This window comes from Pagrus major, chromosome 19, assembly GCF_040436345.1.
Source record: "Pagrus major chromosome 19, Pma_NU_1.0".
In the NCBI taxonomy this organism is placed as follows: domain Eukaryota; kingdom Metazoa; phylum Chordata; class Actinopteri; order Spariformes; family Sparidae; genus Pagrus; species Pagrus major.
The window spans coordinates 29108343-29170948 of NC_133233.1; the positions used below are offsets into that span (position 1 = coordinate 29108343).

The 62606-nt window shown below is 41.9% G+C and overlaps 1 protein-coding gene across 1 annotated transcript; it reads right to left on the minus strand.

The window, feature by feature from the left end:
• Positions 1-16146: 16146 nt before the first annotated feature.
• Positions 16147-52774, minus strand: dipk1c (divergent protein kinase domain 1C). Its single transcript, XM_073487852.1, has 8 exons — positions 52481-52774; positions 27502-27705; positions 27364-27417; positions 27023-27204; positions 23628-23913; positions 21450-21614; positions 17234-17308; positions 16147-16386 (listed from the first exon to the last, which is right to left on the minus strand). The coding sequence occupies exons 1-8, from the start codon at positions 52700-52702 to the stop codon at positions 16147-16149; spliced, it is 1428 nt and encodes a 475-aa protein (XP_073343953.1). The 5' UTR covers positions 52703-52774.
• Between the last annotated feature and the right edge of the window lie 9832 nt (positions 52775-62606).

Below are 62606 nucleotides of genomic sequence, written 5' to 3' on the forward strand. Positions count from 1 at the left end.
AAACAACAGAAGCAAAGCATACATTTATAAGCCAGATTTTCTCCAGCTCCTCTTATTAAAGCAGGTTGAATTTAAAGTCACTCAGTGACTTTTATGAAGTCACTAAAACAGATTTCAGATTTTATAACCAAACATCAAAGCTTCTCTCTGGGCCTCAGACTGTTTGAAGTTTCATTATATCAAAGAGATTCTCTGTTGGTTTCTAAGAGTTTTACTGGAGAAGGAACCTCAAAGATTTCACTGCTGTCAGATCGTTATTTTCCGTCACTTGCTCTTCATCCGTCTGTATTTTTTACTCTGTCCTCCATATTCTGCTGCTTCTCAAACAGATTTAAGTGACGACGTTACTTTGACGGATTAGTTAATTAATTAGATTTTGAAACGGTCAACATGCCAGATGGCACAAATAGGACTCAAGTTTATTTTAAATCTGATTCCAGTTCTGAATCAAACCTTTGTAGCTTTTGGTGTGAAATGATGACATCTTAATTAAATAGTATGTAAGATTTATTTCACTCAGCATGAAGCCACAGAGAGTCTACTGTGCTTTCATCACATTTATCTACAGCTCTTTGATTTAACCATCCCCGTCCTGACTCGTTTTTTTCTCCTGCTGCGTTTGTTCTACACTCAGCGGGGCCGAGCTACAACTGCACAAGTTTAAACATCACATTGGAAATAAAATGTATTCCACTTTATCATTTAGACAATATAAAACAAATAAATCTGTGATTTTTCTGCAAAGAGTAGTTCAAGTGACCACAGCAGAAAGAGATGTTTGTGTTGTGGTCTGAGATGATATGATTGATATGTACAGACTCTGTGACTGTGTTTAACTGTGTGGCAGAAATAGTTTTAATGCCTCCTGTGGCTCTCTTCCTTCCTCCTCTGATCTGCTGTTTAATCTCCTCTCAGCCTCCTCGTCTGATCTTCTGATTTTTAAGATGTTTCTTCTCATCACACTTCTTTATCTCGCGCCCTCAGAAAACAGCCTGCACCGGAGGAGTCCTGATTAGTCCTCCTCTAACTTCTGCATTCTTTCTGCAGCAGATAAAGCTTCATCAGAGCTGTCTGAGTATAAAAACACTCATACTCTACACACCCAAAACAAAAAGTTTAGATTTGTAAAGTGAAAATTGTTTTTTGGAGTAAAGCAGCCGTACTGCTGAGTAATCCTGAGCTCCATCAGAGCTGTCTAAAATGATTTATTTCAGAGGCTGAAAGTTTCATTCTGTTTCCTTTGGCGAGTTTCCTCTGTCCTGTCACGTTTATATCTACAACTTTTAGCTTTGCTGCTTAAATATGCCAGGATATTTGCTACAACGACATTACTGCACACATGGAAACGTTAAACATGACTGAAAGAGGCCTCTTTAATTATTAAAGTAAATCATGACTCACACTCAAAAAACGTCACACGAACCATTCAGATTTATACAGTACAATAGTTTGGAGTAAAGCAGCTGTCCTCCTGATAAATCCTGAGCTCCATCAGAAATGTCTAAAAATAGTATTACAATGGATTTAAGTTATGTTTTATTGTAAGAAAAATAAGATAATATTAAAGTCCCTGTCTGCATTTTTCGCTGAAGCCTCTCGGGGGTTCAGTGAGCGCCCTGAGCGAATGAGGAAGATGGCTGCAAAGTGCTTTAAGGCAAGTCTTGCCACTCTGCAACCATCAGGGCAACATCACAAATATCCACTAAATCGACTGACACTGTTGTCAATCTCAACTGTGTACTCGTGTTAGTGCAACAACATTGGCTGATATGTTTGACAGTCCGGCTGTGAAGCAGATGATTGGCTCTTTGGGGGAAGGGTGGGGTATTTGTCATCCATCTGCCATCTCTGTCGATGCAGACTTTTCTTTTCAAATAGCTTTAAATGTTTTGTCCGTACAGGTCTTTGTTTTTGGAGCTTGACTCACACCAGAGACTAATATTCAAGATGTCTCTGCTGCTTTGGTTTTGTTTAAGTCCGTTTGTGACACTTGGAACATGCTAGAAGTGAAGACTAAATCATCTCTCCGTCACATCTTGTCATCAGACGAGCGTTTTAAAAAAGAGGAATTGTCAGAACAAACGAAGGACTCAGACAGCAGCCTCATTCTCTGCCTCGCTCACAGAGAAGACATTTTATCTGCTCGCTGATTAATTTGCCCCAACATAATAATCCATCATGTCTGGGTGCAAAAATAATTGGAATATTTCCCATGAACTCTTTCAGCCTGCCTCACAGCCGAAGCATTCACCGTTTATCATCATTTATCAGCAGACGAGGCTTCGAGCAAAAACAATCCATTTCATTCTTAGTGTTAAGTGATGAAATAATAGCTGCACTTCTCTGCAGTCTGCGGCTGATTTTCTTTAAACAAAAAGACGACAGGAGGAGAAAAATCTGGATGTTACAGGTTCAGAGTCCGCTGATGAAACCAGATTCACTCCATCAAATGTTTTCTCCTCTCTTCACGCTCTGTGTCTGCTTCATATTAAACGAGCTGATTTCAGGAGGTTTATGTGCTGAGGAGAGCTAATGATCAGGACCGTGTAAGGTCAGTGGAAACACAGAAATTTCACGCCCGTGTGAAGCTTTCCAAAAGATTTTATCTGTAACTGCAGAGTGAGTTCTTCAGTTCAGTTCAGTTCAGACTTCAGTTCTGATATCGACACGGACACAACAACACATGTTGAAACACATGTTGTTACTAAGAAGAGTCAGTCAGAGCCAGTATTTATGTAGCATTCAATAAAAGTCATCCTCTTTGAAAGTCTTTATATTTCTTTGTGTCTTCAAAGCTAAAGTTCGACCTTTTGGGGGACACAGTCATTCGCTTTCTGACCAAGAGTTAGATGAAAAGATTGATCCCACTGTCATTACTGTTCATTGAGTCCGACTGAGCCTGACTTTATATCATCAGGAGGAGATGATGGCTGAGCCTGACTTTATATCATCAGGAGGAGATGATGGCTGAGCCTGACTTTATATCATCAGGAGGAGATGATGGCTGAGCCTGACTTTATATCATCAGGAGGAGATGATGGCTGAGCCTGACTTTATATCATCAGGAGGAGATGATGACTGAGCCTGACTTTATATCATCAGGAGGAGATGATGGCTGAGCCTGACTTTATATCATCAGGAGGAGATGATGACTGAGCCTGACTTTATATCATCAGGAGGAGATGATGACTGAGCCTGACTTTATATCATCAGGAGGAGATGATGACTGAGCCTGACTTTATATCATCAGGAGGAGATGATGGCTGAGTTTACAGTTTTGGGGTGAACTGTTCCTTTAACAGACAGACATGAGTGTGCGATCAACCGAAACATTTAATCCTCCTGTTTCCTCACATGTGGAAGTTTTCCTGCAGTCTTTCCAAAAACAGCCTCCTGAAGCAGAAATGTTTCCAGGAATGTGACTTCCTGCCTGTTTTGAATTTAACGACTGAAACGTAAACAGGGAGGTTCTGCTTTCTTTAATTCTTTATGTTTATCGAAGGTTTTCCAGATAAAACAACACTTTGTGAGCCGGTCCGGTGTCAGTGGACTAAAGGTCGTAAGACACATGAAGCACATCAGGATATCGGTCGGTCCAGTCTGAGCGCGTGCAGCGAGCGTTGTGTGTCTGCAGGTGGTTTTATCTGATGGGCGACGTCACTCCACTTCCTGCCTCCATCAGTCAGGAATGTGAAGACGGCTGCCGGCCAATAAGAGCACCAGATACGGCAGCATGCAGATCACACACACACACACACACACACATGAACACACACACACACACACAGAGTCTGTGTCTGCATATTTCAGCTCAACTTTTTCTGTTTGGGGGATTTTCTTTGTTGTTGTTTTTCAACCCAAACCCGACTGACCGACCCGTCTTTTATTACACAGAACTCTGTTGACGTTCAGGTCAACTCATGCTGAGCAGAAACAAATGAAAAACTAATTTTCTGTCCATTCTGGGAATCCAACAAGCGAAAGCACAGATCACGAGATAAGAAGGACAACCTTTCACCTGTGAAAATGTAAATTTAAAATATGGAAGTTTTCACTCGTGACAGTGTACGTACAGAAAACGCTGAAGGGGACGTCTCGTTTCTAACTTATAAATGGAGATAATTAACGTAAAAAATCTGCAGGCTGTCTCAGGTTCTGCTGGGTGACAAATGTCCTCCACGTTTCTCATCTGTCAGGTGGATGTAATGAATGTTTCCTAGCGAAGGTGATTAATTAAAAAGCCTGGAGGAAGCTGAACTCTGCTGCTGGAAGTGTGATTAATTAAGAAGAGCAGCAGATGAAAGTCGCAGCCGGAGGCTTCTGATAAAACTCACTGTGGATCACAGAATGCTGCTCTCAGTTTAACCCTTCAGACCAAACAGGAAACACTGTTTACTGCCACGTTCAGCAGGAAACTTCTTCAAATATCCAACTTTAGGTTAACCTCAGTTTGCAGATGCTGGATGTTGCAACTTTACGTTTGTTTAGGTTGAATTTTCTATTTCTCTCTCGTCACAACGCCGTGTTTAGGCTCTGATTAGGTTTAGGCACAAAAACCAGTTGGTTAGTGTCAGAAAAAAACATTATGGTTTGACTTAAATTACCTGTTTTGGTCACCAGGATGGTCGACTCCTGTGAAAAATAACCAGTTTTGGTCTCCACTTGAAATTGTCGTCAGGTCTCCTTAAAAAACATCCAGTTTTGACGACACAGAAACAGCTGGAAACAACTGCAGTTCAGAACAGCTGAGGCTGATTGGAGTTTGATTTCCTGACTGGAACAAATAAAGCAGCCGTTGAGTCACTCAGGATGTGGCCTCAAATGAGTCACAAAGACTTGAGAAGTTTGTACATTTTTTAGACCTGCAGATTTCAGATTTCCTGTTAAATGTTGAGGTGCATTTAAATCACATTGTCTCTTATAAATAAAACTCTCACCGCTGAGGTCAGGGAGTGTTTCCATCTTCTGCCAAAGCATCAATCGATCTGTGACTATGAAACACTTTCTGTAGGCCAGAGGATTGAGGAGAAAGAGTTTAACTTTGGTTTAGTTTCAGTTTGTTTTCAGAAAGATGTGTCAAAGAAAACCAACATGAACTCATTTAAAAGTTTGGAAAAAAACACTGATCCAGAAAAAAAAATTAAATCCACTTCAGATCATATAAATTCAAGAAAAACTGATTTTTAAGTCATAATGAAGAGCTCCTGTTCGCCAGCGTTGTGAAATCTGACTCTGTCAGGTGCATCGAGGCCTCAGCGCGTGTCACAGAGGTAACGTGGCGCCCGAGGCGACTGTAATGTTACACCAACAGTTAGTCCGGCCTCTGACCTGCAGGTCAGGACTGCTGCGGTAATCGTCTCACTACACTCCTCTGCAGGACGGTGGGAACTTTAAAGAGGCAGCAGGCTGTTGTGAGATGATTGTCAGTAATTAATGTAAAGAGCTCGTAATATAAAACCTATAATAAAAACTGAAACGAGGTGCTGCCGATGTAAACGTCTTCACAACTGCAAACATGTGTAACAGCGTCACAAACCATCAGCTGAGGACTGAGTTGATTCAGTAGGAAGTCTTTATTAGCATCATGTGACGTCTGTTAATCATCCAGTCCAGAGGTTCAGCAGAGCAGAAACATCTGGAGACATCATGGACGAGCAGAGACGAAGAGACAGTCAGACAGCTGATTAGTGTTTACATCCATGTTTAGAGACTTAAATGTGTATGAACAGACATCTGACTTCAGTCCCGAGTCATTTCTTTCTTGGGCGAGTCGAGATAGTTAAGTCAGTTTTGTCCCGAACAAGTCAGTGAAGTCTTACCTGCAGTATCTGGTGTTGATAAAGAGAAAAGACGAGATATTTCCAAATTTTCTTTCATGCAGCAAAAACTACAGAGAGGATTCAGACCTGAACGAGACGTGCTCTTTACCAGGAGAGCTACTTACCAGCTTCATTAATCCAACCTGGGAACATCAGTCTACCTGATGAAGGTTGGATGACGAAAACATGTCGTGTTATAAAGCTGAGTAATAGCTCACTGACTGAACGTTCATTCTGTCTCTCCACTGGACGTCTGTTCAATGTCGGCGAGGACGTTGAACAGACGTCTTTTGGAGACGTGTTTGCTCAGTATTCTGGCGACTGGATTGAGATTTTTGCGTCATTATTTAGGCGACATCCTTCAGAGAGGATTAGGGCCACATGTAAAAAGAATGTAATTTATTTTCCTCTGGGAATAAAGTCTGATTAGTTAATTTGAGATTAACTCAGAGCTCACATACATTTTTCACATGTGGTCCTAATCTTCTGCAACCTGCATCAGCTCTGAACGTTGTCATGTGAGAATGTAAATCTTTCATAACAGAAACCGTCGTATTGTCCTGGAAACACTCCTCTCACTTGACCTGATTGGTTCTCTTGTATGTGAAGTCTGGTCTCTTGGCTTCATGCTAACAGCTGTCAGAACTGCACAGTGTTGCTTAAAGGCACTTTGGCAGCACGGCTGTTTTTAAACATCAGAATGGGATTCTGAGGTCACCGCACCTCAACCAGAAACTAAAACCTGATTTTATTCATTACCGCCCAAAAAACAAACATAAAACGTAGTTTTGTGGTGAATCAGTTCAGGTCTGAACATGTGAAACTGTTTACTGACATCACACACACACACACACACGCACACACACATCGGTGCAGGGGCCTCTGGGTCGTGTCGAGGGCCCGATAATAACTCCAGGTTACATCAAACCACACACACACTTTCTCTTTCTCCTCTGTGATGACTTCCAGAAAGCAAAACCAGCAGCAGGACGACAGAAACCACAAGGTTCAGAGCAGATGTTGTGGTTCTGACGATTCTGACGACGGTTGTAGTTTTTACATGTTTGTCTGAGGCAGTCAGTCAACTCTACACGGGGTTTTGTTTGTATAATATGTAGATAGGAGCTCTTATAATGCATTTATGATTACTGGGGCTGCAGAGCACACATCCAGAAACATGTTTTGGATGATGATAACATTGTTTGTTTGCTTTTTGTTTTTTTTATTGTCGTGTCAATATAAACAAAAAACTGCAGAGGGGTCCCAGCCCCCGATTAGAGGCGTCCCAGCACTTGATTTTAAGGGTCCTAGCCGCCCACTGGAAGGATCTAAGCCCCCCATTCGAATGGTCCTAGCCCCTTATCCCTAGTCCTCCATTAGACGGGTCTGAGCTATTAAACAAACATTCATAGACAGCCAGTCATACTGTTACACAGTGACGTCATTAACATTTACACTATAATTAAGATTGTTTTATTTTTAAAAGTGCATTTACAATATATCAGCTAAATAGTCAAAGTACGTCCACTGTGTATTTTTGGTGCATCTGTAGAATATAGTTACAGTTTATGTTTGAAAGTATTTAGTCTAATTATCGTATATTTACTAAAGTATTTATTTGTATAGTACTATTGTGATGTCTTTACAGTGTATCTGTGGTGTATACTGGCACTGTAATTACTACGTATTCATATAATATTTACAGTCTATTTTTAGCTCTTTTATAGACGCGCATTTTTACAAAATATTTAGTGTAACTGTGGAAAATGTTTAAATTTGTTTACAGTGTATGTTTATATGATTTATTAGCAACACATTCACCGTCCTGTATGTTTAAAGATTATCCTGCCTGCTAACACACAGATGTATTTTGTTCGTATATACAGTGTGTGTACATTTACTTCTGCAGAAGCCATTTGTAAATTCTTGTCTGCGCACGCACACGTACACACACACACACACACACATCTCTGAAGTCGGCACTCTGTGATCAGAGAGGCAGCAACAACTGCAGCCAGATGGCAGGAAGCTGATCGTATGTTAGTGTGTGTGTCTGTGTGTGTGTGGTTTTGTGTTTCAGTGGACTATTCTAAGACGAAGATGTCGACCTGGTCAGATTGTTGCTGTGTAGCAGCGACCATCAAAGTGTTTTAACCTGTAAAATGATCCAAACGTTTCTCACAGTCGAGCTCAAAGTCAATTCAAAGCTCTTGTTGAACCGTTTGCAGTACAGACATGGTTTTGAGCTGTTTTGATTTTTTTTTTTTTTTTTAGTAACAATCTCAGTGAAAATGACACTTAGCACATGTTTTCATGAGGAAATATTCAGGCGCCTGGTAAAAGTCTGTCCTGTCCTGAGCTCAGAGTGGCCTGCCTGAGAGTAACAGCAGCATTAAACTCATTATAGCTCTTTATTTCCTTATTCACACTCACTTTGTGCAGATAAAAGAGTCAGAAACAAGAGCTGAGCTGGAAAACAGACTATTCAAAGAGCACAACACAGAAAACTACATCAAGTTTAGGGCTTTACAAACTGATATAAACTATATATTACTGGATCTGAACTCTCATTGGCTACATGATGCATCAATCATCTGGAGGCTGGCGTGTGATTGGCTCAGGAGAGAGGAGGAAGAAGAGAGAGTGGCTCACTGGTCTACACCATCACTCATTGGCTGTTGTGGGCTCGAGGGCGGGCACAGGAGCTCCTGTCTGCTAAAATGAGCTGTCAATCAAACGGCGGCCATCTCAGGATCTCGGGGGTAGTCCAGTTTTTGTCCATTTTGTCTCCATTTAATGATGAATTCTGAGTTCTGGACTGAATGTGTGACTGAATGGATCCAGAGGACATTTGGGAATCAGAGACAGTTTTTGTTGGAGTTTGATGCTCGACTGAAACACTCAGACACTTTACTGGTGAGTTGGTAAAACTTTGTACATGCTAGTTTGTTAGCCTGATTGTAGCTTGCTGCTGCTCACATTGAATGCACACGTTGGTGCTCAGGCTCTTCTAACCAGGTGGATTTGTGGACAGGACTTTTGGTGTCCGTCAAATGGTGGTTGAGACTTGGTGCCACAACTGAAACAGTTCAAAATGCTCCCACATATGAAAAACCTTTCAATTCTTCGCTCAGGATGATCATATCTTTATATTTTTTACTCTTTCTCCGACTTCTTTTCCTGTTAAAGAAAACGACTGAGTGAACACGGAGGAGAACTTGTGACAAACAACTCAAATCTGCAGAAAACGTCCTCTTGATGGTTTGAGATGGAGTGTGGACGGAGTTATAACCTCGCTGACTTTAATGTGTCTCCGCTCCGTCTCTCCCTCTCCTCTTCATCACAGCTCGCAGAGTTTATTGCTCCCAGTTCAGACTTAACACAGTGTGAAATTAGTTTCTAAAGAACAGAACCAACGTGCCGTTTTATTACCTTTTATCTCATGTTCTTTAATTGAACTGGAGCAGAGCAGCGGGGCTCAAACTGTGAGCGAACTGGACTCTGTGATCAATTTACTCAGACTTTCATACTGCAGATAAGTCAGAGCTCAGTGAACACCTTATGCTGAGACTGTCACTGGAACCAACATCTGCCAAAGACAAACAGAAGCACACAGATAGTCAGGACACCGTGTCTGCTGAATTATTTAGAAGTCCTTTTTTAATGCTGTGAAAGACAAACGAGATTATGCTCACCTGGAGGCAGAAATCCAGAGACGTCTTCCACCATCCAGTCATCATCTCCTCCCTCCATGCTGGTGAAAGTCAGTCAGAAGAAGAAGGAAAATAATCATCTTATAACGTTTCAAAAGAGCCCATATCCAGGTCTGTACTCCACATGCTTCAACAACTGCCTTGAATTTACTTTGATCCAGACTGGGAATAGAGGTTACCACGTAAGTATTTTGAAAAAAAAAAAAGACTCACCTTTACAACATAGGTTGCTTTTTTGATACAAAATGTTGTGACCGAGGACGTCTGAGTCACAACTCAATTAAAACTAAATTGCTACTAAGCTGACTTGTACTGGCCTCATACATCGGTCAGCCTCGACTGTCTGCTGGGTATTATGTTTAATTTACTGGTATTTTACTTTTTCAGCTCTGAGCTGTAGTAAATAAACAGTTTTCAGTGTTAAATAGGACACAGGGCTTTTTACAGATTTGGGTCACTTAACCCAAAAGATGAAACCTCCCGTGGTTTCTGTCCACGCAGTAAGTTTTGGTTTGAGACCATAATATTCAGCATGTTTCTCTCTGCTGCTGCAGCGTTTCGTCCTCTGCTGTCAGAGTCTAAACTGAAGTGATTTAATGTTTATTTCAGAGAGGTGTGGCTCGACTTCTCCTCCCAGAGTTAATAAAGATCAGCTTTTCTCAGCTCCAGGAAAACTTCCCGTTTTGTTTCAGATCTGAAATATTTTCTCCACTGCACTTGTCTGACAGCTTTGGTTACTTTTCAGACTACAGTTTTTTCTCCCTTTCCTGTCCAGTTAAAAATTTCTCCTCCCTCTTCAGCTAAATAAAATAAAATTCTGTTCGTATCTACTCTCCCCCATGCCAATAAAGTCTGGACTGGTCCTAAGGTGTTAACAGAAACAACAAACAAAAGAACATAAAATGGCTCCGAACATCTCGTCTGGTGTAAGAGGTTATTTACACCCTTTGAAAAAGCAGCTTCTATGCCCGGCCCAGAGCCTACAACAGCCACTGAGTGATTGTTTTAAAATGTGAAAAACAACCCAAAAAGACCTTATTTACAATTATTTTTAAGCCGACACCCTCACTGAAGCTAAGCTAAAAGCATTAGCGCACAACCCGTCTGAAGTAGGTGCTTTTCAAATCAATTTAAGATCTCAGGGCTTCTGGAGAGTTTGATTACAACGGACGAGCTTCAGTCGTTTATGTTTGCCCTGGTTGATTTTTACGTTTTAAAACAATTACTCATTGGCTCTTGCAGGCTCTAGGGCGGGCACAGACGCTCCTATCTGAAAGGGCGTAAATAACCTCGTACAGCAGATGAGCTGTACGGAGACATCTGATGTTTTAAATCAAGTCTCCAGCTGCTTCAGTTGTTTAGCAGAATGCTGCAACTGTGTTTTACTGTGAAGCAGTTTTTCCCCGACACCACACTGTGACATCAGGATTTACTGCAGAATGACTTTGAGCAGGAAAGTTGTCTGTGGCCAGTTTAAATAAGTGAAGGATGTGAAAACTTCCTCCACCACAGGCAGTTACAGGATTTGAACTGAGAGAACAAGATTCGACACAGAAATAAAAACATAAAAAATAAAAGAGCAAAAACACATTTTGTGTGTTGTCGTTGGTTTGAAGCGTGACTGCAGACAAACACACAGGGAGTGAATAAAAAGCCTGAGGGTTCAAATTAAAATGGCAGGCTGAATAAATCCATCAGTCACCAACACAGCTGCACATTTCATCCCCACTTATCTCAACACATCTTTGATGAATCCAATTTTCTAGCTGAAAGAAAACCTGATTATCAAACATCAAACGAGCATCATAAATCCTGATTGATCTGATCCTGAGGACGAACGAGTTAACTTGTTATCTAATGACCTCCTTTTGGCAAACATGAAGGATTCCAGCAGCAGCAACCGAACTTGTCTCCTCCTGCATGACGGCCTACGAGTTCAGACTGGAAAGAAACCTCGCAGCCCGACACAGTAAACGTTCGAGGTTTACATGCTGCTCATTTTGTCACATAGTGTTGAGAACAAACTCGAACACAAACGGCAGAAAACTCCTCGATTGGTGACGTGACAGCTGATATTAAATGTGAGTCGTTTGGATTCTGCCACGATGCTGAGTGACACTTTAACTACGTCTGTGTTTGTATCCGGGGATCAGAGTTTCAAACAGCTGATGATCTGTGACGCCACTTTCACAGCTCATAAAGGTGCTCTGAGCTGTTTGCACTGTAGGAAACGTCCAACCTGAAGTCTTTCTTTAGTCCTCTGCTCACTGAATTCTGACTGGTTCTGGTTCTCTGTCTCCTCTCTGTAACGTTACCTTCATGAAGTAAAGTCCATTTCCCCTCCAGCTCCAGTCAGCAGTCAACATTACAGAACAGAACCACCCGACAATGGAGGTCACCTCCGGATCACTGCTGCAGTCAGGCTGATAAACAGGAGTGAAGATAAATCCACTTTTTAATCCCACAAGTTCAAAAGTAACTCTGAGCTCTCCTCCCGTCGGTGAACGGCTCCGGATCAGAGCAGAACCTGATGAGACTCCAGGTGTTTAGTCCTCCAGCAGATCTGGATCTGCACCGACTCTCCTCCAGAGCTGGAGGCTCTGAGCAGCAGACGAGCTGTATGGATCCATCTGATGTTTAAATCATCTCCAGCTGCTTCAGTTGTTCAGCAGAACGCTGCAACTCTGTTTTACTGTGAAGCTCCAGAAATGTTCTGTGGATTCTGGACTAATGACTGAATTTCATGACATTTTGGCTGAACTGTTCCTTTAAGGCTGTCCAGCATCGACACGCAGCTGACAACAGATAGATGAGCTTCATCATCCTTGATTGGTTGAATTCAAACAGCTGTGCAGCGTTTTAGTGTCTGATGAGACAACAAACCTCGGAGTGAAGCTCCTCTGCACGTCGGCAGCAGCACGAGGTCACGCTGAGCTGTTGAACTCAGATACACAGAGCGTTGATCTAAAGGCTCATGATCACCGTCCTGGAAGGTCTGCGGTGTTTTATATCACAGGAAAGTGGAGACACCTGATGTTAGTTACTGTAAGAAACACAAGTCTCTGTTTGAAGCAGCCGTAAAGCTTCTTTCTGTTTTCAATCTGAATCTGAGATCTTTTTCTTGCAGTGTGCGTCGTTATGGAAATAAAACAGTGGAAAGATGCCAGTCTGGGTTCGACACAGCGCCAACAGAGCTGTGGATGTTTTCCACATAAATCACTTCTGTAACAGTGAAGAAAGTGACAGCAGCTGACGGTTGTTTTGTCTCAGTTTCTTTCTTTAACGTCCAGGAAACCGTCTGGAGTTACTGCACATCAGGACCTCATTTCTGCTCCGGTAATATAAAACCTCAACAGCCTCAGTTACACAAATTTACACATTTGCATTCTTTTGTTATGATGAATTCTGCTTTCTACTCGGTTTGTTCAGCTCCTCAGCTGGACATTAAACATCATGAGTGGATTTTGTTACCGCTGGCATTGGTATTTACTCAAGAACTGATCTTATCACAGCCAGTAACTGTGTCAGTGTACATATGGGCACGTCGAGGTGTAAGTAACGTCTCTTCAGATCAGGTTGTGGTCTCTTCTCTCCTGCAGACTGTGATCACAGCAGACCAGCTGTATGGAGACATCTGATGTTTTAAATCAAGATGATGATGAAGAAGAAGAAGATGATGACTGATGATTTTTGGATGAACTCATCCTTTAAATAGAGGAAGTTTACAGTCTCCTCTTTGCTCGACACACATCTGATGGTCTGAAGTCACGTGTTTCATCTTTTATTTACTACATCACAACATTTTAGTGACATTTAACCTGTTTTTAGGTTGTTTTTAAAGGTAAAAACACTTCTGCTTCCTCCTGCGCTGCAGCTCTGTTATCACTGATTACTTCAAAAATACTAAAGTCTGTTAGAAAATTTGAAAGCCTCCTTTAATAATAGATTATTGGTACATTTTTAACACGAACATCAGACGAGGCTCTGTGTTTGTTGTGAGGCCCTCCGCCTCATGTCATTGAACTTCAGCCTCACATGTTTAAATCTGTGATCCACGTGTCAGTATTTTGTAAATAAGAGTTTCAGTGTATGTTGTGACGCCTCGGTCCAGATGGACGGAGGTTGTGTCTGACTTGTTGTGTCTACCTCCACCCTCCTGCTGCTTCTTCTTCCTCTCTGCTCGCTGCTTCCTCTCAGGTTTCTGCAGAACGCTGAAACTTGATCTGCCCAGAGGCCGGCGGAGGAAGAAAACCACAGAGCTGAGGTTTGGGGATTTTTTTATAAATGTACGTCTTTTCCTTCTTCCTGACTCGATAATGTAGTAAAATAGTTTATTACACCTCCGCCCAGCTGTGAGCAGACAGATGAGGGGCGTTAGATTTATCTAAACTCAGTAATGATGTGTTTGGTTGGAGGCTGCTCAGTCACTAGCAGGAACTACCAGCTGCTGAGTTTAGAGAAGCAGCTGGAGGAGATTTGAAACTTTATCCTGCAGTGTTTATATGTGAGGAATTTTATTATACGTGTAAATCAAACCAACGATCACATACTGTAAATTTCTCACAGAATAACTGGACTGTGGATGGCTGCAGTCCAAACTCGCCTCTCGTATGGATCCGCAAAACAGAAACAAGGAACAGAAATCATCATTAAAGCTGAAATTAATATCTTTTTGTGCACTGTCGCCCCCTGTGGTGCCGGGTCGTAACTGCAGTGATGTTTTGTGGGTATGATATTTGAAGTTGAGTTGTGTATGCATGACAAACACACAGCAGGACGTCATTACACATTTATTTATTCAACTGAACTTCGTCGTTACACATCTACTGTACATTACAATGAAGCTGACTCAGCGATGTCACAGCAGCTTTGATTAAAAGTTCATCTGTTTCATCCATTAACCTGTTGACTGATATCATTAGTGATGAAACTACATTACAACATCTGGTCTGCAGCTTCTGTAGCTTTAATTTTTTCAACAAATCTCACTGAGACTAAGTGGATAAAAGCAGAACGGATCCACGTGCACTGGATCTATAATGAACTCCTCTGATGAGGAGACGGTTAAGGCATCGCTGAGCTCGCTCGCTCAGCTCTCCGGTCCTGATCCGGATGTTTCCAGATTCATTGTAATGACATTTTCAGAATGTAGATCCAGAAAAAAATCTGGAAACACGTTGACAAGAAATCTGGAAACACCCCAGATGACAAACAGCGGGAATTGTGGGAAAAAAGTCCAAGTCTGCAGTCCAGTTCTTCCGCAACAAACTGTTTCTGTAAAGAGCTGCTCTGTGCACATTGAGACAAACTGTTGACACAAAGCTGAAACAACACTGTTGTCTAAAATGTCTTTGTTTGCTGCAGCATTAAGATTTCCCTTCATGTGGAACAAATAGTCTGTTTACACCTGGGATTAACACAAGTACACAGCTCCAACACAAAACGCATTGTGATCCCATCACTCAAACTACTCGTCCAGGCGGTCTGGGACACATGTGACCGCATGGAGTTTGTAGATTAAACATTATTGTGTCCCAGACAAAGATGTAATCAAGTCAGAGAGTGATGGTTGTTGTAGTGACAGGACACCAACAAAGAAGAAGAAGCAACAACAACAGGTAGAATGGATTACATTGATCCATTGAACTAGTAACCACCACATCACCAGACTCCCTTAACAAATGTGGTGGTTTTAAGAGTTGTTGAGTTGAAACAAACTTTATAACGTAGTGAAACTCTGTCTCTGACAGACTCTGAATCATTGTCTCCTTCTTGTAAATTCAGCATTAAATGAAAACAGTAAGTTGTGTGTTTCCTTGTAAAAAGTGTCAGTTTGTGGCAGCATGGCTGCACCAGCCTGTCTGCTTCTGTGTCTAAAGTGCTAAAGTCTGACCTGCCAACATTTAGCAGCTGTTTGAACACACTGTTTACACTGATTTCACCATTTACACTCAATTTATGAAAGAAGAAACATTTTATTGATCTAAACATGTCACATTTTACAGATACACTAAACAGTAACCAGTATAGGCGACTTCTTTGTCCCCAGACTCCCTTAACAAATGTGTCAGTTTAGTGAGTTGTTGAGTTGGAGACACTTTATAAACTGTGTGAAACTCTGTCTCTGACTGATTCTGACTTATTTGTTCCTTCTTGTAAATTCAGCAAATGTTCTACATGAACTTCTTTCTGTCTTTGTGTAGAAACATGGAGTCTGTTTGTCTCAGTGATGTTTTCTTTACATATAGAGCAGGAAGGGAGAGTCGCTTGTAATACCAGGTGTGAACAGCCGCTAAGAGGCCAAACGAGGAGAAACAGACCAACAGTACACATAGAGAGGTATGTAGTATATATTTATAGTTCATGTTTGACCAGATATACGTCTCAGAAGTGGTACATATTCGTGAGGAGTCTCAATCCTGCCATATCTGGTTTTCATCCTGGTGGCTCAAACTGCAGCGACTAATTCTTTCACATCAGCTAACATGTAAACAAAAGTCTGAATTCTCCATGAGGGTCCTTGAATTCCAGGATTTCATCAGAGGTCACCTTTCCCAAGAAGAATCTTTAGATGTATAAAAGTTTCAAATGTCCTGAAGTCTCTGATCGTCTCCTCAGAAGTTCAGAGCAGTGTGGACGTGGCCTTTCCCCTCCCAGGCCCTGCCCCCTTCCCCTGAAGCCCCTCCCTCCTGGATTAGGCGGGTCAGGATGTTGAGGAGACGCTGATGGACGCCCCCGCCCTGCGCCCTCTCTCCTCCTCCTCCTCCTCCTCCTCCTCCACCTTCATCCTCCTCTCTCTCCTCCACACCTCCGTCTGTCTCTGAGCACTCCTGCACCGCTCGCTGCAGCTCCACCTGTTCAACAAACGACAGCTTCTTTAACTCCCAGGATGTCATTTCTGCCAGTGGAGGTCTCTCAATCAAAACAATAACAAAAGACGTTTGATGACGTCGTGAACAAGCGTGGGATCGTGAGAGTCCACCACCATCTGGATCAGAGCAGAATCTGATGTGACTCCAGGTGTTTGTTCTGGTCTGGATCTCCAGGCCTCCCCACAACAATCAAACCCTCTTTTTGTTTGTTTTCATTGAGAGCAGCAGAAATTACATAATGTGTGTTTAAAGTGAGATTTGACAAAGAAGCCTGATGAAATAACAGAATGAAAAAATTAGCTGCTCATTTGTTTTGTAGAAAGCGTTTAAATAAATATAGAGAAGTTTTAAGTTTGTGACGCATTTTCTAAATTTCTTTTTCTTGTGAAATATAAATCACGTCAGATGATGACGCAGACCAGGGGTGCTCACACACTTTTTCACTTTACTAAAACTTAGCAGTGGACCACAGACCAAAAGCAAACTCCTATAATTATTGTGTTGTTATTAAGATGCAAAATCGTACTGGGATCCTAAGTAGGGGATCAGATAATGAAAAGTAGTAAATAATTAGATATGATTATTAATAATTCAAGAGCAGTTTACCTCACAAAAACAACAAACAGCATGAACATTATTCTATTTTTTTCCACTAGAAACATCTTATGTGGCAAATTTGAACCTTGGCCAACCCTGATTTAGACAATTAAAACTAAAGTATTCTAATAAATAATAAAACATAAGAGATTTAGATAAATTAATAAAGATAAAACTGAAGATTAATTTAAATGAAATACATTAAATAAAAGTATAATAAAAACAATCGTACCTGCAGCGGGAGTCCTGCTTTGGCCCCGAGCAGCGTGGGAGAAAACCACGGCCTGAAGATCTTCTCACAAATCACCTGAAGAGAAGACAGAGACAAAAAGAAGAGGAAGAGAAGAAGCAGAGAGGAGGGAAGAGGACAGAAGAAGAAGAAGATGAAGATGGATTATGGGATGAAATAAAAAGAAGGGGAAAAAGATGAAAGATGAGAGTAAACAAAATGAAAGAAGATAGAGGTTGAAAGAGGATATCAAAAGACGGGAAAAAGAAAAGGGATGAAAGGAAAGGGGATGAGAAAACTTCAGAAAGAGGAGAGGAGATGTGTGAAGAGAAAAGAAAAGACGAGAGAAGAGAAGTGGACAAGAGGTGAGAAGAGAAGAGGAGAGATGAAAAGACTTGAAGGACAGAAAACAAGAAAATAAAAGAACGTGAAAAGAAAGGGAGAAAGGAAAATGATGGAAGTGAAAGGAAAAGGTGAGGACGGAGAAGGAGGGCGGACGAGTGGGAATAAGAGGTGAAAGGGAACATGAAGAGAGAGGGCAGGAAAGGAGAGAAGAAGAAAAAGGAGAAGACAAAAGATGAGCGAGGCTGAACAGGATTCTTTTTTTTCTCCGTCACTATGCAGACGACGCCTCACTTTCATTATCAAACACATCAGTCAGTACACAGACACACACACAGACACAATGCCTCCTTTCTCCGAGGACATGATGGACAGGTGGAGGGTCATCAGAGGTCAGAGCCTCTGGTGGACCAATAGGACGGCAGCGTGTCATCGACGTGTCATCAGCACCTTGTATCCTTCACTCATCTTTTCTTCTTCTCTTCCTCTTTGTTCTTCTCCTCCCTTTGTTCATAATTCAACCCTTTATCGTCTCTTCTTTCATTTTCTCCGTTCCTCATCAACTATACATTTTATAATCTTTGTTTTTTTCTGTTTCTTCTTGTCTTCTCTCCTCTTCATCTGTATTTATTCTCTTGACTAACTTGATGTATTTCTTTTTCCATGTTTTGCTTCATTTTTTTCACTTTGTCTTTCTTCTCCTTTCCCCTTATTTTCCCCTTTTCCTTTTTCTTTTCAACTAATCCCTTTCTGCGTTTTACTCTTCATCTGTATTTTTTCTGTCATTATTGTGATTATTTCTTTTTAATGAGTTTAACTTCATTTTTTTTTTATCTCTGTTTTATCTTTCCTGGTAAATTCTTCTCTCCTCTATTCTCTTTTCAAGTTTTGTCTGTTAATTTAATTTAATATTTTCATATTTTCACCTTTTCAGTTTTCTTTTTCTTTTAACTTACCTCTCGAGTTTGCTCATCTTTTCCTCATTTCATCTGCATATTATCTGTTTTCCATTTTCGTCAGTTTCATTTTTTACCTCCTCATCCTCATCAATTCTATATTTTCTTCTGTCATTAGTTTTCTGTCCATTTTTCAACCCCCTTATTCCCCTATTATCCCCTGTTCTCCTATTTTTATTTCATCCTCCGACAATTTATAACCCAATCACCTCCTGTTACAGACCCATTTTTTTTCTTTAACGTCTTTCGTGTTTGTGCGTCACGTCACGTCGTCACCTGCACAAAAACATCTTCCCTCCGTCTCATATTCATCCTCCTCTCATGAATGCAGGTATCTCGTATCATATGACATGTGATACGGGAGCCGGCAGGGTGTTTAGAGTCTGTCCGGCCGTTGTCATGGGGATGACCGCGGTGACGGTGATGTACCGGACGTTTCCTCCGAGTCTGATGGGACGACGCTTCAAAATGTCCTCAAGTTACTGATGATGATCCACTCAGAGTCTCATCGAAGGAGGCCAAATGTAGGCTGCTATTATCATTATTATTATTATTATTATTATTATTATTATTATTATTATTATTATTATCATTATCTAAATTCTTATATGTTGGTAAATTAGTAATTCCCTTATTAAGTAGCATGAAAAGCATTTTGAGTGATTATTTAAAATTATTTTTATGACTATTTTATTATTTTTTATTATTATTTTCATTTCATCTTTCTCATTAATTTGAAGTCACAATAATGTCTGTGATCATTTTTAAAATAATTTCACAATCTGATGATGGGGCACGTTTTTATCAGGATTGCACTGATTAAAATATAGTCAATTATCAAAAAATACAATATAGTTAGCAATATAATTAATATAAATAATATCTCTTCTACTAATGGTGATATGTAATCTGCTCAAAGAAAGAAATTATCATTATTAAAAATATTTTTATCCTGTAAAGTATACATTTTATAACTAAATGTATAAAATGTGATGTTACAGCAATAATAATGAAAATAATAATAATAATATACTAGTGAATGCTAGAATTGAACTTGTGCTTTAAAGTAAATCAAATTCAATGTTATTAAATGCTAAATGTTTCTATATCATTTGTAACTTTATTGACACAGCTCATGTTAACAGTTTCAGACTGATTCACAAAACAGAAAACCCAAATTGCAAATTAATTATTGTGATAATGAGACTAAAAGATGAAGAATAATCAGAACAGCTTATAGAAAACGTTCTAAAATATATTTAATTTAAACATGTTTCTCTTGGTAATTAAACATTTTGATAAATGACAAACATTAATTCCAAATCAAGATGATAAAATTAATGCTTCTTTTAATTTTAATATTAGACTCATCGGATTAACATTCATACAGTGTAATTTGTTGTTTTTTTTAAACAAATTATAGATTTGTGAAATAATTGAAATAAGTATTTTCTGAAGTGGCAAAATATAAAGTTAAATATATGAACAGAGAAATGTGACACAAACGTAGATTTAAGACAGAATCATGTTCATGCTTTTAGAGTTCAGATCTAAAGTGACGAAAATGCAAACGACAAATAAAAAGTTAAATTCCTTCCTGACTCGACGAAGGTCGGAGCCGACAGTGTGTGAAAATGACTTTTTCTTTTTTATTTAAAGAATTAAAATGACTTTCAGTACAGAAAGCTTCCAGTTAATTCAATTAAACTAGTTAATGAGTGAAAGGAGCATCTGAATGAATTAATTCACATAAAGTACATTAAATCTGAACTAATGATGATTATTTATTTTATACAATATGTTTTCATAATTTACTGTTAATGATTATCTCCACAGTGTTTTATAGAAATGTTCTGAGAACTTTGAAACTTATTATTATTTTTATAACTTTCTTCTAAAATATACTGAATATATTGTAGCAATAAAATAATTTCTCCAGAAAAAAACAAAAACAAAACAGATAAGCTCTGATTTGTCTTTCCTCTGGACGTCAAGCCTCGAGATAAACACATGTTGAAATAAGAAAATGAAACTTTTCAAGTCCCTGAGAAACTAAATGAAGACGCGTTCATCCACATTTCTCCTCGTTGGATTTAAACCCTCCACACGTCGGCAGCTTCAGGCCTCCTGTCCTCAGATCAGTAATTATCATTCCACACACGTCGTTACTGCACGCGTGTAATTAAATGTTGTGAAAGATGAATTCTTCAGGAGCAGACTCTGTAATTATCAACCAGCTCGTTAAGGAGCGAGGTGGGCGGCAGCGGCGCAGGTTCGCATTTTCTACCTGAGCAACAGTAACTGCTTCACAGGTGAGCGACGACAGAAAGAGTTCACAGACGGCCGAGGAAACGCCGAGAAATGTTTTGACATAAAAGTGAAGCACAGGAGAATAAATGAATATGAAGAACACTAAAATTATTACATTTAAATCTGAAGCCTGCAGCTTTTTGTTCTTCTTCCATCTCACACTTTGTTTCTTTAGAAAAGGTGGATTAATGTTCTTTAATCGTTTTACATTCGGATAAAATATCATTTGAACAACAAATGATTTATTGAAACAGATCAGTTAAAAGGTTAAAGTTCACTTTCTGAGTTGAAGATCATTTTTCCTCTTTTATAAAAACATCAACTGAATTTGCGACACTTAAAATAATCCTCCGATCCTGAAACCAAAGTGTCAGAGTGACTTTGTTTCAGAGGAACGTGAACAACGATCACAGCTCGGCTTCAACCAGAGGAAGAAACTTGATGAGTCAATGCTGCAGAATGTGACGATGTAATAAGGTTCACTACGGAGGCCCTGAAAGCCCAAACAAGACGTGTGTGATGCCACTGAACACCAGAGAAACTCACTCTACATGAGGTTTTAAACATCGCAGCAGTCAGACTCTCGGAGCTGATTCTGCTGTCGGGCTCACCTGCAGGTTGCTGTTGCGGCGGCGGGGGCTGCACCTGCGTTTGTTCAGGTTGCACCTGGACGAGCAGTCGAAGAAGTTACAGTCGTCGTCGCTGCTGCAGTTCTGGTCCAGGATGTCCCTCATCTTTGGCTCGAAGAACGCCATGTCCACGTCGATCGCCACCACCTGAGAGACGCCGAAGAGACGGAAACCTCAGCTGAGTTCATCACGATCCATTTAATGTGAGTCTGTCTGTCAGTCTGAGATTACAGTTATACCTTTTATTTTTATTTATTTATGAATATTTATCACATTAGAAACATTATAGACTTATATACAATTATTATTAATGTTTTGGATGATTTTTACTTTAACAGCATGTGTTTTGGAGAAGCAGAAGCAGTGGTGAACACTACAGCTTGTTTTACAGTGTTGGCATTATAAAGTGGCTGTTACATCTGTTTCTCACTCTTTTACAGGAGAAACCGTAATCCTGCTAATACCATGAGAACAGTAACGAGCCTCTGTTTAACTTGACATTTGTTGGGTTTAGTGTTTTTTCTCTTTAACGGCTCATTTTCCAGTCATCACGAAGCTGCCGTGTGAGAGATCAGTGAACAGTTTAGATTGAGTTGTGATCGTTGGCCGGAGCCCAGCGCAGACCTGACACGGTGCTGGATTAATCACTGTCTGGCTCAGTCGGCTGCACAAACCGTAAAACCATCTGATAACGCTGAGAAAACAACTGCAGACATTTGTTTGTCTCTGTCCAAACACTCGTGATGAATTTAAAGTCTGTTGATTTGTGACTGAAGGGAAACGCAGACGTCCAGTTCTCCGCCTCAGACTGCTCTGCTTTATTTTTACAGCTAAAAGAAGCTTCAGCTTTTCAATTTAATATTCCAGATGAGTATAAAAGGATGAGTGTATCAGTTTGAGCAGTTTGATTACACAGTGAGTAATCGTGACTTTGAGACGATGATGTTCGGCTGCTCCTCAAAGGAAACTTGATTTTTTTCAGATGAGACCGAACAGGAAGCGTCCGTTTGTTAAAAAGTTCTCTGAAGTTTTCTTTAGTTGAGGAATTTTTGACTAAAAAGCTGAACAATAAGAAAATATCAAATCATCAACAGCTCATAAAACTGTCCAGCTGCTAAAAACCAGATGAGAGAAATAATGATCCACTCATCTGAGTCACCGTCAGTTATAACCACAGAGAGTCACTTATATAATCCGCTCAAGTTACGCAGAGTTTTACTCAGAACACATTCAGAGGAGGTCTGGACCACATTGAAGGACCGCCTACTCAACTGACATCCTCTGTGAAACAAGAAGAAGAAGAAGAAGAAGAAGAAGAAGAAGAAGCCACAACAGCAGACCAGCCTGTCTGCCAACATTTAGCAGCTGTTTGAACACACTGTTTACACTGATTTCACCTTTTACACTCAATTTATGAAAGAAGAAACATTTTATTGATCTAAACATGTCACATTTTACAGATACACTAAACAGTAACCAGTATAGGCGACTTCTTTGTCCCCAGACTCCCTTAACAAATGTGTCAGTTTAGTGAGTTGTTGAGTTGGAGACACTTTATAAACTGTGTGAAACTCTGTCTCTGACTGATTCTGACTTATTTGTTCCTTCTTGTAAATTCAGCAAATGTTCTACATGAACTTCTTTCTGTCTTTGAGTAGAAAATCATCCAGTGTATAAATTATCAGGCCTCTATCAGGGAGTTGGGTTAGTGCATCAACAATGAAGAGATTTATGAGCTTTTCTAACTCAACAGTACCTCAATTATTTCAAAAGATGTGTGTGTGTGTGTGTGTGTGTGTGTGTGTGTGTGTGTGTGTGTGTGTGTGTGTGTGTGTGTGTGTGTGTGTGTGTGTGTGTGAATGACCTTCTGTTTCTCAGCTGCAGGGTCACATCTTCTGCTTCAGGCATCTTTTCAACAAAAACCTCACGTAATCCACCATCCACTCTCTGATTTCCATCTCTGCTGTCTCTAATAGCTTTTTTATAAACCCTACTTTTATCTCTTTTCCCTCAGCTGCCTGCTTCACGTTCTTCCTGTTTATGTTCATTACATTCAGGAAACATTAAGGCCACTCAGACTCGCCTGATGCTTTTCACTGTTCTGGCGGAGAAGGTCACCAAACTGCCTTCGGATTAATCTAAAGATCGATAAAAACTCACCGTCAGGTCCGTCCTGATGGCGAAGTTCTCTGGTTTGATGTCACACAGGTGCAGTTTGTGGGTGAAGTCGTTGTCAAAGTGCCACACCATGTCCAGAAAACTCAGCGCGATGCGGTGCACCATCTCCCTGGTGGTCCACCGCCCTCGTGCCCCAGAACCAGCCACCTCCTCCAGGGAGAAGATGTTCTGGTCCCAGGCGTGTCCGGCGGACAGGTACTCCACGGCGTAGAAGTGACCACATGAGCCCAACACCTTCGCTACGTGTGTGCTGAGGTCCTGCAGGACTCTGGAGAGCAGAGGAGGACACAGGTCTTTACAGTCCTGAGCATTTCTTCACTTCAGCTGGACGTCAGACTGAAACTTCAGATTCTGTTGCTGAGTTGCTAATTTTTATGAGCTCATCATGTCAGAACAAAAAACCTACGTCTTTTAGGTTGAAGGTGGAATTTGTAAGAAACGGCCTGAATTCAAAGGTATCTCTAAAAACGATGGGTCTCTGAGCTCCTCCCGTCAGGAAACAGCTCCGGGTCAGCGCAGAATTACACAAGAACCTGCAAACACCTTTTATTTTATTTGAAATTCCATAACGGCGTTAAGAAGAGTTAAGAACAGCTGCTTAGTTTCTTCGTTTTGTTGGAAAGTAAAATGTACCTTCACTGTCTGCAAAGCTAACTGACACCTCACTGCTTTGTTCTGCTCAGTGATGGTGAACGGCCATTTCAGAAAGATGTATGAGCGTATGTCACGGGTCGGACCGATCCACAACAGCTTGTTATTCCCCGCTTCTCTGTTGTTTTTGTTTCTATATCCATCCAACAGCAAGTACCATACACACACACACACACACACACACACACACACACACACACACACACACACACACACACACACACACACACACACTCTCCATTTGTCTCTGCAGCTCTGTCTGCAGGCCTCCAGATAAGCAGCAGCACAGGTCACTTCGCCTCGCCGGTTTTATTTTTGGACTCGGTGGAGTTTTGGCTTCCAGCCTGTTGGGTCGTCTGAGCATCTGAAAACAGGCTGGTGCCTTTTCTGTTTTCGTCCTCCAACTCTGCCCACAATAATTCTCACATTCTCAAGACTGAGATGAACTCGTTTGGGAACCAAATACTACATCACCTTATAACTACACACTTCACTTTATTATTTATTGGAAAAAGGTGGCAGAAACATGGTTATCTGGATTTTGGTGTATGGTGAAAACTGAGTCATTGAAACAAGGAATTGTAAAAACTCATGTTTGTCAGGCAACAATTTGACCTGTTTGTCTTTGTTGTGGAGAAATCTGTATTTAATAAACTTTATGTGCATGAGATGTCCGGGAAGTTTAAAGAAATGGAATATAAGTGGAGGCTGATTCAGTATGAAGTGGAATAAAGCAGGTCCTCGTAGTCCAACAAAACACAATACAGTGTGACACTGTGTGTATATTGTGACACTGTTATTATTATTATTATAATTATTTAGTACTGTTGCACTGTCGGTATATACCCGAATTTCCCCACTGGGGATCAATAGAGGTGCATCTTATCATGTAATGGTCTTTAATTATCTGTCCTTGAGTTTATCTGTATCCTCACTGCTATAAAATATAGAAAGCAGACTCGTTGCCAACTTGTTTTTATTTTTAATATTTCTCAGTGATGGGTTCTTACTTACAGGTGCAGTATCTTAAATTATGAATGAGCTGTTACACTACTTAAAATTAGTTTGGGATATTTTAGTGTTTCACTTGATTTTTATTTTGTATTTAGCAAATAATCCTGGTCCCCAAAAACACACATTTAATTAGACTTGTATTGCAACTAGTTTTGAGTAGTGTGTGACCTGAAGCACACGAAAGCTTAAATGATCTAATGTAAAATAATTATATAGTTAATTAATAATTAGGGACCATCCAGATTCAAGGTGACTGGAGGGAAAACGTCCTGAACTCCACGTAGCTTCATTATAAACCTTGAATATAAAAACGACTCACTGACATCAGTTGATAAATGTGATGTTACAGTGCTTTTTATCCAGAACAACCAGCTGCCCATCTGTCTGTTTACAGGCCAGTCCTGCCCGGACCAACATGGCGGCCACGTTGACGTACGGCCCAGCAGGCAATGAGGCGTTTACGTGGATAAATCTACGGCAAGCAGCAGCTGCCAGTCACACAGGTGGACGGAGGGAGGAGCAGCAGCAGGTCGGGACAGTCAGCGCTCATTATAATCGTCTTAACCTGTGTGAAACCTGTTAATGAGTTGTTGTTGTTAGCATCATGCTACAATGATTAGCACACTGCAGCTAGAGGCGTTTTCTGTTCTGTAGTTTGAACTCTTCTGGTTGTTTGTTGAGTTATTATTATTTTTGATGAATGTAATTTAAGAATCTGATATTGAAGCTTGTGTTGGTGAACCAGAGTCGACTTAATCCACCAAACAGACTTCATAAATCATGTAGATCAACAAGTAAGGCCAACAAAAATACAAACCAAGTACTTCTAACTACTCGTCAGTGTTTATGTTACATATTTTTATGGCCATATTGAATTTGGGCTTATTTTTATTTTCTTTCTAAATACATGGTCTCATTTTCAGCTACATTTAGTGTCAGTTGTCATCAGTTACTCCTCCTATCGGCTCACATGTCTCCTGATTAGCCCAGATGTTAGCGGTCAGCACCAGCTGCTGCTATGAACAGGTAATGATATGCTACAAGTACAGTAGTGCTCCGTTCTTATTATTTCTGGATTTTCTGATTATTTTCAAACATTTACAGCTTAAATTTAGGCTATTATGAATATTTATTATGTAACTCTACTCTTTAAACACTTGCTCGTGCTTTCTCGATGCCACTGTCAGCATGTGGTTGTTATACATTCTGTCCACTAGAGGGCACTCACACATTACCAATAAACTTTAAAGTGGTAGCTTTCTTTCTAAGCAGTATTTAAGCTTGCAGAGCGATAAGCTCCGGGCTGAGGAGGAGGGAGGCATCTCTTCTACAGGCTAACGTTAGCACACTGAGCGCGAGGTTGTGAGTTAGAAAACTTTAGAAACATCAGAACAGAGACAGGACAGTCTGTTTGTGAGTGTTACTGATGAGTGTTGTGTTTTTATCGTCCTACACATTGTCAGCTTCTTGTTGGCTGCTAAGGCAACGCTCTGTTAGCGTAGCATAAAGCTAGCTCCCGAGCTAGTGTCAGTCAAAAACTACGTTCACCGTTTGTTTGTCGCACTCTGCCGGCACTTTTCTGTCACAATAAAATGTTATGGAAATGAGACGAAGGCAGAGTGAGATTCAGTCACGATGGATGGGTGTTGAAAACCAGAGTAAATCCAGTCAGGATGTCTGATTGGTGGATCTATTCCCTGCGGGACTCTCACCTGAGAAAGGTGTACTCCTCCTGCTGCAGCAGAGACCAGAGTGAGGCCAGCTCTGCTCTGGAGTAACTCTTGTCTCTGTTTTTTAGCTTCTTCCCCCAAAGTCTGGCCAGAGAGCTGTTACTTCCTCCTCCTCCTCCGTCTTCATCCTCGTCCTCCTCAGCCAGCCCCAGAGAGTTCCTCACCTGAGACCAGACATTGTGATTTAGTTGTGAATACTAAGTTAGGATGTTATAGACCCTGTCTTTCTGATGCTAGCCTGTTGGAGAAGCTAACACTAATGTAAGACAGCGTTAATGGATGGATTCATTATATAGTTAGCTGTATAGGAACATATGACTTACTTCCAGAGTGGCGTAGAAAACCACATCAAGAGGCGAGAGCTCCTCTGCTGTGTCCTGTCAGAGAGATTAAGTAAGGTGAGCTTCACTGGATCATTCATGTAACTTTAAATACAGGAAACGAAGCTCATAATAAATCACCTGGTAGTCCAGTATTCCCAGTGGTTCGTAGGAGGAGAAATTCTCCAGTTTGGACTTGAGGATGACGGGGTTTCCTCTCCAGCGCGCCTCGATCACCTTCTTCCCGTTCTCGTAGTAGAGGCAGCGCTTGTACTCGACCAGGCCGAGCACACACAGATCCTCACACATGTCCCCCGTCACCGAGCCCTCGCCGAACTCCAGACACTGTACGGCAGAGCAGGAGGGACACACAGAGCCGAGGTGTCAGGTCACTAGAAGGCCGACACTTTAAATCTTAATGAGACCACAAATCGTTATCCTTCATTTTGCAGGTATTTAGTCATTAAACAAAGGATCGTCAGAGTTATGAATGTCTGAACAGCATTTCATGGTAATCCATCCAATAACGAGAAACGTCAGAGGGCAACTGATGTTAGCCTGTTGGAGAAGCTAACACTGATGTTGGCCTGTTGGAGAAGCTAACACTGATGTTGGCCTGTTGGAGAAGCTAACACTGTAGGAGCTAACACCGATTCTCAGATAATCACCAAAGTCAGTAGGATTTAACCTCTGGGAAGAGAATTTTGTGACAATCTATCAAAAACTTGATGAACTAGTCACTTTTGTTTTCTTTCAGTACATGGATCAGTTTTGACTCTGAAACTTTCAGAACTTAGTATCTCAAGTTTGTAACTGCTTAAACTGCTGTCTTCCTCGACACGTCTGTGTTTCACTCTCTGTGAAACCTGAAGGAGGACAGAACGAACCTGAGAAACACACTGAAATGTGCTGCGCAGCGTCTGAATAGCTCCGTGTCCAGAGGTGTGAGGGATGAGGTTGAGGATTAGCGGTTGTTCTGGTCAGGGATTACTCGGCTAATCCTCGCTCTGCCCACATTCCAACACAAACATCAGTCAGTAAGAAGCTCAGAGAACAAACTCAGACATGAGACACCTCCAGCTTCACAAACACCTGCTGGACCATCACCGTGGGTTTATATAATCCATCTTTTATCTCTTTAGCTGCTCTAAATCAAACCACAAGGCCTGAGGACCAAGAAGGTCCATCGCATTGGATAAATTAGGGAAACACCAGGATTTCAAATCATCAATCTCCACTGTTATTTTCCAGGTCAGTGGACGAGGTAATATGAGTCCTGGTCAAAGAGGCAGGAAGTGTGACAGACAGGAAGACAGGCGAGCGAACGCTGAGAAAGAAAAGACGAAGACGAGCAGACAGATAAGAGAGGCGGTTAGATAGCCCGAGAAAGAGAGACTCTGTTATTAACTTGAGATAAAACCTGACGACAGCAGACTGGTGACGGACGATCCTCCATCTTTTCAACATCAGACAGTTAACATGTCGAAGAGGAGAGTTTAGATAATGTGGACATTTATCCCTTCATCTGTCTCCTGACTCGTAAACATCTGCAGACGCACTATTAATCTGGATGTTAATAATTCAAAGTGCTGCATATCTCAGAGTGACACAGCTGGATCGTCTCTGTTCACACGAGGATCAGCTGCTTCACATGAACTGTGGGAAACAAACAGCAGCTGCGCTCCAGACGCCATTTTATACATCAGACATCTGTCCTGCGACACGTCAGTCGTTCTGCTTTTCAACGAGTCACGAAACAAACACTTTATTGATTATGATGGTGGAGACGAGCTTTCTGAGGCACTGCAGCTGGAGTCTGATTCAATAACCCCCTGCATACCTGCTCACCTGTCCTCCTGCTCACCTGTCCTCCTGCTCACCTGTCCTCCCTCTCACCTGTCCTCCTGCTCTACCTGTCCTCCTTCTCACCTGTCCTCCTGCTCACCTGTCCTCCTGCTCACCTGTCCTCCCTCTCACCTGTCCTCCTGCTCTACCTGTCCTCCTGCTCACCTGTCCTCCTGCTCTACCTGTCCTCCTGCTCACCTGTCCTCCCTCTGCTCTCTCTGCCTGGTTTCTAGTCTCTCGTTAGATCGTTTTTCCTCCCCTTAGATAAAAACTGGAAGTGTTTTTCCTTATCTTGTGTGTGTGTGTGTGTGTGTGCACGTGTGTGTGTGCACGTGTGTGTGTGTGTGTGTGTGTGTGTGTGTGTGTGTGTGTGCACGCGTGTGTGTGTGTGTGTTGATGGACTCAACAGGAGTGGGAGGAGAAGTGTTGAGAGTCAAAGGAGACGCTGCAATTATCCTCCCCCCTCCTCCCATTTGAGTTCCTAATAGTTCCTGCTGTCTCTCATCACAGTGTGTGTGTGTGTGTGTGTGTGTGTGTGTGTGTGTGTGTGTGTGTGTGTGTTAGATGCTTTAACAGAATTGAGACTGTTTCTAATTTTCATGTTTTTTTAATCAACACAAACGTAAATCTTTGGTATAATCCAGCTTTTAGCTTTTAGCTCGTCGTATGTTGATGTAGATTATGTTTGTGTTGCTGTATGTGATACGTGTGTGGATGCAGAGCGGTATGTTGGTTGTGGTTTGTGTATTTAATTGTATTTCCATATCTATTGTGTATGGTGGTTTTATGATACTGACCATTGAAAGCTGTATATTTTTAATAATGTAAAAGCCCAACTAGAGACAAGAGTTGAAAAGTAGCGATAGCCAGGGGCGCAACTACACAGTTTTTTGGGTGTATGCAACATCAATTTTGGCGCCCCCCCCCCCCCCAACAACAAGGCGCTTATCTACTACTTTAGCTCCACCAAAAAGCTTGCAAGCAAAGCAGTAGACTTTGTTTGTACTTTTAGAGTACAATAACCAATCCCTACATACCTTTTCACCATTGGACAAAACACGAGAGAAATAAGCTTTAGAAAAGCACCTTTTGCTTTTCTCTGCCCTAGGGTATGGCCCATCAGGACATTTCGGTGGGCCATCCTCTACCATTAGCTGTCTTAGAGTGTCCCCTATCTCGTGTGGTGCAGGCCACTCAGATGGGTCTTGTGGCAAAGTTCTGTCCCTAGTAGCTCCTCTTTGTTCCACCTCCACTTCTTCCTCTGCCTCCCCATCACTCTCTGATCTAGCATTTTCCAAAAGGACACAGTAAAAACACCTGTAAATAACTCTCAACCACCCTGCATTAGGTTTGATTTTGTGTAATTAACACTAAAATGATCCCTACCTGATGTCATCATGGGCCTCCTCCTGCTCTCCGCCTGTTCCTCTCTCCTCCTCCTGCTCTCCGCCTGTTCCTGTCTCCTCCACCTGCTCTCCGCCTGTTGCTGTCTCCTCCACCTCCTCTCCGCCTGTTGCTGTCTCCTCCACCTCCTCTCCGCCTGTTGCTGTCTCCTCCACCTCCTCTCCGCCTGTTGCTGTCTCCTCCACCTCCTCTCCACCTGTTGCTGTCTCCTCCACCTGCTCTCCGCCTGTTGCTGTCTCCTCGTCCTCCTCTCTGCCTGCTGGTGTCTCCTCTTTCTCATTTCTCTCCTCTCTCTCCCTCATGTCTTGTCCACTAGCCCATTAAACAATCAGCTTAATGACTTTGCAGACTTTCAGCACATATTACACATCTATCTGATTCAGTCTTACCAGTAGGCCTTATCATTCATAATAAAACAGTTAATTAAATTCAGAACATATAAGTGACTGCCCTACACTTCCACCTCGTATTAGACCTACCTGCTACTTCCCCTTTCATTTCCTGCTCCATCTCCATCCTCACACCTGAATAAAATTGATATCATAATATATAACATTATATTGAAGTGATTCTCTAGTTACATCTGGGCATGAGCTAATGTTGCCTCTGACAAGGGAATAAAGGTATAGGCCTACAGTAGTATTGTGTCAAGAAGATTCATTGTAAGTCATTTTGGCTTAGCCTGCTCTTGGTGATATTCATGAAAATGTCAGACCGAGCAAGTAGTGTTAAAGATAATAAATAAGTACATCTTTACATCTGATTTCACACACACCATGTAGCCTACGCAGCCACAAACTCCAAACCACAACACTCATGGCATGGCCTGGCAATAGAAACGCCCACCTAATGTCGGGTATTATTGTTAGGTGACCTGCATGTAACGTTACTTTCATCCGACTGTTTGTGAAGTGATTATCATGAATCATATCAGATGCTAGCTGCTAGTCCGAACGTCGTTTCACACATAGGCTAATGCACGACGCCGCCCCACATAACAATCAATATGACAAACGGTTTCTAAATCCTTACCTATAGCTCACTGTGTGTGCATCAGCATGAAATCACGATTCACTACAATTTCTGTTTGTGTGACCCAACGAAGTTATGTTAGCCAGCGGCAGGCCAGCAGCACAGCAGCATCTAACGTTAGCTTTGTTTTCATTTGTCATTTGTTTCATTGTAAATTAGTTCATACCTGTTGCTGTCTGTCATCCATTTCAGCATTTTCTGGCGCATTCCCTCAGACGCCTTCTCCTTTTCTTTTTTCCTCTTCCTACACTGTGCACCTGACAACTTTTTTGCCTTCTCCATCTTTCTTCAAACACGCCTCACCACGTCAATGTCAACTATCCAAATAGCTACTAAAAGTGGACCCTCAGCAGCGCCCCCTCCCCACCTCCTCCCTTAACTGGAGCTTACAAGTACTAAAAGCCTTAAGGCGATTGAGGGCGCCCACCACAGTAACGTCGATTTTATAGCACTTTGCAAATTTACCAGTGGCCAGCCCTTATATTTTAAATATATTTTGAGAATAGTTAATTAAGAGCGCAAGAATATATTTTATCCCATCCTTGTTTTGGCGCCCCCTCTGGCCGTGCGCCCCTATGCACCGCGTATAGTGCATACCCCCTTTTTGCGCCACTGGCGATAGCTACAAACTCTCTGTGCAGCACTTCAGTTGCATTCTCTGTATTACAGCTATCAAACTGCGTCATCCCTGTTTGTGTGGTACATGTTAGCATGTAGTGACTGTGGCAGACAGAAATTCACATCACAACTGTCAGAAAAGATTATTTTCTGAAGCAAAGTTTAATTCTGTTTCCTCTGTCCTGTCAAGCTTTAAACTACAGCTTTTAGTTTTGCTGCTTAAATAGGTGTTAAGTTTCTACACAGTAAAAAGTAAAATAGTTTGGAGTAAAGCAGCTGTCCTCCTGATAAATCCTGAGACAAAGCTGTCTCAGAATATTTATTTTAAAAGCTTTTAGAGAGTTTAATTCTGTTTCCTCTGTCCTGTCAAGTTTATAACTGCTGCTTTTAGTTTTGCTGCTTGAATGTGCCACGATATTTGCTGCAGTGACACAACTGGGTGCATTATAATCTCAGTGTTTTTCAGCAGATGTGGCGCTGCAGTTTCCCTCTCTGGCAGTGTGACAGAGTCATTAGCAGAGTTACAGTTACTGTTTTCCCCTCAGGATTTGCTCTTGAGAAAATTTTTATGTAGTTTCTCCAGAGATAACATTTCCCCTCTGAAGCCACAGTCTGGACTCTGTACCCACAGCAGTGAACAGACACGGAGTGCAAAAATAGTCCGGCAGGATTTTCTTTTCATTCGTGCCACAGCGGTTCACATGGGTTCATCCATGGTTCAGCCTCACAAACACAAACACACACACACAGTGAGGACACCTTTTGATTAGCAGTTTTTCGAGCAGCGCTTCAACTCGAAGGGTCACAGAAATAGTTTGGACTTTGTCCCCAGAGCGCACTTATGTCTTCATTCACAGCTGTAAACAGAATCTCAGGGTCCACACTGATGATTGTGGTTCCTTGAAAACCTGCTTGAAACGTCTCGACTTGAGATGTTTTCATCTCGAGGCGTCTCGTCCATCGGGAACAGACCACAACGCCTCCTTTTTAAACTGGAGGACGAGGATCTCTGGACTGATTCTCCCTGCAGACGGGGACATCTGCACACTCTGGTCTTGATTCCAGCGCTGTGAGCTCTGCAGCCTTCACATATCCGCTCTAATTCCCTGGATTTCCTCCGCCTTGCATCACATCACACTCTCCAGCTGCTTCCTCCTTCCTCCAACTCTGCAGCTGGTAAACTTTCCCACCGCGCTGTGTGTGTGTGTGTGTGTGTGTCAGAGGGGAATGTGTGTGTACGGAGGATTAACACGTGCATTTACATGTGTGTGTATACGCTAAAATAATGCTGCACATGGACTTTAAGTTGTAGCAGTCTTTGTGTGGCTGTTTGACTGAGATGACATCAATATTTGTAATTTTACAGACTTCAGTAGTTTTTATGTTGCGGTGGAAATGTGTGTGAAACAGAGTTCAGACTAAACAAAGAAGACAAAAAACTATTTATGTCCTTATTTACTGCATTATTGTTTTTATGAGATGCAAGAAACTTTGGATTTGGAACTGTTCAAACAATAATAATAATAATAATAATAATAATAACAGCGATAACAGATTTGACAGATTAGCTCAAAGCTAACAACATGTTGTTCTGAGTGCGACTGAAGCAAGCAGCCAAACTTTAAATGTCACAAACAAGATTGTGTTTTACATCAGTTGTCTCCAACTTTGTTCATTATTTCGTCTGATTGTGATTCGTTAGATGTTCGAGTTGTTTCACTTCACCTGTGATTTTTTTAGCTCGGCAGCCACAGTGAAGATTTCAGCTTATAAAGGGTGCAGATAACATCAGATCAGTTTGGGATCTCAGTTCTTCTGGAGACTTGGATCACAGCAGACAGCTGTACGGAGACATCTGATGTCTGAATGATGCAATGTCGACACCCTTCATCCAGTGTCTTTTTGTCTTTGTCCTGCTGAATTTGTACAACAAAACAGCATCTTGCACGATGAGTTAGATCCCGGAGGAGTCCACTTCATATTCATTCCTCTCTGATTGTTGAGTTTAAATGGAGCTGCATTTCTTCACATTTTGCAGACTCGCAGACTTGGCGGGCGCATTCGAGGGAAGTCCAGGAGTCTTGAGGGCTGTCCAAACCCACAATTTATCCAGTCCACAGGGGCCCAGGAGGACTTTCTGCAGACTTTAGCAGACTTCATTGTCTTAATTATGTTGAAACGTTACTTGAATCGTGTAGGCCGGAAATGAAATGTAACCACATCATGATACAGAAACATGTAGAAGTATTTATATATATTTGCCTCGTGGTCTCGTGCACTCGCAGACTTGTCGTGATGACAGTGAACACATCACGGCACCTACGACCGAAGTCCACAGGTCCCGAGGATGGAGATTTGGATGCAGCCTAAATATCAGTGGACCGCCTGGTTTCTGGGACGGGTCGTCGGCCCTGATGTGAGACGCAGCAGGTGTGCGTCTGCATGTTTACAGATGTTCACGTTCAGCCGGTGGCTGTTACAGAAGCTTCCAGTGCTGAGAGTAAACACTTTCCGTCTGCCGTGGATCTGAAGAGTCCAGATGAGCAGCGTGGGTTCAATTAAGCGTCTGTCGGTCTCTGTCATCTGAATCTCGCCATGATTCATGCCAGCAAACAGCAGAGTGTTTATTTGGCCGAGTCTCCTCGAGCTTGCGACAGAAACAAATGGCTCCAGGATGCAAACGAGCTCCAGACTGAAACATTAAGATCTGCTAATGAACTTTGGTTCTGTCTGCCAAACTGCAACGTGGCCGCAGAGGGAACGAATACGCTCTGAAATATCAATGCTGTTTTTTTCTTATAAAGACATTTGTACTTTTCCTCCGCCAGAAAATATATTCTCTCTCCTCTACAGCTGAAGTTAAATGATTAGCTCCTGAACATTTTCTCCTTTTTTGTTTGTTTCTCTTGTTTCTTCTTTCCACCTGTCTTTTAATTATCCTCAAACTTTCCTTCTCTTCAGCTCATTCCTTCCTCCCTTCCTTTATTTCTTGTTCTTGTTTCTTTCTTTTGGTATCATTTTCTTCTAAATGTATTTTTCCTTTTCTTTCTTTAGTTTCTTGTTGTTGTTGTTGTGCTTCTTCTTCGTTTCCTTCTTCTTCTTTCCTTTTTTCTTTTTCTTTTATTCCTCATACTGTCCTTCCTCCTTTCCTGCATTCTTCCTTCCTTTCATTCATCTTTCCTTTCTTTCTTTCCTCTCTTTATGTTTGTCCTTTCTTCTTTATTTCCTCGTCCAACTAAAACACTTTAAAGTACATTTACTGCTAACCCCTCTTCACTTGTACTTCAGTATAATATGACTGCGGTACTTTAACATGTCATGTGTTTGATGTATTAATACTTTAACTTCAGTGGCTGATGTGAAGTCTTTCCTCAGTGAGCGGCAGCAGAAAGCTGAGACGCCTCATTCGCAGTGAAAGGCGCTCTTTGTCGTTCTGTTCTCACCATTACATTCCATAATGGTAAAGCCCGAACACACAAGGAACATTTAAACGCCTTAATGACATTCCTGTGTGTATTGAGCCCAAAGGCCTCTGGTGGCCGAGCGAGCACGGCGGCAGCAGAGAGAGAGAGAGACGGTTGTGGTGGAGCAGTCTGTGTAGAAATCTGTTGAAAGGTTTCTGTCTGAACTCGCCGACATTTTAAATGTTTTTCAGGAAGCAGGAGCCTGAAGCATTTTCCTGGAAACTATTGGAACAAATTAAACACATTCTCTGAGAGAGCGACGAGGCGTTTTATTGTATCTCAGAGATGATTCTCTGAATTAAAAGCAACTGATGCTGAGGCAGAAGTTTCTCAAGCTTAAAGGAACAGTTCACCCATAAATAAGTCCACTCATCATCTCCTCCCTCCATGCTGATATAAAGTCAGGCTCAGTCATCATCTCCTCCTGATGATATAAAGTCAGGCTCAGCCATCATCTCCTCCTGATGATATAAAGTCAGGCTCAGTCATCATCTCCTCCTGATGATATAAAGTCAGGCTCAGTCATCATCTCCTCCTGATGATATAAAGTCAGGTGAAGTCTCGTAGTCCACAGAACATTTCTGGAGCTTCACAGTAAAACAGAGTTGCAGCGTTCTGCTGAACAACTGAAGCAGCTGGAGATGATTTAAACATCAGATGTCTCCATGCAGCTCGTCTGCTGTGATCACAGAGATCAACCTGATCCGAGGAGATGATATTTAAACCCTTTTTTTAAAGTGAAATCTTCACTGTAGCTGCTGAACTGAAAACGTTAGCATGCACCCTGTCAGAAGTGAATGTACGAGCTCAACCGCACTTTGAATCTTTACCTCGTCTGACTCGCATCTCTCTTTGCGAGTCAGACGAGGTAAAGATTCAAAGTTTTCTTCTCGTTGTGTTTGGTCTCGCTCTCAGACTTCCTTCCTCTCTCTCTGACTCTCTCCTGAAGTTACAGCCACAGACGACCAGATGAAACTCAGCGTCACCTCGAGGACACTGGAGGATTTCTCTGCTTTGAACGTTGTTGGAAACGTTTGTGATGATGTGAGAACACAACCACAAACAAAAGGAAGTTTCTCATGTGGATCAATAAAGAAAAAAACATCACCGTCACCCTCAGAGCTTAAACAGGCGACGGTGGGTAATTTATCACTGGTGACAGGAGGTCAGAGGTCAAGTGCAGTAATGTACAGTATTCCCATGAGCCTGCAGTGTAAATCAACACTCCATAAGTGTTCTTGTTGTGCTGAAAGCTACGAGAACAATAGTGTGATTTCTTTCAATAGTGTGTGGGCTGAAAGGCTCGTATTCACCACTGCATGTGCACCATGAGTATCTGCACACACACACACACACACACACACACACACACACACACACACACACACACACACGGCGTGGGTGGACCGGTTGACCCTGAGGTCAGTTCACTGGAAGTGTAGGCTGATCTCACAGCTGGTGAGTCCACAGTCGCAGGCCACAGCACAGCCTGCATCCCTGTTTCCCTGCTAATGAACACCCACAACACACTCGTACACACACACGTGCACACCTTGTCCTCTCAAACACACACACAAACTTTGCACCGAGGGTTTTGGCAGCAGTTAGCCTCCATAGCGAGCTAACGAGCAGGTGACTGTTCTTTACTGCTGCTGACTTAATGAAGCAATAAACACACGTGGCCAGTTAGTGGGCGACCACACTCATCTGTCAGCAGATAAACAGCAGCTCGCACAGATTTAATTGTGCTGGAACATGAAGGTGGTGGAGAAGTAAAGACAGGAGAGAAACAGCAGCTGAGGAGGCTTGTTCATGCAGTTACAGGTCATTTTAGGTGCACAGGTTCCTGGAGAAGATCTTTTAGTCTCTCTGACATCCGTGACTTGACCAACAGTCATGACAGGTTGTTGAGCTGCAACCAATCACAGCTCACCTTCTTTTACAACGTGCCTGATGTGTGGAGGAGATGCACCTGCAACCCTGTTACCAGGAAATACATGAGGTAGTTTTATTTTTGAAAAGGTTATGATTTCATTATTGGTTGGTTGGTTTGTCGGTCGGTTGGTTGGTTGGTTTGTCAGTCGGTCAGTTGGTTGGTTGGTTGTTTGGTTTGTCGGTCGGTCAGTCAGTTGGTTGGTTGGTTGGTTGGTTGGCTTGTCGGATGGTTGGTTGGTTGGTTGGTTTGTCGGTCGGTCAGTCAGTTGGTTGGTTAGTTGGTTGGTTGGTTGGCTTGTCGGATGGTTGGTTGGATGGTTGGTTGGATGGTTGGTTGGTTGGTTGGTTGGATGGTTGGTTGGTTGGTTGGTTGTTTTTCAGCAGGATCACACAAAACCTACAGAACATATTTCCACGCAACTTGGATGGAGGATGGTTTCTTGGCCCAGAACAGGACCCACTAACTTTTGGTATCGATCCAGATAAAGGGATGGATCATGGATTCTTTCCTTAAGATTGCAAATTTGTGTTAATTTCTCTGGGAGTAATGCATGGATGTTGATGGAAAAAATCAGGTGTATTTGGGTGGCTTGTATCTCTAGCCGCTTCATGGTAAAAAAAACAAACTAAAATGTCCAACACAATTTCCTAAAGCAGAAGGTAGCGTCTTTATGGTGCTTCTTCTGTCTGACCAACAGTCTGAGAGCTGCAGATATTCAGTCTGCTATCACATAAAAGAGAGAAACAGAATGTTTGAAAACTGACTCAAATATTTAATTTAGTATAAAAAAGTCACCGACTGTTTATCTATTGAATTTTGCCTCGTTACTGCTGTCTCATCTGCAGGGTCCAATTCATTTTTTGGCAATTAAATTCACTCTGTGCTGCTGTTCCACATATTAAAAACCTAAGAGCTAAAAAAGTTATCCAAAAATCATGTCAATCAACATCAATGCTTACAGCAGTCAATCGCAATTTCTTCAGGTGATTATGTTTGATTGTTACTTTATTTTCTGTTGTTTTTGTAAAGCAAACGTTCCTTCAGCTGTCTCGTCTGTGGGGTCCAAACCACTTTTGTGCCACTCACTGCTGCATGTACTGTAATCAGACTTCACATGTTAAGAACCTTAATGCTGCTGCCTCCTCTGACAGATGAGTCAGTCATCCGTTAAAGCGTGACGCTGGGCACTGACACACCACCGAGAGGATCAGAAGTCACAGTCTCTCTCAGTCTCGGTCTCAGTGGTGGAACTGAAATGCCGTCAGACAGCATGTTGAAACTCACTCAGACGCTGAACGTGCTTATCATGATCCTGAAGGCACAAACTTCCACAGTCCTCACAGTGGCAGCGCACCCCAGTGTTAAAAATGTCAAGTAAATCTAATAAAACCAAACCGTCTGCTGCCAACAAGCCTGCATGTGAACGATTCGAGCAGTACAACACACACAGATAATAAATCACATCAATTTTCTGAAGTACTCATCGGCTGCCATGTCCTCCCTGCAGGCGTCACCTCATCTTTGAACCAAGAAAAAACATAATAATAGTGATTAAAGAAACATGTCTGAAGGCTACTGGAACAAAATGTTGGTGTATTTATATCCTCAGAATAAGTGTGTGTAGTGTTACGTGTTGTTTCAGATGTTATTCCCCCAAAAAGAAACATTCGAGTACAATGATACTTGGAGATAAAATGCCAATGAGATATTGACGATATTAAAGGTCCTATTTGAAAGAAAAGTGGATTTTTGAGGGGTGGGCGACCGTCCCGACCTACCGTCCCAGTTGGGAATGAGACTCAAAATTCAACTTTTCTTACAAATTGGACCTTTAAGAAACTACCAAACTACGATAACACATTGATCAGCCTTGTTACCCACATTTAACCGTCTGTGAACATTTTGTGACATTAGCTAAAAATTACAGATAATTTGCATCCAAGAGAGAGAGTCTGGATCAGATCCAGATCTGCTGGAGGAATAAACACCTGGAGTCTCATCAGGTTCTGATCCGGAGCCGTTCACCGACGGGAGGAGAGCTCAGAGTTACTTTTGAACTTGTGGATTTATCTTCACTCCTGTTTATCAACCTGACTGCAGCAGTGATCCGGAGGTGACCTCCATTGTCGGGTTAGCAATGACTTTGTGGAAGCTAACGGGGTTAACAATTAAGATGCTGAACAGAAACCTTCAGATCAGACTCGCATTATTACATCTCTTGGTTTATTGTTTGCTTTCTAAAATTGCTTTTTTCGGAGCATCCTTGAATGCATCATCAGAGAGACTTCCGAAGATGGTTGTTGATCAAAAATGTATATGGTTTGTAATTTATGAGTCAAGACATTGAAATATCATTGGTGTAGTCTTTAAATGTCCTTAAAAAACAGGAAAATGACAATTATGTTTAGAGAGACGGTTTGAAATAAACTCTTCTTGATAAGTGAGAAAAGTTATCCAAAGTGAAAGATGTTCCTTATGAAAACAGTCGACACTAACACACCTCCCACAGAGCCGCTCATCATCACGCTCATTCAGTCGGCTGCAGTTTGTTGTTTTAGGGCCCTACAGCGAGCGTGAATATTTCACGAGCCGTATAATAGTTTGATACAGTCAGAGAGCTGAAGATGCTTTGTGCCGAGTCGTGTTTTGGCTGCAGGCTCTAAAGCCTGTCAAAACTCACATTCATCCTCACAAAGACACTGCTGCTTTTCAGCTTAAAGAGAGCGTGAGGAAGCATGCAAATGTAGACACACACACACACACAGACCACACACACACACACACACACACACACACACACACACACACACACCTACAGTGACTCCAACAAAAGGCTGATTCTGACGAGAGCATTGAAACAAATCCAACTGCTCTGTGGTTTACATACAGCTCAAGTTTCCACTGATGGTGACATTCAACCGCAAGCTGATTCTGATCTACGACGCTGATGCAAAAATAAAACAACACACACACAAATGCAACACAAGCATTGTAGCTCCAGTGACAGATCTCTTTCCCTCTCTAACATCTGGTTACCTTCAATTTCTCTTTTGTAAAGTTGTTACTATATCTCTATTCCTTTCTGTATTTATCGTCACGTTTATTATGTTGGAAACATTTAAGTGATGTAAGTACACAACTCATCAATATATAACAAAGATCCAGACATTTTAATGCTGGATTCTCACTTCTGACATCTTTAAGTGCTCCAGAATGTGACTAATCTTCATAAAAGACAATAATAAGACAGGGAAAGTTATATTAGCCGGAGGAAGTCAGGTGATCTACAGTATTTCCTGTATAAGTTGAACAGAATTCTGTATTTTTACATCCAGGAAAGGCTAACTGATGTTAGCGCCTCCAAATCAAGAAATAAGTGGAAAATAGAACATATTCAACTTTTGCAAGACAAAATAGAGAATATTTAATTTTTTTTTTTTGACAAAATAGTTAAATATTCATGACAAACTTCAGAGAATGAGAGTCTGGATCTGCTGGAAATAAAGCTGTTTTATGTTCTGGGTCAAATTTAGAACAATGAGATTAATGAGCAGAATCTGAATCAATACCACGTCCCCAAAACTTCTCTTACTCTGAAAATCTTCGCAGTGCTGCTCTAATGAGGAACTAAAGATTAAAACGCTTGTTATGGTGGATATTTTCCGACGTGATCTGAGTGTGACACGTCGTTCAGCTCAGAGCCGCCGTCATTAGAGACGGTTTTGGGGTCAGTGGTGTCTTCAGAGAGAATAGCAGAGACGCCTTGTTGACGTCGTTGAGGCGGCTCTGACCCTGCAGGCCTCCTCGTTGGTATGCAGCTCTCATCTCAAACACCGCCGCTCTCTCTTTTAAGTGTCTCTCTTCTTATCTGTCCTCTCTGACCTTCTGTCCTCCCTCCCTTTCTTTTTCTGGCCATGCAGCAGATGTGGCTGAATACAGATGATCAAACCGTGGAGGTATTTAGAGTCTTTCTGCTGATAACGGCTGCACGCAGAACAGGAGAAAACTGATAAAAGTACAGGTAATCAAGTATTATTAAGTCCATTGCCCCCCATCTTCACTCTGTGCTCCAGTAACAGTTGAGCAAGCCTTGTTCGGGTTTGAACCTCGGTCAACTTCCCGTTTCCTGTTAAACTTGTATGTGCTAAGTGCTGGTTGTTGCTGGGGGACCAGTACCTCGACACCCCGACTGTGTGGAAGACATTTTGTTTATTCTGACCCCAAAACAGAGACAAATGTTGTCCGATGTAAAGAGTGGATTAGACTGAACACCAACACAATAACCAAAGACACCTATGTTCGGTAACACGATGTGAAGTCACACCATCTTCACGGAGACCTCATGTTGTATGAAGTCACATCTTAGGTTCGCTAATGTTAGCAAAACGCCATCTAACTACTTGGTAACGTTTCACGGTAAGCTAACGTTACTTCAGTGTTTCTGGAAGCAATGCTTTCAGGTGGATTTGAGGAGTGTTTGTGAGTTTACACCAGAAATTCATGACAGTTTCGTAACAGTGTCTCTGGGCTTGTTGGGTAGAGGAGACAAGTGGACTCCTTACAGGCTGTCCTGCTGCTGCTCTACCACCCGGCCTGTCCACTCTACCTTACGAGGCCAGAGACACTGCTGTTGCAGTGGACTGTGAGCTGTAGTTGTCCCGGTAAACACACCACCACTTTGGCTAAATGCATTGTGTCTATAAACACAACGGCAAGAAGCACCATGAAATAAAAGTGTTTCTGGGAAAAATGCCAAATTATTTTTCTCACATTTCTTTTGTAAGACTATTTACGTGCTAATTACTTCTTATACTTTGCGACTCTGTAGGTCCGTCTGTGTCTGCTGACGTTTCTTCCAAACTGAGCTGAAAATCTGAAGTGTTTTCAGCTCAGCTGCTAAATTTAAAACATTTTAACTTTAACAATCTGGCTCTCTGTTATTGCTTGGCAACAGCAGCAGTTTGACAGCAGTAGGAGTCAGGAGACAACAGATTGCCCATTTTTTTAGTGTTCAGCTGTTATTGGGAGAAATTTGGCAGCTGGAGAGCTCAGAGTCTGACGGCTGACAGACACGATGATGGTCAGCAGGTAGTGTACAGCGGCTTTTACAGCCTTGTCTCTGGAAACGACTCTATGAGAGTGCTGAGAGTAAATATGAGTGTGTTTTACTGGCTCTGTAGAGTTTTCTTTGGCTCTGGTTTTGTCTCTCTGTGGTCTTTGCTTGTGGAAGAAGATGGAGGAGGTAGAAATGAAGAGAAGCGGCACTAAAGGTGTGAAATCAGGGAGTAACGAGGCTGAACAGCTGCCACTTAAAGCCAGCGAGAGCGGCTGAAACACTACAGGTGGTGTTCAGTCTCAGACGTTCAATGATGGCCTGAAGACGGCTGACTTCCGGCTAACGGTCAGCTTGGTGTATCAGGGCCCTGACTGGTTATGAATATATTTTAATATGATGAGAGGATGAGATCACACAGCTGGAGTCGTCGTGAGGATGAACTCAGACTGCTGTTGAATCCACCTGAGGCTGAGCTGAGGACAGAGCTGATTAAACACCTTCAGACTGAGCTGCAGCGAAGTTAACTGAAGGTTAAACACTCATTTTCTGTTCTGCTCTGCGTTCACACACACACAGAAAGGCTTTACACCAGCTGCCACTTTAATTATCACACATCACGTCGGACTGATGGAGCCTCAGAAACACCGAGGCACTAATTACAAGAGAGGACAGTGATCGATGCTGCGCTAATTAAATCTATGAAATGTAGCCGTGATGAATCAGTCTGGACACCGTATAAGTCTTCTGACGTAGTGTGTGTGTGTGTGTGTGCGTCCTTTATTCTATCTGGTGTGTATATTGTTAATAAAGCCTGTACTCATAATGGACTCCGTCACAGCATGATGCTTAATCCATTTGTAATCTATCATGTTTATTAAATACGAGTACGGAAAAGGATTAGGACCACTGTAAAAAAAAAATTTTAAACATTTTTTTTAGTTCTGACTTTTTTTCCCCCGAATTCTGAATAAAAACCCAGAATTGTGAGTTTAAAGTCAGAAATCTGAGGAGAAGTTTTTTTCACTGTGGCCCTGATCCTTTTCTGTAGAAGAGTAAGAAGAGTCACGGTTGAAAACTAACATCACGGCGTGACGGCGACTAAAGCAGCTCGATTACTGGCAGCAAGTGACGTGAGTCGACATTTTGACCTCAACATCCTGTTTGTTTTCTCTCTGAAAGCACGATATGCACGACAAACGTCTGATTCCTGAAGTACCGTCTCGTTTAACTACTAGAACCTAAGAGAGGTGTGGGCTGGCTGGAGGGAGGATCGCCAGAGAGAGAAAACACACCATCTCTACTTCCTGTTGGATATATCGATTGAATGTCATTTCCAGTCGAGAAACATCTAAATATCGACGTATAAAACGTGTTTTCTTTAAAAAAGTCCAAATGTAGAAAGAGAAGCTGTCTTAAACTGACCCGTCTTTAACATCTTCATGTCGGACGCTCACATTCAGTTCTGACACGGTGTCCAAATAAAGTGAGAACTCAGAATTCTGACTTTAAAGTAAGAACTCAAACGTTTCACGTGATCCTTTCTGTACACAGTCAATAAAAAAAGATGTAAACACCGTCCATGAGGCTGTTTGTTTCCATTCATTTTAGTACGCTATGAAAATCAAGTCACCAGGCCACAAAGAATTTATTGGCAGGCTGAGAGGAAAAGTTATGCATCGTCTCCCAAAACAACTTTATTGATGACTTCTTGGGAGTTTCTTCGGAGGAGTAAAGCCGCTAACACTGACTTTGGCTGATAAATGAAGAAACACATTGGGCTGCAGCTTGTGTCTCTTTCCCAACTCGTTTCTTTTGTAACAGAATCAGTTTTCTGCTCTATTCTCGTCTCTGGATTGATGACTTTCATGATTCATCTCCTTAACTGGTCCAGACCTCTTTGTTTTCAGAGCTCAGCAGTGAGGTTGAAATCACAGGAAATGAAACTGTAACTTGCGTCCGTTTTTTCTCCATCATCGCCTGAATCGATGGAGTGATTCTGTCCTGCTGTCGGACTCAATCATCAAACACAACATTCATGTGGTTCTCAGGAGGATCCTTCATCCTTCATCGCTCTGTGGCCTGTAGATCAACAGATCCAGGATTTACCTGAGACTCTCCCTCCTGTCGGCTTTGTGTGTTTATCTCACAGTCTGAGCTGATTTACTTCAACATCTGCACAGACTCGACTGTAAATCTGTCAGACACACGACTGAACTACAGTGAGAACACAAGCCGAACTACGTGTTCACGCTTTAAAACTATGAATCTACCAAATATCTACAATTGTAGCAGAAGAAACACACAGATTGAGTCTGTTAAAGTACTTCAGGTGACAGTGATATTTCTGATGAAGTAGATTCCTAGAAAAGAAAAGAAATAAAGGAGAAGTTTAGAATTTAGAGAAGTGAAAAAGAGAAAGAAAGTAAATGAAATTAAAAAAGAAAGGACAAAAAAACTAAAGAAAGGAGAAAAGAAAAGTAAAGACGTGTGAACTCCCTCCAGAGTTCAGCAGCAGCTCTGAGATCATAAAACTGAGTCAGAACATGAAACGCTGTTCAACTTTGACTTCAACACCAAAACTGTCTCCAGACAGGTTGTTACGCTCCGACAGCCTCCAGCGTCTCAGCGCTGTGTTTGTGTCCATCACGCCGTCGGCCTCGTCAGGTCGTCGCAGTCAAACGTCAGCGTGTTTGTTTTGAGTGTCAGCACCTCCACAAACCTCCGACCTCAGTTCTGAAGGTCATGACGTGTCTGTGGACTGACTGTCCTCTCAGTGTCAGAAGGTGTTCAGTTAAAATTACTTCTTAAAAAACAGTAGATCATTTTAAAGGCCTTTTTAAAGGTTTCAGTTCTTGTTCTTGTTTCGACGTCTGCTCAGGCAGCACGAGTCATCAAAACATATTCACATTATCAATTATGACCTAACTTTCATGTCTGGAGGTGGAGTGGACGGTGGTGGGATTATTACAGCCAGCTTTTGGTTTAGTAGACCTGAGGACATTTCTAACGGCTTGTGTGGCGACCCAACCCTAGGAAACCTAACCAGAGCTTCAGCACAGCTTTGTGACAAAATAAATAGAAAATTCAACCCTAAACCACGTAGAAACCTTCAGTTTGAACCTATCTGTGGTTCTGCAGAAACGTACTGAGCTAACATTATTCTGGTGATTGGGTTGTAATTCACTCATAAACACTTCTGAGGGTTGATAAAAGTCTCAGGCTGTTCATGAGTCTTTAATTTCTGGAAAGGAAATTCATTATTTTTGGCAATTCATCTTCGAAGGACAAATTCCTCTTGGAGAAACAAGAACAGAGCCACTTACAGACACAGGTTGGGTTTCTTATTCTTTAAAAAAACATGTTGCCACATTGCATAAATGTACCAGCTGAGATTCCTGACAAGCAGACTGTTTCTGCTGCTCTCAAGGAACAAACCAGACTGCATTAAAAAACAGAGGTAGGCCATAAAAATTGTAGCGTGAGGCCATAAATAGGCAGAGGAATGCCTGAGACATGTAGGGACAGAGTTGGACCATGCAACAGATCAGCCATTAGACCATAAATAGTCAGAGGATCAACAGATACATGCAGATTTCAACAGAAACCATGTGTGCAGGGTGAAGGTCTGCAGCAGAGACTGTGAAGGAAGTGACAGAGCCGATGATACGGGAAATTCTCTGATTTATCTGATATGAATCAGGCAGTGAGTTACAAAACGTACATGCTGTACGACCACAGCTAATATTACACTGAATAAAACAAAAAGCAAGCTTTAATAAAATAAAAACTGAAGTCCAAAGAACCAAAACACAGATGATTAAAAGGCAGGCGACAAAAGCCAAGAACAAAATACAGGAGTGAGGACAAACCGGAGAACACAGGACTCAGACACAGACACAGAAACTACAACAAACGGATGAGAGACTTAAAAACACTACAGAGGGAAGACTGATAAACCCCAGGTGAAACTAAAAGCAGAACCAAAAAAACAGGAAATGGCTAAACTAAAACCCAAAACCATGACAGATGTAGTATCGTCTGATGTCAGTCACGAAACACGAAGACACTTCCTGGGTCTCTTGATCTCAAGCTAAAGTAGTAATCCATCCCAAAAGTTCTGTTTGGTCTCGTTCTCAGACTTCCTTCCTCTCTCTCTGACTCTCTCCTGAAGTTACAGCCACAGACAACCAGATGAAACTCACCGTCACCTCGAGGACACTTGATTGCCACCACTGATGTTCACCACCAGAGAACCAAAATTTCGCCCTTGTATTATTCACCTCAATCAGTCAGATTACTGAACATCAGGTGAAGCTCTGAGTGAAGTCAGCACTCAGCAGAGACTCTGGTTCTGGTTCTGGTTCTGGTTCTCTGTCTCCTCTCTGTACCGTTACCTTCATGAAGTAAAGTCCATTTCCCCTCCAGCTCCAGTCAGCAGTCAACATTACAGAACAGAACCACCCGACAGTGGAGGTCACCTCCGGATCACTGCTGCAGTCAGGTTGATAAACAGGAGTGAAGATAAATCCACATTCAAAAGTGACTCTGAGCTCTCCTCCCGTCGGTGAACGGCTCCAGCATTAACCGATCTAGGCGAGCTAACTAGCTAGACTCCTTCTGACATCTTTATACGCCTCTCATGAATGAATGACAATAAATTATTTATATTTTCAAATTTATTGTCAACAAAGTGCTTTTTTAAAAATCAAATCTTACCGTGTAGCTAACGTGAAAAACTATAATTCTTTGGTTTTGCTCTTCACATTTGAACTCAACCAGTAATATTAGCCGCTGCTCCAAAAAACATTTATAAAACACTTTATGATTATCGATATCTGTCTCTCAGAAACGTGAAACATGAGTTAGAGATATGCAGAATACAGATGGACATGATAGAGAATTTTACATCATAACTGTGATGTAATATTGACATGAGGGCAGAGAGGCGATCACAGAGGGAACACTGCTGCTCTTTGATGTCTGTTCCCCAACAGAGAAAAAACCTCGTCGTTGTTTATTCTGCAGCAGCGTTGAAGCAGAATGTGGAGGAAGTAAAAGTGTGTGTGATAAAAGTGAAGGTGAGGTGACGCCACTCAACATTTCCTGTCAGCAGGAACTTGCCACCAGTTTTCTAAAGCAGACAATCGAGGCGATAACACAAATCTAAGACTCCTCCGTCAACATGTGTGAGGGGATTCTCTGCTGCAGCTCAGAGTGAGATGGTTTGTTTTCATTCTGAAATCTCATGTGGAGCAGCAGAGTTAACGTCTCTCAGATGAATGAGCAGCAAGCAGAGTTTCCCAAGAGTGTATTTTTATCTTCATCCCTCTACACACAAATAAAAGTCCAGGCCGAGAGTCTCTGTGGTGAAAAAAACAGAAATGTTACTTAAAGATAGTTAAATTAAGACTAAGACAATCTAAAGAAGCAGAACCGGCACCATAATCACTCCTCTCTCACAATAAAATCCAGTTCATACTCGAAACATCAGCAGTGAGTGATGAACCCATCCTGCCATCTCAGCGTTAAGGACACAATATGTAATTTCTGCCAGTGGAGGTCTCTCAATCAAAACAAATCAAAAGACGTCAGACGTTATGTGAACGACTGGCGTGATTTGAAGCCAGATAATGGAAACATATCCTGGATATGTTGAACTCACTTTGTAGTCCAGGCCTCTGATTTATACGAACGCTTCTAAATCCAAAATCCAAATTAGCTTTGAATTTCGATCATTCACAGGCAGCAGTAGCAAGTTATTATGGATCCCACTGTTTTTTCTTGCAATAGGAGGTTGCCCTCCTCCACCTCTGATTGGTTGCACTCGCTGCACTGGACTCTGTTCACTCATAGTGTAGTTCAGATTGTCTGTTTTTCTTGCGGCTCTGATACAGCGGCTTATGAGCTGTAGCTCCCCGGTAAACACACCGACCTCTTCCAGAGACACTTCAGCTGCAGCAGCCAGAGGTTGGTGTGTTTACTGGGGAAACTACAGCTAACAGCCCTGTTTCAGCTCTGCCATTAGCGGTTTGCTTTACAAACCAACCAGAAAAGCACAGACACAGACTAACCCATTAACACCAGACAACCACTGCACATACAGTTAGGAACACTAGCTAACTGCTTCTTCTGCCATCGCAAAACTCGTTGGAAGTATTTAGCACTGAGTACGAGGGTGACGAAGCTGTCGAGGCTTTCGTCATACGAAATGATAGATTCTAGATCTGAAAAACAACTTTGTAACAAACTGAATTTCTATCTTTAGTTGTGCATTGTTGAATCACTGAAGGCTGGTATTTTTGTTGAACTCTGGAATATTTAATTTTAATAATTATTATGGAAACTTGTCAAAAAGCCACCAGGATAAAGTCGAGCTGTTGTTGTAACTTTTTAAGGCAGAGTTCGAACGTGTAAAAGACAGTTTGTCAGGACATGAAACCAACGATCTGTTGATCTTTACTGATCCAGATGTTACAGTCTGGCAGAGCCATCAGTGCTGAAAAACCCGAGTATATTCTGTGAGAATCTCGTTAGCAGTCAGAAACTGTGGAGCTGAACTGAAGGAAGCAGCCTCTGCTGTGATCCAATACAGGAAGAAAGAGCTCATCTCATTCAACATATTATTCCAATTAGAGACATTGGTCAGCGATGCGCATGCAGAGTCCAAATGAGCAAATTATCCTTAACGAGTTCTCATAAAACCCGAGGCACAGGCGGGTTTACCTGCTCATTTATTTCATGTCACGGCCTCAAAGCTGCTCCGCTGTTTGCTGCGCTCTGCTGTTATTTCCCTCTAATAATATTTAGTTTTTGATCTGAGAGGAAAGTTTTCACTTCATCTCTTGTCTGCCTCCTTTCTCCACATGATTTATTGCTTTGATGTAAAAGCAAACAAAAAGCCGAACCTCTCCCTCGACTCCTCCACATTTATGAACCAAAGAGCCTCCAGTCGTGAAAAACAGTCTCAACACACTCGCAGCTTCAAAGGCAGGTTGAAAGGTTTGAGAATGGAGGGATGAGCCGACAGGAAGGAAAAGAGAGGAAGAGGAGGATTGAGACACTTTTGTTCAGGTTACAACACCTGAAGCAGTTGAGACAAGCCTGAACCAGGACGGCGCAGTAATCTGGTGACCTGTCAGTCAGCGAACACAATGTGAGGTTTGTTTGTGAGGTGGATGTTTTGAAGTGATTCTGCTGAGCGGCATCTGTCCTGCGTTACTGCCGTCTGAGGAGCCAAATTAGCTTCTGGAAACGTGAAACCTCTTGTTGATCTCCGTCAACATGTTACCGGAGACGTTTTCTGAACCTCTTAGAGCCCAAACGAGGGGAACATTTCAAACAATGTGATGGATGGAACGAAAGTGCAGCGTTAGTTCAGCAAAGAGTTTCTATTTGTTGACTTTGGATCTCTGTGTTTATTTGGGATTTCATCAGTTTCCACTTTGGATCTGTGAGAGGTTTATTAATATCAGGAGGGAGGATGACATCACAGCCTGTGTTTTGGAAAAAACTGAATCTCTGTGAGTTGATTAAATAGTTACAGCAGTGTTTGCTTGTTGCCATATTTCATCACGACACTGAACTGTGCCCACAGCTGTTTGTTCAGAAGGTAAAAACAGAAAAGTTGACGAGGAGAAGAAAAGTTATATAAAGTCTGATAAATGTCCTCGGGTGTCAGCTGAAAATGACAAAAATGAGGCAAAAACTTGAAAAATGCCTCATAACCAGCTCGATCAGGAGAGACTGATCCGCTCTGAACGAGTTTTCAAGATTCAAGAGGCGTGTAAACGATAATCTCTTCAATCAGAAGATATTGGCTCTTAATAACCACGTGAATGATTAAACTGATTGTTTCTCTCTGGCTGGAATAAATATATTCTTCCTGCACATGTTGGCCTCTCCTGTAGGTAATGTGGTCAGGTTAATGATAAGGTTAATGTTTCTGGTTTTCTCCTGACAGTGGTCACAATTCAGAGGATGTTTTTAAAGAGCAGAAAGCAGCTGAGCTCTAAAAGAAAGAAAAGGAGTTATCAGTGTTTACCCACAGTGCACCAGGAGATGCTGCAGTGGATAAGACAGCAGGCCATTAAGAGCCGTTGGCCTCAGGTCGTTTATCTCCACCCGCCTGCCTGTTTACTGTAAGCGTCTGACTGATGAACGGCGGCGGGATTCACAGAAACAGTCGATGAAAGCCGCCATTTGTCCCTCAGACGATAAATATTCTGAAGAAAAGGCTTGAAAGCTGAAGACACGACAGACGGGTGTCGATACAGGACGGACTGGAAACTGCAATTATTTCACATTCCTGCAGACAGTTTTTCTAAATCACTGGTCTTAAGATTGATTTCCTTCCTTTGAGGCAGCCGCTGGAGTTAATTCATGTTCAGAGGATCAGCCTGCACAGACGCAACACTTCTGATTCACAGAGAAAAGTCCTGTTTAGTTGATGATGCAGTCAAGCATGGAGAAGAAGAGTTTTCAAACTACCCACGGCACAGACACAGCAAATTAATCCAAAAACTGATGATGAGAGTGATTTAATAAAAAGGTTAGCAGTGACCTTTCCAAAGACTTGATAAGAAAATCCTTCTTAACCTTCACTGAGTTGTGATCAGTGTCAAATAAAAGCTCTTAAAGAGTTTGTTGTCTTTGTTTTCACCATGTAGAAATGAAGTCAACAGAGACTGAAGGCGGACAGATAAACTGCATGTGGTCGAATGGATGTGAAATTATTTAAACTTCAAAAAGACAAAAGAACTGAGAATATTTTCTGCCATCATCCCTTTTCTAACAGCAACAATTCAGAGAGATGATGTTAAAAGACAGATGTCAAACTGAGACAGACGGCGATCAGAAACAACTCTGTCAGATCATCCAGACCAATCAATCAATCAATCAATCAATCAACCAATCAACCAATCAATCAATCAATCAATCAATCAATCAGTCCACCACAGGGCAACAAATGATCGTAAACGGGATGAAGTTCAGATATTTCATACATTTTTTATCAGACCTGTTAAATTTCAGCTGCACTGATCCGACCAATGAAAATATTTAGTTGCACGACCAAAATAGTCGCACCTGAATCAATCAGTCAGTTAATTAATTAGTAAAACTTTTTAAAAACTCATCATAAGCTCCTCTTGTCTTCTCTACTTTCTCCTACAGAGCTTCAGCAGCGACTGTTTTGGTCACACATGCACCCGAAAATATGTCAAGTGCAACTAAAAGTTTAAAGTTGCCTTTAAAATATACATTTCTTAACAAACAGGTGTGCAGACAGTTGCCTTTGAACAGATATTTGCCCGTGAACGTGTTTCCTGCAGCAGGATTTTTTAAGAAATTCAGGTTAAACAAAACACCTCATGTTTATTTACACAATGTGTTAGGACATTTAATTGAAATGTATTATCGGGTGTAATTAAACTGTGCTGGTGCACCTGAATGGAGGTGTCGGCTCACCGGTGCAGACGGTTTAAAAGTTGCTCTGGAGCTCTGAATCAATCAGTCTTTTTAAAAAGGAGCCTATAAAATCATTATTAGCAGGATTATTTAAAGAAGTGACAATTTTTAGTTTGATTTAAATGAAGAAAAACTTTAATCTGCTGCTTTATTCCTGTTATATGATCATTTATATGGAATTTAATTAAACTCTACCAGTGGGAGCTTTTAAATGATGTGCCGGTGCAGCCAGTGTAAAAGAAACTCTGGAGTCTGTCAGTGACCAGAACCAGAGTCATGTAATCAGATTATCTGACTCACCAGTCTCTGCAGGATCCTCTTGCTCTTGTCGTCGGTGCAGTAGTCGGACAGGATGCTCCTGTGGACCAGAACCAGACCGTTCAGGAACAACCAGGAGCCGAACCAGAGCAGAGCGAACACCAGGGTCCCCCGACGGGACCACAGCCTGAGGCCGAGCCACCGGAGCAGGCAGAGCCCGCCACCGCGGCCCGCTCCACCTGACACCGGGCCTCCGGGCAGCATGGTGGTGACGGAGGCTTCAGAACAGTTCGATGGAGACAGAAGCTGCAGATTCTTAAAGGTTGGTTCTTTTGTTCGGCTTCAAGAAAAGCAATTATCTAAAAATCCCACATTAATTCAGTCTGTGATTAAAATGTTCTGAAACGTTGTAGATTTGTGTTAAAGACACAGTCAGACCAGATATTCTCTCATGAAGAAATCAGGAATCACAGCTGAAATCTCAGATCCGAGGCCCGTTTCTGTGTTTCTGTGTTTCTGTGTCTCCCTCGACTCTCCTGGTCTCAGTGAAAGGACTGGATGCCTGCTGTGTCCCCGGGAAAAACTAAAAAAACCCAACAGAAATAGTCGAGCAGAAGAAGAGAGCCGTCTGTAATCATCCAATCAGAGCAACACGTTCCAGACCCAGTGGACTGGTCCGACCTCCAGCTTGGCTCAGCGGCGTCTCCACAAGAAACATTTGTAAATGTTGTTTGTCCACGCTGAGATTTTGTCTTTTCATGTCCGACTGCTTGATTTATTTCACTCGCAGCGAGTCAACAAATGTTGAACAACAGGAAATAACTGAGCCGAGTCGCCGTCGCGCTCTGTGATGTGAGTGTCTGCGGCGCGGTGTGGCATCTGGACAGCAACCAGCTGCACACACACATGCACAGAAACACCAGCAGGCATCCGACTCAACACACTCGCCCGCCGCGTCCTCGCGTCACCTCCTCGTGGCGTCTGCAGTGTCTGCGGCCGTCACGCCATCGAGCTCAGATGAAATCATTTACAGAGAACAAACCTCAAAACGTCTTCACGCTGGAAAAAGAAAGATGGAAACATCCCAAACCTAAAATATCCATCAGAGCGGGCGCTCTGCGGCGCTGCACAACGACTTCCTTAACGAGCGAGAAATAGATGCAGAAAAGTTTCCTTGATGTCAGAGTATCGACACACGCTGTGCTGCAGTCAGGAGAAGAGCTGCTGACGGCTCTGATGTCTGAAGAGTGAAGAGAGACGTCCTTGATGTTTGACAAAGAGATCTGTAACAGAGAGAAAGAGCTGATGTCAGATCTGTGAAACAATCCAGAACTCTCCTACTAATCAATCATCAGTCATTTCAGCACCGAGACGATCAGATATGAACACTCGGATCAAAGTTTTCTCCTCAAACTTTCATCTAAAGCTTCAACATTTTAAAACCATATTGATTTTTACAACTTTGAAAGTCTTCCCCTGCAGAGCTGATATCTGATCATCCTCCACTGCTTTTCTCTCCGACGGCTCGTCGGCAGAAACGCTAATAAAACTTCTCTTTTTCCACCAAAGTTCACGAAGGGTTCAGGAGAAGAGAGCAGCTCTGAAACTTGCCTCATTTCCCCTCTGATGTTCTTGAAGAAAAAGCTAATTATCTCTTCCATTTGCAGGGTCAGTCCAGGGTTTTCTCAAACGGGGATTCAAGCTCGTTTGATCCTGGTTTAAATATCTCAAGAGAAAAACAAACAAGGAGTCAGAGAGATGATTCAGTCTGGTTTCTCTCCCGCAGCAGCTCTGACGTCCAAAACATCCGCTGTTATTCAGCTATGTTATATTTTCCTCGTGCGGTTGTGGCTCCTCTATCAGAAGCATCCAAACCATGAACCGGGACAGAACTCAACCTCCACACTGGAAAACATTAAGAGACTCAGCAGAGACTCCTCAGAGATCCGTGTAACAAAATCCAACTCTTTATATCCTGAAGGGGAGCGACGCAGGAGAAGGTCGATCGCCTGCTTCTTAAAATATCAGCGTTTGTTTCGTGTTGATGGGAGTGTGTGTGGCGGAGAGGCAGCAGCTGCTCTCAGACTGCTCCCAGGAGAGAAAACCAACTACTAGCTGCTGTTTATATGAACTCACAGGTTTGATCAGCAGCTCGACTGGAAAATACTCCATGAAGGTGATCAGTAGGAGGAGGAAACCTTCTGTTTCAACTGATCCAACCACAACATCACCAGACTCCATTAACAAATGTGTCAGTTTAGTGAGTTGTTGAGTTAAAACAAACTTTATAACGTTGTGAAACTCTGTCTCTGACAGATTCTGACTTATTTGTTCCTTCTTGTAAATTCAGCAAATGTTCTACATGAACTTCTTTCTGTCTCTGAGCAGAAACATGGAGTCTGTTCGTCTCTGTGATGTTTATCTGCATACAGAGAAGTGAAGTGAGATGTGAATAAGCTGCATGTTAACAGAGGCTATAAACAGGCTCAGAAACACTTTGATTGTTGGTTAAGTTAGTGAAAGATTGAGGTTTCGGTCAGATGTCAGTCATCTTGTTGCGCTTCAAGAAGAATATGAACTTTCTTTAACTTAAAACAAAAGCTGCGAGACAAACAGTAAAAAGTTTAGTAACGCTGGAGTCACAACAATTAGATATTATATGTATGTTTGACCTTTCTGAGGCTCCAGTAATGTCGCTGTGTCGATATCCAACTACTTGACTTTGTCACCCAGTCTGAGCAGTTATAAAGTGATTTAGAGCTGATTTAAAATATTGAGATAAATATATAAATATTAATATAAATATTGTATTTTGTAATAAAGCCTAATAATACTGCAGTAACCCAGCGCCTGTCCAGCTGAACATTATCAGGCAGCGGACGGTTGAGTGTTCGTGACTCGTCGTTTGTCTGATTTTACCACAATAACCGTCATTCATAAATGATCAATTTAAAGTCGATTAAACTCAAGTTAATAGTTATTTGACTGTGAAATAATAAAATGATTTAGAGACTTTTACAGGTTTATAACCTTTACAAAATGTTCAGTTAATGATTTATAAAGATTTCATCATTCATAAACAACAATTAAATAAAGTATTAACGATAAATGTATCATTCATTAACCCTCTGATCCCAGCAACAAAATCATCAAAGTGACAATTTATCATAGAAACAGTAAAAATATAAATTATCTTCAGATCTCGAGATATTTGACCGGCCATGAACAAATAATGTGTTTGTTCATTCAGTCACGAGAACAAAGAGAGTTTGATTATTTAGTTTAATTGAAGATTTTCTGTTCTCATTAACATTTCTTCACTAAAACTACAGACTGCTCCTTTAATAATCTCTTAAATCTCATTTAAAATGTCACCAAAAATAAACAAAGTTGATCCTTAAAAGAAAAAAAATTCTTATATTGTTAACACTTCTGGGCTTCTTTGTAAATGTTGTATAAATCCCATTTTTTCAGTTTTATAGAAGAAATTGACGAAGAATTGAAGTAAATTTTTCATTTTTCATTAATATTTACATTTTTTGATGATTTAACACATTAACTGAGCCTCTTTTGACTTTATATTTCAGTGAAGAACAAACCAACAGTGAGTTAAAAGCTCCTATTTGTAAGAAAACTAGAGTTTTGAGTGTCTTTTCCAGCTGCGACCTCCAAGCCGACCCGTCCTGCAGTCCCAGCTCATCAGTATGTGACGAGTTGGACATGAGACTCAAACATCAGCCTCGCTGGTTATTATGAAGTGATAACTTTTTTTATAAAGACCAGAAACAATCCAAATTGTTGTTCAGCTGTGAAATGACTCAGACAATCAGCAGGGTTAGAGTCAAATCAAACCGGAGCTGCAGTCGGTCGCTCAGATGCAACAGGTGCAGATTAATAATCCTGCTGCTGTTTCACTCACCAGGTCCTCCTGAAGACGGATCCTCCTGAAGACGGATCCTCCTGAAGACGGATCCTCCTGAAGACGGATCCTCCTGACGAGCGTCTCTGAGATGTAAAGAGCGGCTGTGAGAGTTGCAGTTGACTCCTCGCAGCCTGTGAAGATGATTCAGCAGACGGAGCTGTGAGTCTGGTGGGATGCTGCAGAGACGGAGAACCAGAACCATCCGAGATTAAAGCAAAGAGCAGAAGATGCTTGGTGCTCCAGTCACATGCAGGTCAGGTTCGGTTGTCTGGTTCGACTGAACTTCTGCTTTTCTCTGCAGGATGACTCATAAAACTGTTTGTAATCCACCTTCTTCTCCTTCAGATGAGGATTAAAACTCCAGGCTTTGACCCTGCAGCAGCTCCTGGAGACGAGTCAGCAGGTGTCCAGATGACTTCACGTCTCTTCAGGATTATTAACTGAGATAATCCAAATGTTTGTGATCCTGCTGCTTGAATCTGAAAAACCAGAACAAACTCCAGACTGTTCACTCTGCTCCAGCTGCTGAGATCATTCAGAGGATTGTTGGTAGTTTGTCTGCAAAATCCAGATGACTGAACTTCTTTTTCTTCATTGTTAAAAAAAAAAAAAAGAATAAATCTGTTTGTAATCCTGCAGTTTGTCTCCAAACACCAGGAATAACTCAGAGATCTAAATCATCCGACGTCTGCTGTGATCACAAACTCTCCAAAAAGTCTGAAGTGTGACGTCGACGGCAGCCGGAGGAGCAGCTCTCCGTCCGTGAAGATGCTGGAGGAGATGAACTGTGAGACTTTCCCACCAGGAGACGACCCGGCTGTCAGACAGAGAGCCCGGCTGTCCCGTAAACCCTGAACCTGGACTGTCAGGCGGCTCCTGCAGGCGACTGGTTCCTCCTCACACTGCTGCTGCTGCCTCGCTCGCTCTCTGTGTGACGCTCCCACTGGCTGAAACAGTGTGTGTGTGTGTGTGTGTGTGTGTGTGTGTGTGAGCGAGAGAGGGGGGGGGAGTGTGTGTGCGTGTGTGTGTGCCTGTGTGTGTGTGTGTGCGTGTGTGTGTGTGTGTGTGTGTCAGCTTGTTAGCTCAGACTCATTCCTCTCCCTCGCTTCCTTCAGTCTGCTGCACTCCCGGCTTTTTTCTTTCTCTTTCCTTTCCTACAGACTCTCCCTCTGTGTGTGTGTGTGTGTGTGTGTGTGTGTGTGTGTGTGTGTGTGTGTGTGTGTGTCTCCTCCTCTCAAACTGGAGTCTCCCCCTCCTCCTCCCCTCTCTCCTCTCTTATATATACATGCTACTGTACCTCTCTCTCTCCCTCTCTCTCGCCCTCTCCCTCTCTCTCTCTGTCTCTCTCTCTCTCCCTCTCTCTCGCCCTCTCCCTCTCTCTCTCTGTCTCTCTCTCTCTCCCTCTCTCTCTCTCCCTCTCTCTCTCGCTCCCTCTCTCTCTCTCTCTCGCCCTCCCTCCCCCTCCTCCCCCTTGTTACCCCGTTGCCACGGCAGCAAATCTCTGCTAAGGTTCAGTCCCCACATGCAGCTTCACAGAACCTCGCCAAATTAAAAGCTCTCCCCCCATTTATCTCACTTTTCCTTGCTTCCTCGCTTCACCTCCCCCGGCTCCCCCGGTCCTCACCCCTGTGCCGTACATGGTGAGCGCTCCAATAAAAACAGCTCAGAGGCCCAGGGCGTGTTGGTAATTGCCCCATTTGTAAAAACGCCAATAAAGTTCTGCAAACTTAAAGAAGGAGCAGCCGCTGCAGCTCGATGCTTTCGGGGCTGGAAACTGATCGAGGAGGTTTATTTTGAAGATGCACTGATTTGTGTGTGATGTGATGAGCAGAGGGCAGACGGGTAATTAGCGTTGATACAATAATTAAAGCTGCATTTGGTGTTTTGTGGCCACTAGAGGGCAGAAAACTGCACACATGTCTGACAGATCATCACCTTGTAGAGGAAAAACCTAACGAGGCTCATTAAAGCTATGATGAGGTAAAGAGGCTCTGAGGAACTTTTGTTTTGGTCGTTAATTTATCTTCCTCAGACTTCATTTCTTAATTTTAGGAACATTATAAAGTCACATCCTTTGGACCGCTCGGCAAATCTGAGTCCTTCACAAAAAAATCCACAATAAGCAGCTTTAAATAAATGAAACAGGCTTGTTTCACTTCACGTGACAATCCGCTCACCATGAATACAACTGATTTAAACATGTAAATCACTACAAATTGTTCCATTGATTACCTTTCAAATGTCTAAAAACAACTCGACTCTGTTCCTCATGTTGTTGAGTTGTGTTCTCACATCATCACAAACGTTTCCAACAAAGTTAAAGCAGAGAAATCCTCCAGTGTCCTCGAGGTGACGCTGAGTTTCATCTGGTCGTCTGTGGCTGTAACTTCAGGAGAGAGTCAGAGAGGAAGGAAGTCTGAGAGCGAGACCAAACACAACCAGAAGAAAACTTAGAAAACTAACGTGAAGAGACTCTGGTTCTGGTTCTGGTTCTCTGTCTCCTCTCTGTAACGTTACGTTCATGAAGTAAAGTCCATTTCCCCTCCAGCTCCAGTCAGCAGTCAACATTACAGAACAGAACCACCCGACAGTGGAGGTCACCTCCGGATCACTGCTGCAGTCAGGCTGATAAACAGGAGTGAAGATAAATCCACAAGTTCAAAAGTAACTCTGAGCTCTCCTCCCGTCGGTGAACGGCTCCGGATCAGAACCTGATGTTTGTTCCTCCAGAAGGTCTGACTGTTTTAGTCTCATTTCCACCTCCTGAGATAAATATCTGTCTCCAGCTGCTAAATATTCCACTAACTGTTGTTGTCTCGTCTCTTTCTCTGCCTCCTGCGTCAGTGTGAAGATTGCAAACATTAATCCAGAAGGCAGCGAGTGACAGATCGGTCCGCTGTGGCCTGATGGGCAAAGACGGCATCAACACATCCACAGTTCAGAGTCTCACGAAAGATTTAAAGTTTTTCTTTCTTAGTCTAAACAATAAGAGAAAATAATGTCTGAATGCTGGGACACCTCAGATGTTACCACGTGAGTAAGTAATCCTATCTGGTCACAGGACAGTTATCTCAGTGTTCATGAGACTCGGTGCTGTGGCTCGTATGAGGAAAACAAAGATATTTGTATTATCTTCTCTTCAGCTGAGGCCTGAAGCACAAAACACACTTGGATGCAAACTCCAGCTCTGATCAGCATTTTAACAGCAGCAGAGAAAAGTGTTTTTGCTGACGGTTGCAACTCAGACGTCAGTGAAACAAAGCTGTTCAACATTCACCAGAATAACTGCTGACTGAGAGTCAAGAAACACGAGCAGAAGGAAACAAATCTAAAAGTTTATCCAGATTTTCTCAACATGAGCCTGAAGTGTCGCTAATAAACTGTGTTTATCCTTTGAGACGGACAGAAGACGTCTGTGAGATTACAGAAATACTCTGAGAACAGCGCGACGATGTGATGCACACGATGAGTTATCAGCCGATCTGTAGCAACAACACGTGGTGTTTTTAACGAGACTTCAGGACATCTCCAGGGATCGTTGTGCCGGTGACACCAGGTGTTTTTAATGAGACTTCGGGACATCTCCAGCGAAGTTTGTGGCTACAACACTGAGTGTTTTTCATCAGACTTTCAACGAGGCCATTCTCTGCCCCCTGGTCTGAACCAATGAACCAAACTTCAGGTGTGAAAGCGCCCTAAGACTTAATTGATACTCTGTTGGTGCTTTGAGCAACAGTGGTTAGAAATCATTTGGTACCAGGGAAGGACTGTTTCGTTAATCTGATGCAGAGTAAAGTCGAGCCAGCATCCAGCAGCAGAAACGAGCAGACGGCCTCTCTGAATATTCACACTCTCGCAGCAGAGAGCTTCTTGTTCCTGTAATTGCCAATTAAACCATCTGGCGTTCGGCGAGCTCGTCTTGGCAGCCGATCACAGAGCAGTACTCTCGTTAACATTATCCACTCATCTGAGCCGCCGCCGTACAGCCGGCCACTTATCACTGCCTCCTCGTTAGACGCAGCCAATTATCTGAGGTCGCTCGTTCGGGGCAGCCACTTATCTCACAGGTACCTTAATGACTAAAAACACATAGAGAAGCTGCTGACGGAGCGAATGTCTCAGATTTTCACCTTCGTGTTTCCTGAAGTTCAGTTTGAGGTGAATTTGTGAGAGGAGAACTTTTCATGCTGCTCAAATCAGGAGGAACAGAAATGATTCATCAGAGTACATGTGTGCATTTTCATTGGAGGACACACGAACACACACGTGACGTCAGGCTGCTGCTGATGCGTCTGATCTCGAGGAGTTCAGTGACGTTTGTCAGTCAGACGGTTGATTCACTGAGTTGTGTTGCAGCTCCTCCTGGTGGCTGCGCGTCACAACTACAGGCTCTGACCTGAGGAGAGGAGAAGATAAAGTTACAGATGAAGAGAGAAGCCGGTTGGTTCAGTCACGTTTCAGGGCTTCGTTAAGAAAACAGACTTTAACTGCACCAACGTACCTTTATTATAAATACTGTGAATGTGCAGGTCTGCAGGAGAAAACCTTCAAAGACAAAAAAGTTACTGTATTAACATTTTCATTTCCACAGTATTTGTTTACATTTCTATTTAATTAATGTATTTAAATGTATTTATTTCCATATTTATTCCTGGATGTTTCTCACTTTTCATTTTGCTTAATAATTCATAAATATAAAGGCAGATAAGTTGATACATTTTTGTTTTATTTTGCAAAATGCAAAGAGAAAACCCGACAGAAATGTATGTGCAAATAATTTAAAAATGAATACATTTATTAATAAAATGGAAGTGAAATGTGACATAAATTATAATTTCTGTTTTCATTTGCTTCTGTGTTTATTTACCGTTGTAATACTTCCTCTATTTATTCACTTTTACATTTACTTTTCCATTTTATTAGTTTATTTGTAAAGTTATTAAATGTGCATATTTCTCATAAATTTGCAGCTCTGCAGTGTAAATGCTCCAAATAGAAACTGAGAAGAATATTCTGCTGAAACTTCCTTTAACGATAAAAACTGCACTTAACTTTTAAAGGAGCAGTTCAGCCAAAACTGAAAAACAAAGAGTCAAAGTTGTATTAACGCAACATTAAACTGTGTTAACGTTGATGAAAGAGATGAACTTCCTGTTTGTTTTACAGTCTGATTGTTATTCTGTCACAGTTTAGGTTTTTAATTTTGTCATTCCTGTTTTATGTTGAAAGTTCATCTTCATGTGTTATGTTTTACTTCCACTTCCTGTCTTTGTCTGTTTCCCCGCCCCTTTTGTTTGTACATCAGTATCTCAAAATACGTTTATTTAATTTTACCTGCGTTCGCTGCCGTTTTCCTCGTGTTGCACTGAAGTGTCCTTTGTTTTGTGTCCAGATTTTTGTTTTCTGACATTAACCTGCCTGTGTGTGTGTGTGTGTGTCTGTGTGTGTGTGTGTGTGTGTGTGTGTGTGTGTGTGTGTGTCTGTGTGTGTGTGTGTGTCTGTGTGTGTGTGTCTGTCTGTGTGTGTCTGAAGCTTTTAGGCCTCCATGTGCTGCTCATGCGGCCTCACCTGTGTGGTGCAGTTCCTCGTTGTGACCACTAGAGGTCACGATGAGCCCATGTTGTTCAGCAGTAACGAGCTGTGAGTCACTGACGAACATAAAAACTTCAAGCAGTTAATGTTTGTTTTTATTTATTATTTTGCAGGTTTACATTTCTGTTCAAACATTAAAAACACCCAGAAAATAAATCTTCAGTCTGAACTAACAGAGAAATGTAAACTCATATGGAGGACTGAGGCCGCCAAAATCAAGAATAGATAAATAACTAAATCCAATAAATAAATTATTATGTCGTTAAAAGCACCAAAAATGATCTTAAAAATAAATGTAGGCCGTAATTAATTTATAACACGTGACATAAATGTATGTTTCTGTTTTGTTTTGCTTCTGTAGGCTGATTTATTCACTTTTGCATTTAATTGTTCATTTTATTAATATATTTATTTTCAAATGTATTTATTTATTTGCATATTTATTTCTGGATGGTTATCACTTTTCATTTTGTAAAATAACACATAAATATATACATAAATAAATGTTTATGTAATAATTTTTGCAAAATACAAAGAGGAAACAATCCAGAAATAAATATGCAAATAAATAAATACATTTATTTTAAAATGTATTTTAAGAAGACATGAATTGATATTTTTGTTTTAATTTGCTTCTGTCTTTATTCACTTTTC

What these genes read in the sequence shown, in the direction of transcription:
- dipk1c (XM_073487852.1), bottom strand. Translation starts at nt 52,702, where the DNA reads ATGCTGCCCGGAGGCCCGGTGTCAGGTGGAGCGGGCCGCGGTGGCGGG. An exon ending in TGGGAATACTGGACTACCAG is followed by an intron (nt 27,418 to 27,501) that starts GTGATTTATTAT and finishes TCTCTCTGACAG; the next exon opens with GACACAGCAGAGGAGCTCTC. An exon ending in TTTTCTACGCCACTCTGGAA is followed by an intron (nt 27,205 to 27,363) that starts GTAAGTCATATG and finishes GTCTGGTCTCAG; the next exon opens with GTGAGGAACTCTCTGGGGCT.